General features: G+C 44.0%; 3 protein-coding genes and 1 non-coding gene across 4 annotated transcripts in view; 2 read left to right on the forward strand and 2 right to left on the reverse strand.

Annotated features, from left to right (window-relative positions):
- The first annotated feature begins 3,687 nt into the window (after positions 1 to 3,687).
- Positions 3,688 to 3,759, forward strand: TRNAW-CCA (transfer RNA tryptophan (anticodon CCA)). Its single transcript has one exon. It is a non-coding gene; the product is annotated as a tRNA-Trp (tRNA).
- A 1,345-nt stretch (positions 3,760 to 5,104) lies between these two features.
- On the reverse strand, positions 5,105 to 8,774 carry RNASEK (ribonuclease K). The gene is made up of 3 exons (XM_072399421.1): positions 8,624 to 8,774; positions 6,031 to 6,113; positions 5,105 to 5,935 (listed from the first exon to the last, which is right to left on the reverse strand). The coding sequence occupies exons 1-3, from the start codon at positions 8,699 to 8,701 to the stop codon at positions 5,791 to 5,793; spliced, it is 306 nt and encodes a 101-aa protein (XP_072255522.1). The 5' UTR covers positions 8,702 to 8,774; the 3' UTR covers positions 5,105 to 5,790.
- Positions 8,775 to 9,772: 998 nt separating this feature from the next.
- PELP1 (proline, glutamate and leucine rich protein 1) lies at positions 9,773 to 32,029 on the reverse strand. The gene is made up of 17 exons (XM_072399422.1): positions 31,535 to 32,029; positions 29,888 to 29,955; positions 27,665 to 27,770; positions 26,119 to 26,268; positions 25,583 to 25,654; positions 24,691 to 24,750; positions 22,853 to 23,003; positions 21,946 to 22,075; positions 20,968 to 21,055; positions 19,580 to 19,668; positions 18,919 to 19,041; positions 17,481 to 17,631; positions 17,277 to 17,403; positions 16,759 to 16,814; positions 15,817 to 16,023; positions 13,785 to 15,275; positions 9,773 to 12,506 (listed from the first exon to the last, which is right to left on the reverse strand). The coding sequence occupies exons 1-17, from the start codon at positions 31,874 to 31,876 to the stop codon at positions 12,399 to 12,401; spliced, it is 3,519 nt and encodes a 1,172-aa protein (XP_072255523.1). The 5' UTR covers positions 31,877 to 32,029; the 3' UTR covers positions 9,773 to 12,398.
- Positions 32,030 to 46,267: 14,238 nt separating this feature from the next.
- The window catches only part of ARRB2 (arrestin beta 2), a 43,061-nt gene continuing 37,589 nt past the window's right edge, over positions 46,268 to 51,739 (forward strand). The window contains exon 1 of the mRNA XM_072399423.1: positions 46,268 to 46,440. Within this exon, the coding sequence (XP_072255524.1) occupies positions 46,283 to 46,440 (158 nt within the window). The 5' untranslated portion in view covers positions 46,268 to 46,282. The remainder of the gene's footprint in view (positions 46,441 to 51,739) is intronic.

A 51,739-nucleotide genomic window follows, 5' to 3' on the forward strand; every position in this document is an offset into this window, starting at 1 on the left:
TAATTGGGGCAATTAATGTAAAATATTTTTTAATAAATTGACGAGATTAATTTGCAAAACCAAGAAACCTCTGAATTGGTTTTAGCCCTAGTGGTTGTGGCCACTCAAGCACAGCCAAAAGTTTATCGGGATCCATACGTAAACCCTCTACTGAGTTGATGTAGCCTAAAAATGAGACCTCAGAGAGCTCAAACTGGCATTTCTCCAATATGGCATAAAGTCTATTTTCCCGAAGCCATTGCAGGACTGTCTTGACATGGTCACAGTGAGTAGGCAGATTCTTGGAGTAGACCAGGATGTCATCCAGATAAATGACCATGCAGATATAGAGGAGATCACAGAAAATATTGTTTACAAAATTCTGAAAAACTGGTGCTTTACAGAGCCTGAATGGCATTACCAAATATATTTGTAATGACCATCCCAGGTGTTGAAGGCAGTTTTCCATTCGTCCCCCTCAAGAATGCAGATCAGATTGTAGGCACCACGCAAGTCCACCTTCGTAAACACAGTTGGCCCTTGAAGTAGTTCAAAGAGTTCAGAAATAAGGGGCAGCAGATACTTGTTCTTGATGGTAATCTTATTTAAGCCTCTATAATTGATTCAGGGACGTAGGGACCGTCCTTCTTTTGCACAAAGAAGAAGCCAGCACCTGCTGGGGTTGAAGATTTGCGAATAAAGCCCCTCTTCAAATTCTCCCGAATATATTTGGACATTTCAATTGTTTCAGGGATGGATAGAGGGTACACCCTACCCCGAGGAGGAGAACAGCCAGGCACCAGATCAATGGCGCGATCATAAGGATGGTGTGGTGGTAGCATCTGTTTTAGCCTGTTTTTTGCTTAAAACGTCTGCAAATCCCCAGTATGGTTTTGGTATACCAGTCAGCAGGCAAGCAGCAGAGCAGATTTGCTGGACAGAGAGCAGCCTGGGAAGACACTCCTGGAAGAAGGTGGCACTCCAAGAAAGAATGTCTCCAGGACTCCATTCAATAGCCAGAGCATGTTTACAGAGCCAGGGCAACCCTGAGCAGGATAGGATGAATTGCACTGGGGATGACAAGAAAGAAGATGGTTTCAATGTGTAAAGCCCCGAGCTTCATAGTTATTGTGAAGGTGACATGCTGAATAGTGCCAGGCAAGACTGTTCCATTCACCACGGAGACCACTAAAGGGTTAGATAGGAGGACCACAGGAATCCCATACAGTGACACCAGTTGTTGGCTTATAAAGTTTCTAGCAGCGCCAGAATCCAGAAAGGCCTGGGACCAGAAACTCTGTGACTCTTGCATGAAATTTGTACGGGAAACATAATCCTGGTAGGTGGAGAGGAAATAGGTTTGCCTAGGGGACTCTCTCCCAATCTCCCTAGGCACTAGCATTTGGGGCCTTTTGTGGACAGACATGAGGTGGCCCTCTCCGGCCCAGTACATGTAGAGATTCTGGTCCCTGCAGCGAGCGCATTTTTCTGAAGACAGTCAAGCTTGATCTATTTGCATGGGTTCTGTCACCGGAGGAGGAGCGTTCTGGAAATTAGGAGCCAATTTAATAGGACACTAGGACTTTCTGAGTCTCCAACGCTCGTTCCTGGAAACAAATGTCCACCCGAATGCCAATAAGGGATACCAGGTCATTGAGTGTAGATGGGAGGCCTCCACCAGCAAGGAACAGAAGATGGAGTTGCAGGAGCTAGGGCAGGGGGCTGATTAATGGCCGACCTTTAAGGCTTCAAACCTTTAAAGAAAGCGGGGTCCATGGCCTGAACAACTGTCACAGCTCCACAGGGCAAAGTGGTGGACCCTCTGTGTCACCAACCCAGTGGGTGGAGACATGTGCAGGGTGTAAGCAGTAGCCCGTCTTCTCCAGAGCCTCTAGAGGTGAGGTTGTTGTGTGGCAAGCTGCTGCCAGGATGCAGCCCCCATGCCCGCCAAGGCAGGTGACTGCTAACTAGCAGGAAAGGAAATGTAGTGCCAGAGGGAGAGCCAAAGAATAGTCGAACAAGCCAAAGTTCAGGCCAGGCAGGAATCAGGAGTTGTCAGGAAACAAGCCGGGGTCAGTAAACTGATAGATCAGGAACAGGAGACTGGAGCAACTGGATAAAACAACAGGGACCTGGAAGAAGAGCCAAATGAACTCCTTGTTCAGGCAACTTCCTGTTGCCAGTCACTTCCTTATATAGGGAGGGTCAGGTGATGGATAGAAGCCATGTGACCTGCTGGCACCTTTCCCTACCACCAGAGGGAGTGCTGGACACGAGAGGTAGATGATGTTCACATCTCCACCAGCAGGGGTCCTCTGAGGCAAGGGAGCGGCTGACAGGGAGTCACATGATCTGGACTAGGAAGTAAGCCGAGGAGAAGATCAGTGAGCAGAGTTGGTACAGGCAGCAGGGGAGTGCAAGGTGGGTGACACTGAAGGGGATACAGATACCCTAGTGGGGATCTGTGTCAGTACAGATGGAGCTCCCACCATGATTGGCAAAACATCTGGATTCGTTGCTATGGTCAACGAGAAAACTCCACATGTGCTCTCTACACAATGTGTTCTTCATCACCAATCTCTGGTATCCAAAACATTGCTAAAGAAACTTAAAGAAGTGATGGGAATACTTGTACAAACAGTCAACCCTATTGTGCATTGAACTGTCAATTATTTAAAAAATTCTGTGATGAAATAGGAACAGAAAACAGTGTGTTACTGTAACACACAGAGATACATTGGCTAGGTATATTAGTGTTTTTTTCTTTTGTGTAATACTCAACTGTGGGAAGTAAAATTATTGGTATATAATCTGCAGGTAAATCAAAGGTATATTGTAAAATAGTTGTAGCTGTTTATATTTTTATCATTTTTTGATTTTGCTTATTGTAAATAAATATAATAAACTTATCAATGCTTATGGTTTTATTTCATGTTCTCTTCCTCATACTCAAGTCATACTGGCTATTAATATAAGGAATGGTGATGATTTTTAGACAGACAAGTAAAGGGGGTATGGCATCATATTGGACAATCCATTGGGGGTCTGGAGTCATTAAAAGGTTAAGAACCCCTGGTTTAGAGCATAGAGTCTTAAGCCATATATGATACAAAATCTTTCTCAAAAAGGCAAAGCCCTGAAAGCTTCCAAAATTTTACCATTTCATGGAAACAGCTGTTTTAGAGAGTGGACATGTTAAGATCAGTGAAGTCATCGTCCTCTCCTCTACATAGATGTTTGGTTGGAGGTTTTCAAGGGCCAAAGATAGAAGGATCAAGAGAAGGACTGCTGATTTTGGTAACATTTTTCCAATTTCATTGCACATGAAAGGAACCCATTTTCCTAATGTGTAGCAGTTTCCATTAAATGTTAGTATTTTGGAAGCTTCTAGAGCTTTTCCGGAGAAAGTTTTCATATCCCATACAGCTTAAAGCGGCACTAAACCAGCTCAACTTACCTATCCCTGTTCCATCACAGGGTGCCACCCTGCTGGGATGACATAACTCATTCACTCCTCACATATGCAAGGGAAACTGGGTTTTTCTGGCAACCACCATTAAGCTGCACATTTGTGCTGCTTAGCTTTTTTTGATAGTTCTTCAGGCAGGCATAGTGAAATATTACAGGTGGAACATTTCTGCAATAGTCACCTGTCTGCATGTGAATTAATCAAAGTTCCACAAAGGTACAAAACACACCATACCAAGAGACCTCGTGGCGCAACGGTAGCGCGTCTGACTCCAGATCAGAAGGTTGTGTGTTCAAATCACGTCGGGGTCAGCAGTACTTTTAAAAGTAAATATTCTAAAAGTGACTTGTCCAACTGTAGTATAGCTGAGATAATAAAAATAATGAAATGTATATAGTAGTGAGGTTATAAAATCCAATGCTAGTAACTGAAGGCCCAATAAAAGATCACCATGAGAAATACACCATGGCTGAACTGCCCTGCCTGCTGTTACTGATCCATCTACCTTCTTGGGGTTGGTAGCCTCCATATAGGAACGTTTGATTGAAGCCTCCTCGGTATAGGGATCGAAGAGAGATAGTATTGGTGCTCATTCCTTAGTACATTCAGAAAAACTCTCACAGCAGCATTCCTGGTATGCTGACCGAAGTCCATTCTGTGTTCGGTGATGGCGACCTCTGCTGGACACCAGCAGTATTTGTCCTTTTTTTATTGATCCGTCTTTGCTGGTGTTTTCCCCAGCAGCACATGGTGGGCTGGTGATTAGTTCCAGGGAACGGTAACAAGCCGCTCAAATGTTTAAATAGGACAGGTGGCGGGGTCATACCTGGCAATGGTACTCATATCAAACACCGGATCCTAGATGGGAAGTGCAGGAGAGGTAAGTACAGTTACCCTTTAAGTAATTCGGTGACCTCCCTGCTATAAACATTTCCAAAGCTATAAAAGTAAATTTTATATATATATATATATATATATATATATATATATTATGGTATGTATGAAAAGTTTAACATTTACCACTAGCAATTAGCAGGATGAACTCTAAGAATGCTAGAACCCCCTGGCCTCATTTGTTTCAGGTCTATGTTGCAGAGATTCTCCAACTTCCAGTCCCATAAAATGTTGTCAGGAAGTCTCTTTGTGCCACACGTAGAAGAAACCCAACAGGGGTTCCAATACTTCTCCACTCCATTGGCTGTGGTAATATCCGACTGCTGTTGCTGTGCACTGATATCCCATAGACTTCAAAAGGGTGTTGCATTATGGGAATGTTCTGGCCCTCAGGGGTGGGGACCAAGCTGTATATGGAGGGGCAGATCCTAGTTTGCTGGCCCAACGCTTATGCTATTGTGCTATTGCCTGGAAGGGGCTGATGACAATTTTTACACCCTTATTACTTTATATAAAATATATTCCCCCCTGCTGTATTTTTTAACACTTCAGATCTCCCGATCATGGGTCATCACACTACACAATATTTGCCCTAGGAGCACAGCCCAATACAGCAAAGCTCTGCACGTCCATGATACTCACTGCACTCACAGTATGTCCTCAGTCCAAACTCATTAAAGACTGAGAACATGTAGTGGCAGAGAAGACACACTGCAAGTTTTTCTTTTTCAAAGGTTCTTTCTTTGATTCTACAGACACAGATCACACAACTCTGTCACTTTTATTTCACAATCACTTCATAAATAACATTGTCCCAGAACGGGAACAGAAGAAGGGGGCGGAGATAAGGAGACGCGGTACTGACTAGCAGCAATGTCTCCGCTGGACCCGGTGTATCACATATATACATATATCAAGTCAAGGTGTAATTTCTAAAGGAACTCAGATCAGGACGAAGTCTTGTGGGTGTCAACTCGGCGATGTACAGGGTGGGCAGGATAGAGAGGGGCTCAGATAAAACTTTTCTTAGAATAGATGAGTTGGAGATAACTGAAACATTTTCATGCCTATCTGGAAGGGCTGCAGGAACAAATGGGAGATATTGGCCAAGGAAATCCATCCAGATTTTCACCGCTGATGGGTCATGTGACGTGAGATCTTCTGGGTTCTCAGCCACACCCCCAAACACCACAATGAGTCCTATTCCTCTTGTTTGTGATTTAGAAACCCCCAACTACTGCACATGGGCGGAGCTGAGAACTCAGAGGAACTCATCGTAAGAAGCTGGATTGGTTCTGGATGGAGTGACCCTTAAAATTCTACATTTGGGGGGCGGAGCAATGCATACGCATTTGTGCTGTGTGGTAACAGTCCTCGAAATGAGCTGAAGAGTGGTTTGAGGGGAGGTTACAGGAAGAAAACATGGCCGCCACAGCTGGCGGACTGCCTCAGCGAACCATATACTCCTTCCTTTTGTTCAGCCGCACCTGGCAGAAGGACCAGCCGCCCAGGACGACGTAGATGGCTGCCGCGATGAAGCAGTTGTAGGAGACTTGCTCGTACAGGGCGTACATCTTGGTGGGGGGCTTGGGGCTGTTAGAAGGGACAACAGAACACAATAAATCAGAGATATGGAAAACTAAAACTTTGCATTTTATCGCCTAAATTTGGAGATAATATAATCTTACTCATCAAAAAGGTCGCTTTCACCGAACGGGACGTCCTCGATGAGAACGGCTGAGTGGACATTGAAGAAAATTCCCAACAGGACCTGAAATGAAGAGTTTTCATTGGTAATAAAAGGTATAACAGAACATTTCATGGCATTGATGTAGATTTCTTCAACCAATAAGGAGACCTACTGGTTACCTGGGATGTTTAGGCCCCTCCCCCACAGACCCAGTGTCCCATCATCTCTTCCTAATCCATTTCCTAAAACTCGGCATCCATATTTTTGGGGGACATCCTAAACTTAAGGGGGCACTATACCTCATTGACTTATCAAGATGGAAGTTACCATATGGGATGGGGAGCTGATTAATCAGGACTCCCTTGATTTGCACAGTGCCTGAAATAGGGGGGAGCGGAGGGACGACTTTATCAGTGTCCTGCTGCTCCTCCACTATCAAGCTAGTACAGGGGGGGGGCAAGTCAATGTTGCTGAATCTAAATGTGTATGAAGAGATTTTGTCCCTTAAATGTCTGGTTGTCACTGCCCAACATTAAACAAAGCTCCAAATTTGCTGTGAATACATTAAACGAAAGGTTGGAGCCTCTGTCAGGTTTTTATTGCTCTGTAATCCTCTGTTGGGGGGACCGCCCATGCTGCCTATAAGGGCAGGAAGTGATGGAGAATCTCTGGAATGGGGACACATTTTAGTAGTTGAAAGGGTAATTTTTTTTCTTCATGTTTGCTCTCAGTGCATCCTGATCCCAAACACACTTTCAAATTCTTGTAGTTGTCACATGGACAGTGAATACGGGAAAATCACCCCAATATGGTAAAAGATAGAAGCAGATCTGCTCACTTTGCCCCAAACTTGTCCAGGAATAGGAAGCCCCCCCCCCCCCCCCCCATCCATGTTCCTTGCTGGGTGTGAGGGCCCACAATCCAGCTGTGCAGATCTGCCCGCCATAAACTGACCCTTACTAAACCCCAGCATTGCTGCTGCAAGACCCCACCGCTGGACAGCCAATAGGAAGTGTCCAATATACGGAGACCCTGCCTATTGTAAAGGAAGAAGACTTGGAATTGGAGGGTCATGTGACCACACAGCTCAGGGCAGCAAGTGAAAAAGGCATGGGTGTGTGTTGGAGGGGTAATTTGCCAAGAGATTATTATCATTATTATTAATAATATAATATTAATAATAAACAGTATTTATATAGCACCAACATATTACGCAGCGCTGTACAATAAATAGAGGATGACAGACAGTGACACAGGAGGGGAGGACCTTGTCCGGAGGAGGTTAATTTAATCATACTGCTAGGGGCAATTTATTGGAAGGTGGTCAGCCAGAAAACCAGGGATCAGCACCGACACCCCTCATGTCCCCCTATGACCCCGGCAACCTGACATTGATCACAAGACTGGCTGTGCAGAATGACAACTCCATGCTCCCCCCATACATAAATATTTCATGGATGGATTCCCGATCCAGTTTATATTTTGGGTTGGTCAGTGGGCACCACTTAGAAGTCGTCTCCTACCGGCCCCAACCAGAGTGCGGTGGCCCCGTCCTGTGGCTGTGTTGTGTGTACACATAGAGGTGTTTACTGTCCACAAAACCCCCAGGGTGACACCAACACATTGCAGGAAATAATTAACCCCTGCATGACCAGAGAGTGCAGGGGACACAGCCACCCTGACCTTACACCAATGGCAGCTTCCGCCACAGCCTTATCACACAGGGGCCCAGCTCTGTCCCCGCACAGCACCGGCTACAAGCAGAATTTCTGTATTTTGTAATTTGCTTTGGTGTGATTTTGGGGAAGTGAAGCAGGGTCACATGACCGCTCAGTGTGGAAAAGGGAAGCGGAGAGGGAATCTCAGAATGATTCACTTACCCCGATCCCCTCCAGGACAAAATGGGGGCTTGTGCAGGGGGATGTGAGCGCGGCAAAGTCAGCCACACATGATTGGCCCAGAACGAATGACACCAAGCACATTCGGCCGTCTTTTATCGTATTGGCTGCAAGTGGCTTCTGAGAACCGGCGGCGGTTGATGAACGCCGGTCCCAAACATTGATCTCAATGATCAGGCAAGGAGAGAGCAATCAGGTATGGATTAAGAGATCATTGTGAACAAGCCCTTCTGAATAAAACAGTGATCACCAGCCAATCATATTGCAAGTGCAGGTCTTGTGACCCCCAAAATTACAGTTATCATCAGCAGTACCACCCTCCCTCACGGATATGACTATGAATCCGGCTCTGTACACCTTTCTTTAATAAATATATAAATATATATATATATATATATATATATATATATGGGTATGCTGTATGTCAATCACAGAGAGGCAGCTGCAAGCAGTCTATACAGTACAATCCTATATAGGAAATATATAGAAAGGGCGATGTATACATGATACAGAGACATTATTTACAATAAGTACATAGAAAACAGATCCATACATAATAATAATGGAAAGAGCATTACTCATAGTTATTATACAGGCCAGCCATATACAGAATTATAATGACCCCCCTTTTTCTCTATTAACACCTCTTCCATACACCCCCAGAATACACTACAGGAAGTATCAGGTCCTTACCAGCATTATGACCCCCCAGACACTGAGAACGATCCCACAGGCGGCCAGCTTGGGCCCGCAGCACAGCAGAGACGCCATGACACCAACCAGTCACTCAGAGCCACAGAGGTACACTGAGCAATCTAGAGCCGCAGCCTCACAGGTCAGCTGACTTGGGCAGCGTTCTGATTGGCCGACAAAGCGGAAAAAGGGCAGCGGCATGAGAACGCCATGATGAGTACTGGCAGACGAACGGGAACTGGGAGGGGACAAACTAGTAGGCGGCGTCCATCACATGACAGGCGGTCAGGGTCCCGTGATGGAGATGATTGAAGGCAGGAGCGAGATACAATAAGGGCATCTATGAGATTGCTCTGCAATGGGATCACTGCATGAATTTATATGCAGATAATGATTTAAAGACTAAATTAGGAATAATATTGTTATAAGGTTAATGGCATCCCTGCAATTGAAAAACAAAAATAAAAAAGGATCGCAAATGTCACGACTGCATGATTTAAGGATGGGGCCCATTCATACGGTACAATAATATATCATGCATGCATCAGTGCCATGTATTTTTAAAGGCAACCCAATCCACCCAAGAAATGCATCAGAAATGCAGCTCATGCACCATACATTGCACTCGGCCTCGGGGAAAAATGGTGTTTTAAAGGAAGAGGCTCTAATAATGCCCCAGATCAAACCACCTAGGTGGGAATTGGCACCAGAATGATTAATATGAAAGGGGGGGGGGGGGTGATCAGATGCTGCCAATATCCCTATCATGAGTGTCAGGTGCCAGGATCGGACCCTTCATGTGTGCAGTGGTTCCGTCCCCCATGGACAATGTAACGGTCAGATAAAGGAATCACAGAGCATGACGGGATGCCAAGCATTCAACATTCACCCACAGGCTTTCTGATCACTTTCAGAGGCAGATGAATGATTAATCAGTGTACACAGCACCATTCTGTTCTTTGGAGATTGGGGGGGTGGTTCAGGCACCAGACACCTCCAACCCCAGGGAAGCACTGTAGAAGAGATCCCCGACTGGATTTCCCACCTACCATTTACTAGAAAAGTTTAACCAATGAGCTTCTATACTCCAGGAAAACGAGGAATCCAATTGGTTTCCAGCAATTCCATAGAAAAGTCAGACGGCGATGCTACATACCAGGTTTTTTATTGTCAAAATATTCAACAAAAGACAACTCAGATCCTCACATTTAAAATAAAAACATACATTGCAACCTGGCATTCCTTGTGAGTTCACAAACAGTATGGGGGTTTCACATATGTAGGGGGTTTGGTGATTCAGATTCACCAGCAAACATTAAACCCATCTTGGCACCAATAGGGCGGCTCATATTTTGCATTACCAGATAACCAATCAGGGCAGAGAAGAGAGAGGACTGTATGATAAGTTGCTTTTACTTGCTGTGTTGATATAGAGAAATGTTAGGTGGGCGTGTCTTCCTGTACAATGGTCAGTGATAAGCTCCACCCCTTATTATAAAGGCACTCCCAATTTTAGGGAATATATAGTTCCCCAAGGCCTTGGTGAATGTTCCACATGCACTGTGGGGGATCCCATTTCTTACTTAACCCCCCGCCCCTTCCTCCACTGACACAACATGTTGATGCACTGTTCCCTATGGGCCTTTAACCTGGACCAAACCTCCCTTTTCTTCTTTCTGTAACTCGTCGATGGGTTTTAGTGCAATGCAGTAGGGGCAGGAAAAAAAAAAAAAAAATAATAGCTGAGATTTTTATGGGTTAAGGCCCCCATAGGAAATAAATTGCATTCACATGCATGGGCAGGTAAACTAAAATCATTGCTGAAGATCCAAACACCCCTCATTCATCCCATTCACCTCTCCATCAAGCCGATACCCAAATCTCACCATGGACCAGGGGAAGCTTTACATCCTTTGTTTTTCTGAAGAAGCTCAGTAATTGAGATTAATGGGCAATCCTAGGGCACAGGCAGAACTGAGACTAATTCCCTACAGCCGTGCCCGCTGCAGCAAATTCAGGTGGGGGCAATAAAGAAGGTGAACAGCATCCATGGCCAGGCAGACCAGGGAGGTGAGAACTCTGACATGTACGGCTTATTCTTTAAATTCAGACGTGTGGACAAGCCACCTGTTAGTTGGGAATAGTGCAGAAACTGTCTAAACCTCCCTAAAATCCTGGGAGGATCGAGCTGAAACTCAAATGCCCAAATGGTAAGGAAATGAAAGGAATCTGCTGCACGCTCACTGCCCCCACACAGACACCTCACCCTCTCTTCAAATAGAGGTCTAAAAAACACCCAAACCTAAGCTAAACTTACTGTGGGGACCATAATGTGCTCATAATAACCTCTCATGGTGGGGGACACAAGGGAAGTAGAAATCTCCCCAACAGGGGTCACAAATAAAAGGTGACAAATCTTAACTTTTCCTTACTATTACCATAAGCATCATATTGCTGCCTCTGACATGAAGAAGAGATGAGACACGGGGTTCAGCCAATCACATTTTACATTTGTCCTCTCTACATTTTAATAACCTTGAGCTGTTTAAAGTGCACCTGTCTGTATAGCAAACAATATGGAAGAAAAGCTCATCCTGCCCTCATAGTACTGGCTCGCCCAAATATATAGGTTCTGCAAGCAGAAAGGCTTTTCTTACAGAATGCATGCTTTATGTTCTTTTGCAACAAAAGACCTGCTAGCGGGTTTCCAAAGACTGTACCCAAGCCCGTGCTATCTTGGCAATTCTTGGATGCTGTTATAATTTAATTTGCAAGCTTGGGGGTTATATATAACTCATAAAGATTATTAAAAAAGCAGATGTCAGAGGCAGCAAGTTCAGGGTCATTATGGCAAACGTCTGCTTTAGGATTTGGAGTCTGTGAAAGAGATGTAAGAGATTATGGCTGGGATGATTCAATCTCAATTCTAATTCCAGTTCTGTACTCACATTCAATAATTGTTGCTGGAAAAGATATTTCACAATCCTTTCCAACGAGGAAAAGACTTAAAGATGCATTAACAAGTGCTGTACATACAGCACTTGTACAGCAACCCCGTCACGCTTTATTACCTTCACTTTTATTACAATCGTTCCTCTTTTATGAATCCTCCAGGATGGATCAATGACTAATGTCAGACGAGCGCTGTACACACGACAGATTGTCATCCGATATCAGACCTGAGGTGATAATCAGAGAATTATCTGACATGTGTGCATAGCCTAGGTCAGTTTTTTTTACCACTTTAGATTCTTTATGACAAAGACTGTGGGTGGGGGGGGTCAAAGCAACGTCAGAAATAATCTGGGTGCAGCACCTACCTTCCTCAACTCCCATTTCTTCAGTACCAAACAGCACACTTCCCCCTCATACTTCATACAATGTCACCCCAAGTGCAAACACCTAAAATATTAAGTTTGTTTTATTTCAATCTTTGTACTTCATGGATGAAAAAGAAATAAAAAAACCCTTAACTTGAAGCCTAAAAGGCACAACAAAAAGAACCCATACATGTTCCCAGCAGCCTAGATAACTTAAAATATATATATATATGTGTATGGGAATCTCACCTAGGAGAAAGAAAACATGGTGTTATGTCAGGATCAAGTCATTTCAATACAACACAAAGATAAAGAAAAAAAAAAACGGTCTGCCCATAGCAAGTAACTGCTGATGTCGATGAGTTGGTATCTGGCTAAAAGGCCACATGAATCTAGCGTAATGCAAAGATGTCCAATGGGGAGCGGTTGTCCGGAGGGAAATGGCGCCTTGCAGGTCACGTGATTGTTCTTTGAATTTCATCATCATCAGGGGGGCAGTCAATAAAGTCCGCCAGCATGGATTCAGCGTCACGGATTTCCTCCTCTTCTTCTTCTTCCTCCTCCTTTTTTAGGAAACACAAAGAAGAAAAGTAGTTAACAATTCCTGTCTAACAAACAAAACACAAAGATCAAAAGTACAAAATCTGGCGATTCACACATTAGTCATGTGGAATGTGAGTTCATTTATTAGGGCTTGTGGTCCTGCTCACTTTCTGAAATTTCAAGCCGAAATAAACCTTCACCACGTACCTATCCACTTTCTATTGCAGGTCGCTGCCAACTTCCTCCTCCTACAGACTGTCTTCAATCATCCTAATTGGCTGTGCCAGGATGATACAAGTCTCATACAGGTGTATGGGAGTTAATTCATCCCCGGCACACACAAGGAAAGCCGGGAATGTTGGGTTTTTCTGGCAACTGAAGTCACTATGTTGAACAGGCAGGTAGGACTCATTATTGCAGGAGGAACATCCCCTGTACCTTTCTGCAATAAAGATCTGCCCGATCATGGAAACTTAAAAGTGGGATTTTAGCACTTTGAAAAGGGCAGTGTGGCCCTATATGCTGCTAATGAGGATTATTTAATAAAAGGGAAGTTCTTGGGTATCACAGCTGAGCCTCAGGACTGCCCGTTGTGATGCATTGTGACATTTACACAGGAAGGGGACCCTGGTGACCACTTGTCACATCTACTAAACAGAAAATACAAGCCTGCAAACATTTGTGATGGCCTTTCTTCTTTCAGCTTTAGGGGATCTCAAGTCAATGGCTATATACAGGGCTACCATTCACCGGGTATACATAAGCCATGGCCGTGATGGGAATTTTTGAACACATCTATTGCAAGAACTAAGACTGTTTAATTACCACAAGGCGGCTTTTATACTTTGTCTGTATGGGCCTTAGGATTTGAAAAATTAAGGCGTGCAGCATGCACCTGACGAGTATTTTCAAATCATTTGCCTAATCCTATGGAAAAATCTAATCAATTTTTAAAGTGATACTAAACCTGAGTTACTCACCAGTGCCTGGTAGGAGGCAGGTAGGAGGGATTACTGCAGAAGGGACCCTTTCTGCAATAATGGCCTGCCTCATCCTAGATTCTTAGAAGAGAAACTAGTTCTGTTTAGATGGTGTCGAACTCTCCTAGCAGCTTGTGTACACTGACAACATTCCCGCTAAGGTTTGTGTAAACCTCCTCAAATCTTTGCTATTTTAAATGTTCCCCAATGTTTAAATGCAGTGCGACAGCACAATTAAACATATATTCTGTCCACCACTCTGCTTCTATACACTGCATTTATATTAGAGTATGATTTGTACATTTTTACTTTACTCACCTTTGTATCCTCAACCATCTCCTCCTCCTCTTCTACAATCACCTCTGCCTTCCTCTCCTCTTGCAGTACTTTCACAGGTTCATCATCATCTTCCTCCTCCTCCTCTTCCGGCTCCTCAGTAAGAAGCGGCACTGACTCGGGCATGTCATCATCCTCGGGTTCCACAGAGTCTTCCTCCTGACAGGGTTCTGAATCTGTATGTGGTGGGGGTGGTGGAGATAGTACGGGAGGTGGAGGAGGGCTAGAGGTCACTTCCGTTTCTGTGTCTCTGTCTTCAAGATCATCCCCTGTGTTTTCCCGATCTTCACTCTCCACCACCATCAGGAGGTCCGTGTCCCCAGCTTCATCTTCCTGTACAGGGGACAGCCGGGGAGGGCCTTCTTCTAGCTCTGGTTCTTCGATTACTGGTTTAGTGTCCTCTTGTACCGGCTCTATGACCGGCACATCTTCTACTTCCTGTAAGGCCTCTACATCTTGGACCGCTTCTACAGCTTGGACTGCTTCAGCTTCTTGAATACCTTCTACGTCGTGTATGGCTTCAACATCCTGTATGGCTTCCACATCTTGAATTGGGTCCACATCTTGAATAGATTCCACTGCTGCAGTTAGCTGCATCTGTTCATGTATTAAGCCTTCTTCATCCTCCACTTCCTCCTCCTCATCGTCATCTCCTTCCAGATCCTCTTCTTCCTCATCTTCTTCGGTCATGCCTTCTTCATCATCATAGTCTTCCTCTTCTTCATCGTCTTCTAGACCTTCCAGGTCGTCTTCCTCTTCTTCATAATATTCATCTTCATCCTCATCATACATTCCTTCTTCATCATCATCTTCTTCCTCTTCATCATCGGTGCTGTTGATGTTAATGACCATATCTCCCTCGGATTGGGAAGGGGGAGGAGGAGGAGCGGGAGGTGCAGGTACTTCTGTGGCGGCAGACATTTGCGGAGCAGCAGGACCTGAACATGTGAGAGGTGGTGGCGGTTGCTGTGGAAGTGCTGCTGTGCTCGGTGACGGAGCGCTGTGTGTAGTAGGGACCTCTGCCATCTCCTCTGCTGGGGGCTTGGCAGAGGGTGGGGAAGGTTCAGATTTCGGTGCAGGTTTCTGAAGGAAACCTTTAGGTACTATTACAACGCTGTCATCTGAATCACTTTCTAAAGAAATCTCCACATCAGAAGCTTCTTCTTTCTCATAGTGAACAAATACAGGACGTGGGGTCTTTCCAAAAGTCTCTTGAGGGGGCTGCACTGCTGGAACAGATGGAGGCTCGATGGGCTGTGGTGGAGGAATTGGGGCTCTGACTGGAAGATGATTTGCTGGAGGGGGTGCTGGGAAGGTAAGCGGTGGAGCTGGAACCGGAAGGCGCTGGGTAGGTATCTCGGACTGGGAAGGTGGACGAGGTCCATGCTGTGGGAGAGGTCGCTGAAGGGTGGGTACACGAGGGTGAATAATGACTCGGCAAATAGCAAGAGCTTCCGAACAGAACGAGAAGACCTGCAACCAGCAAGATAAAGATATGTAAATTAAAATAAAAAAATAAAAATACTTTTGAACCAAAAGAATATATATGACATTTTGACTGGTTAAGAAAACTTCCAACAAAACAGCTCAATTCAAAATTATGCATTTAATATTTGTACTTTCATATATCTACCTTAAGGAGTGTACAGTCTATTGCATAGCCTGCGGTAATCCATGTGTATTGTGAGGATTTGCTTTTATGCAGCCTCTAAACTCCTGCTTAGTCCTTAGATTACAAAGCATGGCTACTGTGCCCAGGAACTTACAGAGCAGACAAAAGCTTCATTTTAAGTTTATGCACCCTAAGCAAGTATAGTAGCCATCTTCAGTTCTGTAAAAGAAACCTGTAAAGCATAGATTAAGTGACCCCCTGCCAGTGGCACACCCCTTTCTATCCCCTGGTATAGGACTGCCACACAGGCTGCCAAGGGGCACCCTAATTTAACAAAATCTTTAAAAAACAATTCAATAAGATTTTTTTTTTTTTTACACAGGTTTCCCAGCCCTGTCCTACCTGTGAGCTCTCATCTGTTATTCCCCCTCTGAAGATCTTGACAGCACAGTGCAGAGGGGCAGGCAGACGAGGACTCGGGGTTAAGGTCAGAGACAAAAGCAGACGGTAAAGTTGTTTTCGGCAGTCTGCGCTGATGTATGGGCCGACCCACTGTTCGGGTCCTTGCTGCAGACGCAAAAGTAAGGGAATAGAGAACTCCTGAAGGCGCTAGAAAGAGAAATACAAATATGGTTACATTAAATCGGCAATGAAACATTTTTATTTTATTCCCAGTTTCCTCCCAACCCTCTCCACGTTCCAGCACTGTCTCTGGCCCCCTTCTTGGTCCATTTTAAGTGGTTCTCCTTGGGCAGAATGTCACCCTGTCCATTTGCTATGAGCCCAGCCTGTCTTTTATACAAGCCCCTTCCCCCAGGAAAAGTGTAATTACACAGGTTGGACAGGTCAGGACAGAGTGAATCCCACACATTACTATGTACATGCTATGTATTCTTGGAGAAATATTACGGTCAGTGGAAGAATAAGAAATTCTTGTGATTACCACCAGATAAAACCAGAACACTGCAGTTATGGGGAGCTGTGGCTATAGTGGGGCCCAAGGTCCAGTTACCAGCCATATTATCAGGTGATCACTGCCAGTTCCTTAACTTCTTTAATGCAAACTGGGTTACTGTTTACATCCCTGCTCATCAGGGATGGAAACCAATAGAATATGGGTAACTACCATGTTTCCCCGAAAATAAGACCTACCCCGAAAATAAGACCTAGTAGAAAAAGAAAAAAAAAAAATACTCACCGAGCGGGATTACTGTATAGAACAGATACACATTTGAGTTACATTGTAGCTAAATAAATAAACTTGTTTGGAAGGTACAAAGACAAAAACAGAAATCTATTAGGAGATTTAGGAAGCTTCTCATAAAGCACATTATAACCACTCACCCGATGTGTGTCATCCTTTATCAGTGACCCTCCATACAGAATAATTGAGCCAATGGCTACAAGAGAAAATGCAGAATATTAGGAGTCTGTATTAAAGATATGAAGCATCTATGTGTGTCTGTGACTTCTAAATGGCAATCCTGCATGCTAACACAGATAGCATAGTCTGTTCCTTATCCTGGAGGGTGACACAAAAAGGGGACCTTTACAAGTCTGTTCCTCCATTTGCAGGGTAACACAAATAGAAAGGAGCCAAAAGACTGTCATTTCTGCAGTAGGGTGATAGACCAAACAGAAAATGAGTCTGTTCTCCTCCTGCAGGGTGACACAGACAGAAGGAAGCTATGAGTCTGTCCTCCTCCTGCAGGGTGACACAGACAGAAGGGAGCTATGAGCATGTTCTTCTTCTGCAGGGTGCAAAAGAGGGCTATGACTGTCTATACTCCTGTAGAGAAACTTGATGACAACATATAATATATTTTACCAAAAGAGACAGTTTGGAAGCGTCTAGTACATACCTCTTAGAGCCGATAAACACAACTCTGTGTTTGCACTAACTTCTTTCTTCTTGTGACTCTGAAAGTCTCCATTCACCATTTCTGAAACTTTCTGCTTCTTTGCTCCGAGCTGCACAAATCCTGATATCTGAGGGGATGAACAGAGATTGGATGAAGAGAGAGCAGTAATGAACGATGAATACACAGCCTTGTGAGTCTACTTACCTTCACACTGTCTGTGGGTGGATTAATATCGTTTAGAATGTGGGCCAGTAAGACATCAGAGTGATGGGACATCCCTTGCAAAATTCCAGAAGAAACGCCACACATGGTTACCCATCTCTCCAGCACGCGATACACTGCTTCACGGAGGGTGCTACATCAGATAGGTAGAAAGGTAAATAAACAATATTCATACAGTACAGAGTACTGTGTAAAGTCTTGTCTTGAGGTCCAGCAGCTGCTTTAACACAGAATGGTATAGATTGCAACACAAGCTAGTAGAATAAAGTGTGACAGTGTATGACAAAGATGGGAGTGGAATACTAAGGAAGAGAACCGACACTTCTATAACTTACTGCCAACAGAAAACAAGAAATCAACTTCTTTGTATACTGTAGATGATTTACCCTGTTTTTTGACTTTTAAATCGGATTTGATTTTATGATTGCAAAGCAAAAATCAAATTATGAATCAAGTTATACATTTGACACTAAACCAAAAACAACACAGGACATGTCTAAATCACCTTGGTCATCTCCCCAGTCCCTTTTAGCCTGGCATACCACCTGGTAATTTTTACTAACCACCCGGCTTTTTTTGGGTGGTTATTGAAAAGCTGAGACACAATGCAGGGGCACAGAACAATTAAAGAATAATACAAAGACGATGGTAAAAACGGGGACATACTAAGGTGGTGCGAATTTGGAAGTTATAGTAAAATATAAGGGGAGCAGTAAAAAGCTGGCTCATATGGGTTACTGGATTCTCATGGTCACAAATACTAAGAATAATCAATTTGTCATATTTTGCACTACTTTGACCACCCAGCTTCAAGTTCTTTCCCACAGCTTAACAAAATTATGAGGAAAACACTGCACCTTATGATTACAATCCAAACATCAGCCCCATGTATTAGTGCCCAGCTTTGGAACTCACAAGTAAGGTCACTAAAAAAATTTCAATGTTAATTGATGTATTGTAATTTTGAAAATAGTTTTCATTATGTGCAATAAATATTTGATTTTTATAATAACATATGAATGAGTAATTGCTTAATGTCCTAAAAGTCTTGTGATTTGACGTTTTTATCTTTTGTTGGTAGGTAAGAACAGTTAGTTACTGCAGAAGGGACATGGCCTGTTCCTTTCTGCAATAACCAGCTGCCTGAATAGCCCATGTTAAGAGTGGGACTTTAGTTAATATGATCAACTCCGAACCATTAGGACAACTTTTAAAGTAATTCTAAGTGCCTTCATAGGAACACTGACATTGAACCCATTCAAATCTTTAAAAGATGAGAAAAGAAAACAATCGTTGTAAGTAGGTAATGTTTCTCATTTCAGCAGGGTTACATACGATACTGCAGGTTCTTTGCATTAAAACTGTCAAATAATGAAAACCTCCAGAGCAGCCATTATAGGGTAAGGCGAACTTTACTAACCTGTATGGCCTCTCTTGCCCGGATGGTAATCCGCCTGCCCCTCGAACGGCTGCCCAGGAACTTAGAAGCTGTGGGAATAACCTGCAAATCCCTGTAGAGAACGGCAGGAGACGAGGACCGCATCTATTATTAAAAATAAGGAAGAGTTAGACAACAGGGAAAAAAATGTCCAATGTTTAGAACATTCTACCTTTGACAGTCAGTATGAAACAAACTCATATAAAAATCTTTGATTTGAGGGGTGATTACATCCATGAAAACTAACTTTTTTTTTGCTTTAAAACCCTGGTGATGTAAATACACAAGTGTTGTTTATAAGCAGTTAGAAACTGTTAGAAACTGAACTCTCTATGCTTTGTTGTGATCTCTGAGAATTAAGTGCTGTAAACCCCATCATGTTGCCAACATCTGCAGTATTAGCAAGGCTGGCCAGTACCCTAGGACGGATAAGTGCTCGCTTGTCATTAAATGAATGCCACCCAGTCCAAGAGGAATGACAATGCCACAGAGCAAGAAAAGGAAACTTCTGTGATGTCATGAAACCAAGAAGATGAAAAGCGTTTTACAGCATTTCAAAAATAAAAAGGTGGCAAACTTTACAGCTGAAGTTCAGCTTTATAATATAGCCAACAACACATAACTAATTCTCTTCTATACTCACGCTAAGATTGTGGCCTCTAGGATGTCCAGACCACTCAGATGGACCCGAGGTAGAACAAGTAACTTTATGGCCTCTTCTCCCTGCCAGCTCTGTGGAGAGACCATGAAAGAAGTGTCAGTTGTATAACAGGTGTTGCAATGGAAGAAGAGACCGCAGACTGAATCCTGAGCCACTTGTCATCCATACACCAAAATAGCATTTTTCTCACCACTCACCAAAGCAAACCTAATGCCCAAATCCAGGATGCTATGGGTTACTCTTTCATGGGCTAAATGCTATTTGACTGCGATGGAAACAACAAATGTTTATCCTGCTCCTCACCCCTCTAACTATCCTGGGTTGTGGATGGACCCTCATGTTCTGCCCATACAATGCCAAACCTGCTAGAGAGATGGAATAGCCAGGCCAAACCAGAGATCACACAAAAAAAAAAAAATGAAGCCCATGGGAATGAGGAAAAAATTATGTATCTATACCTTTCTAGCTAATATAGCATTTAACCCATGAGGTGCGGAGGATGGGAAGGGGGATGCATGGGTACATCAAGAAGCAGCCCAGAGCTGAGAATTAAAGGGATCTTGTACTATTTTAACATGAATTAATACAATCATCCTTAAGCCCAGTCCCTCTCACCCTTCATGGAAATATAGAATGCTTACTTTGTCTGTGATAAAGAAAACCTTTCCTCAGCCTATAGCTATGTGAGAAGAAATCATGTTGTTCAGCCACAACATTTCGGAGATGGAAACCAAAAATGTATGGACAGTTACATTCAGTACAAGCCAACACATACTGTCAACATACTGAGACCTTTAACCTCAAATACATCAGATTCCTACATAACCTAGAGGATAACAAAACTGCCTTTATTATTATACAGTATTTATATAGCACCAACATATTACACAGCACTGTACAAAGTCCATAGTCATGTCCCTCAAAGGAGCTCACCATGTCTCTACCATAATCATATGTCAATATTACAGTCTAAGGTCAATTTTCTGGGGGAAGCCACTTAAACGAACTGCATGTTTTTGGAAGGTGGGAGGAAACCTGGAGAACCTGAAAAAAAAAACCACGAAAACCCACTGCAAACGCCATGCAGATAGCGCCCCGGCCGAGATTTAAACCTGAGACCTATCGCTGCAAAGGCAGAGTGCTAATCTCTAAGTCACCATGCTACCCTTAAAAGATTCCTCCAACTTTACTCTGGAAGAGGAGAAATTACTGAACAATTTTCTATGTCTTGCAACAAAAAATAAATGTTTGGATCAACATCCTATGTATCTTCTAGAAATGAGATTTAAGCTTTAGGACATCAAACAATTCTTTAAAATAATATATTAAATAGGGATGGCTCCAATGGTGGTTTATGTGTAAGGACTCACCAAGTTTTTAGCGCTGACGTTCACCACTCTGCAGACCAGATTTAGTATCTCTGCCACAGGTACTCGCACTGGAGATGGGAACTGCTCCCTGCAACATAAATGAAAAAAATGATGGAAATTCAAGCTATAAAAAATGTAAAAACATAGAAGGCACTTAAATTATTTTAATATTAAGTGTTAGTAAAAGAATATAACTACTATTATACTAGAGAAGACTTTTCTGAGGCCGCTACTTTGTTCTCCCATTCCCCATTTTCCTCAGACCTAGCAATGCTACTTTTTAACTTACCTCATCCAGGCCTAGGAAAGCCACCTTCTACTCTTCTGTGCCCAGACAATAACGCCTATTATTTACCTCGTTCAAACCTAGTAAAGCCGTCTTCTAGCTTCCCTTGTACAAGCATAGGAAAGCCACCTTCTTCTCTCCCTGACACAGAGCAGTAAAGCCACTTTCTAATGTCCCTTGGCCAGGCCTAGCAAAGCCACCTTACTACTCACATGCGGGCCGGCCTACTAAAACACCTACAAGTGATGTGGAACATCCATGATTGAAAGCAGTTTGAAATAATTAATAAAGTGCTGGGCCAGGGACCTTCAGGTTAGTGAGCAAAGAGCTCAATTATGCTAAATAACCTGCCAGGCGATGAGATGGGCTTTTTAATTATTCATTTATAGACTGCTCTTTCATATAAATGAATTCTAATGTGCATCTAGGATGAATGGGAGATTTAACTTGGTTCTGCCCTCAACCAGCTGGATATGTATGGAACACTGCCAGCATAATGCATAATCTACATAAACTCATCCACTGGGTAATTATCACTTAAGGGTTTAGTAGATTTTTTATAATGTGTCAAAGCAGGTGAACTTAGTTCTAATATGACTGAATACACACACACACACACTTAAAAACTGGTATATAAAATAAAAATGCCAATATAAGAAAATTCACACATTTATATTAATTGCCATCAGTACCTGAGCAGCAGTCGCAAACATAGCCCCAGCGCTGAGAACCTTCTCACCAGCTGCAGAATACTGGATGACCCGTTATCTTCAAGGGCTGGGAGCTCTAGTTCAGTTGCAGGTCCTTCATATCGGGTGGTTTCTAGGGATGGAAAACAAATTATTTAAAAATAGCTAAAGCAATTAACTGGGGGAAAAGGGTAGTTTCTTTGTGCAATACATGCAAATAAATAAGCTTCTTTGCAACTGGCCACACACTGGATGCTTAAAGGGCTATTATCCTTAATATAGAATGCCGCTACTTCCAGCTCTCAATTAAATGGTAATTCTCTGGAACTTTTTATACTTTTAAGTCACAGACCCCAAGCATGTCTTAAATCTGTCAGAAATCCTTATACTACTAGTGCTAGGCCCAGAAAAGGCATGTCTTTGTGTGCAATGCTGGGAGCAGCAGTTCTCAGACCGAGTACCCCAGAGGTTGCCAGGGGTTCCTCTAACTGGGGATGCTTGACCAGCCATTTGATGGCGCCTGCAAAGTTCTTGAGCAATGGTTACTTTGCAGAGCCAGCAGTGTAACGCCAGAGCTCATTTTAACTGTCTATAGGGTGGTATACAGACAGTCACTGTAAGCTGCACATTCTTTCATCTCACCAAACTGTAATGGGCATTTATCCCACTGACACCTAAAGAACTGGTTTTGCCAGGGGGGGTTTGCCTTAGACTTGAAAACAATTTCAAGGTTTATTCTAGGGTAAAAAGGTTGTGAAAAGCTGCTATAAAGGCAGCATTATCACTGCATCCAGATACAGCAAAGGTATTCTCCATCACTGACTTGTGACAGGTAAACAGTTGATGTGAGATTTCTACTAGGAACAGCATTATACAAGTCCTCCACATGCCTAATTTCTAAAACACTTACCCGTCTCAGCGTTCTGATAGAGCTGCTGGAACACAGAATGGAGGGAGCACAGAACGCTATGCATCTGCCGTTCCCAGTTCTCTGTGTGTTTAACCCCCTGCGAGAAGCCAGAGCCCAGGGACGGCAGGAGGGAGAAGCACTGACAGGCCAACTGTTTCCAGAGACAAAAAAAAAATCATATATAAAGACAGATGATAAAAACAATCAAAAACATATTCACTTAAAGCGGACCTAAACTCAAAATGTTTACTTTACAAATGTTATACAAAAGAGTAGAGAATTCTTTTAAAGTAAAAATATTTTTTTTTTTTTTTGGGAACCTACGTCATGCATCCTGGGAGGCTCTTGCTACTCCTGCACATGCCCGAGAAGGAGCCCTTACTTTAATGGAAGAAAAGAATTGCTGATCCCAAATATGCGCAGTGAAACCAGGAATCTTTTTTTACCACATCTATGTAATCCGATCTCGCACATGTGCAGTGCAAGATCGAGTGACGTAGGAAAAAGAAGCCAGAAGAAGAGCGAAGAAGATGCTGGCGCCCAGCGCTTCCTCTGCGCCGAGCCATAGACGGATCCCGGGACGATGCGGGACCCAAACAAAGAAACCTCCCGTCGGATTGACGGATCTGCGGGATTTTTGCAGCTGGTGAGAAGGTTCTCAGCGCTGGTACTATGTGTGCAACTGCTGCTCAGGTACTGATGGCAATTAATATAAATGTGTGTGAATTTTTTTATATTGGCATTTTTATTTTATATACCAGTTTTTAAATATTTGTGTGTGTGTGTGTGCGCGCAAGTGTTTTTTTTTCCGCTTTAAAGGACTCCCATACAGACCATATCACCATAAACCTAGTTGTCAATAAATTAGTGCTTTTGGAACTCACCCTAAGATCATTTAACCCCTGATAAATCTTCAGGAAAAAGAACAGGATATAGAAATTAGCACTTAAAGAAGACCTATAATCAAGTTTTGGTTACAAATTGTTTTTGTTTTATTCCCCACTTTTTTAACAATATCCCCTTTCATTTTATTTGTCGTAGTGCTAAAGACTGAAGGGGAAACCCACAGCCTCCTGTCATGTCTCCTGTCATGTCACATGTCACAAGTCCCAGGGGACTGCAGGATGCTCTTTTTGCACATGCCTCTAACGGAGAAAAAACAAAGCGCTCCCAATCTCACATATGCAACGTTAGCTTGAAAGTCACTTTACCCTGCATATTGTGAGATCAGGAGACATCAGGAAGAACCCAGAAGAGAGAACAAAGATAATGGCATAGTTGGATGGAACAGTGACCAAAAAAAGGTATTCATTTTGTTAACAAAAGTTCTGCTTTACAGGGTAATTTAGAAAGCAAAAAAAAGCCTAACTTATAAAGCACAGCAGTGTGCTATATAACTGTGCTTTGTGTCAGCAGGACCTCTATATAGCTTCATGTAATACATACAAGTTCCCCGATATCTAGGATAGGCCACAATTTGTGTCTCCGTTATAAATAAGCTCCTTTCACGGATGTAAGTTTTAACATTGCAAATCTCAAGTTAGTTCTTGCCTTCATGTCTATGCCATTTATTTAGGTAAAATTGAATAAAGTTTGTGGCTCAGCAGTCATCAACGTGACCTTAAAATATCCCACAAACTCTGAGCCTAGGCAGGCCAAGTCACATGGTATCTATTTGCCAATCAGTAAAGCACAAAGATTATAAGACTCATGCATACAGAAAATTTCTAACTATACGTTTGAAATACAGGAAAATATTTTTTTACATCAGATTGATCTCCTTTACTTGCATACCTTGCTAATAAGACTATGGGACATTTCTCTCTATATTATTTTACCTCCTGAATCTGAAGATTTTCATCATCCAAGAGACTCAGAAACAAGGCAGTGAGCTTCCCCTGTAGAGGAGACAAAAAGTAAATATAAGTACACGGAGATGTGCATAGGCAGATACATGACTATTACTAAAGCAGAGTAAAGACACATGGGAATAATATCATTTGTTACATTTTACTTTGTTAATGTTGCTCTATGACATTGTGATAAAGAAGTATATTAAAAGGTAAACTCCAGCCTTCCCATCAGACTTGCAGTTTGTACAGCTCCTCTCCTGGACTCCAATGACTTACTCACTGTGCATTGGAAGCTGCAGGAAACCAGATAGATCCTACTTAATTTACTGGCCGGAAGATACCCGGCATGGTCTAGCCCCGACATGGTCTAGCACCGGCTTTTCTCTAAATGGGGGAACGCTTTAAATAAATTTCAGTTATTAGGGGACCCCTGCTATAATTACTATACCCACAGTTCACAGTATATTACTTTGGTGGTCAGTGGGAAGAATGTCTCTTACAGATCAAAAGATCATTGGTGTCGATTAAACTGACCTGAGAGTCACAAATTGCTCAAGAAGCCCCTAGCAACCTCTGGAGGAACCCTGGTTGAGAAACGCTGATCTAGCCCTTGGATAACAATGTTTTATCCTTTGCTAAAAGAGAAGTTGGTCTGGGATGGAGAGAATTATATATTTTTTTTTTTTTAAAGGTCACAAGTCTAAAATTATGTTTTCCATACCTCAAGTAGAATTAAAAAGCCAAGTGCATGCTGCCCATGAGTGGCAGGCTGTGTATTAATGGTTTAATTGAATGATTTTTTAGGCACTTTGATAATATAACATGTTTAGGGCATAGAGATGTCTAGCACAAAGCTCTCTAGTCACAGATATCATACCCGCAAGGATCCACAGGCTCGGGGATATGTAATCAGGCAGGACCGGATCCCTTCTAAGGATGGCATCAAACACTACAGAAAAAGGAAAAAAAAAACAAAAAACATCAAGATATGATAAAGCAGGACAGTTATAACTGGCTTAGGCTATACACACACACATCAGATGATTACCACCTGAGATAAACGTTCGAGGTCAGCTCAGGCAAGAATCTGTACAGTGGTCACCCACTGTCGTTCATGGATCTGGCAGTACAACTGATCAGGAACATTCAATATACAATTCAAGGGAGGAGAGCACAGTGGGGTGCCGCTCACTTGTCCTCCCCTCTCCATAGAGCAGGCGCTTCTCTCGTTCATTTTTTACTGGAAACAATTATAAAAGATAGTTTCCAGCGATAAAAATTTTACCTGTGTATGTTACCTTATACATGCCAGAGAAAGAAACTATGCCCATCATCAATCATTCTGATTGGCTGTCATTTTAAAGATTTTTTCCATTTTTTTTGCACATTCTAATGCCATCCAATCAAGATTACCTGGCGTCTTAATCCCAGGAGCGATGTGAGCAGCCCTGGGATGTGATTGGTGGAAATTTCCCGAGATAACTCCGGCAGTGCAGAGGAATGCGCGAGAAGTGAGCGTAACACGAAAACTGCCAAGCTGATTACCCTGGGGGTATCCTGGGACTGTAGGGAGCAGAGAAAAAGTGACACATTAATTTCAAATTAGTTACTACTAGAACACAAAATAAAAAAGCCAGTTGTAACTGCAATACCGAAATACTATTAATGGCTTCTGTTACTACCACAGACTATCATCTTAGATGACACAGCCACAAGAAAATATTGTCCCTGTAACATATTACATCACAGGAGCATTCATTTCACATTTTTCACATTGTAAGCTCTTCTGGACAGGGTCATTTCCTCCTCCTGTGTCATTGTCTGTATCTGTCTGTCATTTGTATTCCCTATTTGATGTACAGCGCTGCATATTAAGTAGGCGTTATATAAATCTTGTTGAACAATAAATTATATTAATATAGTTCTTAGTGCACATCCAGGACTTTAAAGCATGGAGAACAGATAATAGCTTGTACACACACGAAGGTCCTAAGAGTTGATTCCTAGAAAACAAACCAATCTCCCATCCCCCAAGCGCCACAGGCTATTCTATTTATGGCTATTTTACAAGCACAAAAACAAACCATACAAATTGGAAATGTTAAAACCATAAAGCAGAACTAAACCTAATTTTCTAAAAATAAGTGAGCAGGCAGCTTCTTATTGCAGATGGGACATGCTATGAAAAAAAAAAAAAAAAACACAAAAATGTGTACCTGTAGAATGTACAGTGAGCTGCAGATACACAACTCAGTGATTCAGCATACCTGGGTGTAGGGATTATAACAAAACTTGTGTGCATTCAAGGGGGTTACATTATTCTGGTCAATCAAGAAGGGTGAAGATCCAGACTCCAGAAAAGGAGGAAGATGTTAGGGAAGTGCCAGGAGGAGAGGCGAGTTTACTCCCACTTTAGGCAACAAGGGGCAAGTGATTAAAGAGCAACTCCAGGAAAGAAGTTTAATCTGGACAGCTGCTGTCAATCAATTGAAGAAGGGCTGACCAGATAACCTGGCCCTCTCCTGGATTCGGGATACTCGGTCATCTTGCTCGACCATGTTGAATGATGTAACACTCAAGCATGCGAGTTCATTCCTTCATGGGTGCCTGGCATACCCGGCACTGTATGGTAAGTCAGTGTACATTCTCAAAAAAATTGCAAACAGGCAGGTATGTTTGTTTTTTTGGGACATGATCTGTCCCTTCTGCAATAGAGAAGCAAACAAAACAAAATAGGAAATTGCTGGCAAATATAAATAATAACTATACACCAAGATCTTTAGGATTCGGGCCTATTGCAAGTTACTGAGGTTTTTTCCCTACAAAACAGAAGGATATAATCAGTCCACCAGCGCAGGATTCAAAGAAAGAGACTGCCACAATTGTATTTGGTTCCCTTTTGCTATAAAAAGTCCTTTAGTTCCTCTTTACAATGGTGAGCATTGCTATGGAGTCTTACCTGTATGACCTGCAGGATGCTGCGAATCCAGGAGATACAATGCTGCTGGAATACATCTGTAGGAGATTCTTCAACCACCAGGGACAAGAGAGACAAACCTTCAACCCTGTAAAATAAGAAAATCTTTGGGATAAAATAAAAATAAAACAAAACAGCACATACATCATATCTGTGTGTAGGAATGTCAGCTCTAACACGGGTATGCTTCATTCATATGTACGCTGAGCTATGTAGCACCAATTTATGTTAGCATTCTTTTCCAATATTTAGAGATGTGTGCATGACAGAATTATAAAAAAAATAAAGAGAAACTATAAAAGTAATATGTCATTGTTATTGGTTTTTAAAGCACAGCAGTATTTTCCCCAGAAATTTTCTTAAACTGGGTGGGAAGAAGCTGTAGGCAGGTGGCTGAATCCTCAAGAATTGAGGGGCAGAATATTTTTTTTTTAAATGTATGTATTTATACATGTCCCCGCCTAATGTGTGCTACTTTGCCCAACCTCTTAGATTGTAAGCTCCTCGGGGCAGGGTCCTATCCTCCTCCTGTGTCACAGTCTGTATTTGTCAATTGCAGCCCCTTTTTAATGTACAGCGCTGCCTAATATGTTGGTGCTATATAAATCCTTTATATTAATATAAATAATGCTATATATATCCTGTATATTAATATAAATAATAATGTATACACACACACATACTTTGTTTCATATTAACAATGAATACATGAGAAAGGATTCCCAGGATCGCTATGGCTTATTAAAAGCTTGCATAGTAAAACTTTTTTTTTCAGGTTCCCTTCAAAACCACAGCAAGCACTAAAAACTGCTTTAGCTCAGCTTGTGCTATTGATTTCTGTAAACACTGAAACCAAGGAGGAAAAAAAAAACAAGAATTTTTTGGTCATGTTAAACACCAATACCAAACACAACACACTGCTTTCATTTTAAGTATACCAACTAATTCCTAAATCTGACAGTTTTGTATTAACTCCATGCCTAAGGCTATGTACACACGTCAGATGATTCTTGCCCGAGACACAGGAGGAGAGGACCCTGTCCAGAAGAGCTTACGATGTAAGGAGGGGAAAGTAGCACACAATAGGAGGGGGAAACGCATGGAAACATGAATACATGTTAAAAAAAAATTTAAAAAATAATATTAATAATTAGCCCCTCAACTAATGAGGAATCATAATCTTACCCACCCCCCCCTTTCACTACCTGCTCTGTGTAAATGCCTTATTCACTCAGTGTTCTCCCCGGCCCCTTTTGGCTGGTCGCACTTCCCAGCACTTTTTAGTGACCAACCAAGCTGTTTTTGGGTGGTTAATGAAGAGGTGGGTCACAATACAGGGGCTGCCACCCACCTACAATTATTTCCCGTCTGGTTTAAAAAATTTCAGGGTTCAAAACTTCCGGGTTAAATGGCTGCCAGCATTATTTACACATCATCTTCCTGTGAGCCCTCTTGGTCTTATAATACTACTGCAGTACATGTGTACAGAGGTCGCCAGATGTCATGTTATTGACAGGTCCATGAGCGACTGACGGAGAACGACTGCAATAGAAGTGAATAGAGGGGAGCACAATGGGGTGCTGCTCGCTTGTTCTCCCCCCTCCTCCCCCTGTACAGAGCTTGTTCGCTCATCTGTCACCGGAAACCACCCTGAAAGATCGCTTCCAGCAACAGTAATTGAACGTGTGTGCATCAGCTAAGCTGGACACTTACAGTGATCATCATTCATGGTGTGTCTGCCCTGCAGATCCTATATATAATTATTAATATTATTTTTATTATTATTATTATTATTATTATTATTAATAAGCATGATTAATTTAGCACCAACATATTACGCAGCGCTGTACAATAAATAGAGGTTGCAAGTGACAGACCGATACAGACAGTGACACAGGAGGAGAGGACCCTGCCCCGAAGAGCTACAATTTGAGATTTCTGAATATACGATGGCACATTAGCTCTCCTGGGTCATATAAGACGAGCAGACCAATAACCTAATAATATTATTTAATCAGCTGCTCGCTGTTATGCTGCGTTGAGATAATGGAAGAGATTTCTCAGTGACTGACATACTGATAGCCAACCATTGTGAATCCTTAGAAATGACCAGAGGAATCTAATGAACATTCACTGATATGGGAAAATCTGCAGCGATATAATGAGACCTGGGATCGATCATCAGGAAAAGGTGAAATCCAATACCTGGTAGCAGCTGACACCAAGCGAGAGTTACAGCTTGAGAGGAGATTTGGAAAGGAAGCCGAGGAACCCTAAATGACAAAGACAAGAAGAAACAACGGTTATTATATGGCACTGGGTTCATGTAAAGGTCATTGCTGTGTATAATGCAGATTACCAACATTTCGGTTGTTGTCAGGCTGATTTCAGAGCTGCAGTTAACTGCAACAACTGCCCCAAGTCAACTGAATGGAAGAGGCTGGGAACCAGGTGGTTGTGGAGGATTTGGCAACAGTTGTTGCTGCTGGCCATCCTAGAGTGCATTCCATGACTTGAATACAACTGCCTTCAACAGCAGCTGGAAGACTGAGAAAGATCCCTTGACAGCAAAACCTCAGCCGCACCATACAGAAGGCAAACAGTTGTCAATGCCACAACCGCAGGGTGAACTGCACAGAGGGGCAATTTTCAACCACAAGGTTGTGCGGTTTGTTGCATTCTTTGTTTCATGTGATTGAGGTTGGAGTTTGCGGCCCTTCAGGAATTTGATGCAGTGTTCTCCCCAGCCCCTTTTAGCTGGGCGTACCACTCGGCACTTTTCAGCAACCACCCAGCTGTTTTTAGGTGGTTATCAATGAATTGGGTCACAATACTAGGGCTGCCACCCGCCTACAATTTCTTGCCACCCGGCTTAAAAAGATTTCTGTGTTGAGCACTGTGATGGATTATTATTATTATATAATATTGTGTTTATTTAGCGCCAACATATTATGCAGCGCTGTACAATACATTGGGGCTGCAAATGACAGACAGATACAGACAGTGACAAAGGAGGAGGAGAGGACCCTGCCCCGAACAGCTTACAATCTAAGAGATAAAAAGATTCCTTCCCATCCGCTGTGAGCTGTAATGAAAGTTACACTGAAAGCGGCTGAGCACATAAGGGCATCCAGAAGCAACATGTAAGGTTAGCAACCGATCCACAACTACACCCCTTGTACAAAGTGATTCCAATTCATATTAATGGGGGTGTTCGGGAGAGTCTACACTGCTGTCAGTCACAGATCTGATGTCCTGTACGCTGCGCATTATTTTGTCTGATCTCCAGGTAAATGTTACCCCCACCCCCATAGCCGGCCCTACAAAAACACAACCTTAATGTCCTCCACAGCCATCTATGGAAATGCTAATGTGACAGACAGCAGAGGTCTCTCCCTTCACTGACAGCAGGCGGGGAATCAGACAGGACATTGACACTGCCTGTCCAGCTGCACCCAGGTTACCTTGTGGGGAAGGTTAGGTACCAGGTAGGTAGGTGAGGATAAACGTATGGCATGAGGTAGGTAGATGCTACGATTAGGCACAAGTTAGGTAGACAGGTAAGGTTGAGCAGCAGGTAGTGAGGCACCAGGTAGGTAGCTGGGGGTGATAGTGAGGCGGTAGGTAGGTGTGGTGGTGAGGCAGTGGGTAGGTAGGTGGAGGTGGTAGTGAGGCAGTAGGTAGGTAGGTGAGGGTGTTAGTGAGGCACCAGGTGGGGTGGTAGTGAGGCGGTAGGTAGGTAGGTGAGGGTGTTAGTGAGGTGGTAGGTAAGTACTCTCCCCGTACACATGTGAGGGCTCCGCACTGCCATAACACTCGATCAGTCACACAATGCCCCCCGAGTCCTCTCACCTCTCCCCGCAGCGCTCCGTGCTCCCGCAGGCCCCGGATGGTCTCGGCTAGCTCCCCCTCGCTCAGTTCTCTCTCCAGCAGTCCGCTAACCGCCGCCTCCATCATCCGAACCCCTACACACACCGCCGCCATCTTCCCGCCACTGCAGCTCGTCATAACCCTGCGCGGCTCAGACGTGACGTGCAACCTGCGCCCCCTACCATCTCCACAGCAACAAGATGAAGCCATGGTAACGGCGAGGACCGCCTGACTGACAGCTGAAGGGGCAGAGATGAGGCAGAAGGCATCAGTCCGACACAATTGCCTGCTCATTGCAATAGAATCCTTCATAGCAACCAGCATTCTGCCTAACAACCAGGGCTCATAGGAACCAGCATCCTGCCTAACAACCAGAGCTCATAGGAACCAGCATCCTGCCTAACAACCAGGGCTCAAAGGAACCAGCATCCTGCCTGACAACCAGAGCTCATAGGAACCAGCATCCTGCCTGACAACCAGAGCTAATAGGAACCAGAATCCTCCAGAATCCTGCCTGACAACCAGAGCTCATAGGAACCAGAATCTTCCAGAATCCTGCCTGACAACCAGAGCTCATAGGAACCAGCATCATGCCTGACAACCAGAGCTCATAGGAACCAGCATCATGCCTGACAACCAGAGCATCCTGCCTGACAACCAGAGCTCATAGGAACCAGCATCATGCCTGACAACCAGAGCTCATAGGAACCAGCATCATGCCTGACAACCAGAGCCCATAGGAACCAGCATCCTGCCTGACAACCAGAGTTCGTAGCATCCTGCCTAACAACCAGAGCTCATAGCAACCAAAATCCTTCATAGCACAACTACTCCCCCCCTTGTTCAAGGGCTTTGCAATTGCAAGACTTATAATGATATTTTTTATCCTTATATAAAAAAAGTGTCTTCCCCTCTATCCCTTTTAAATAATAAAAAATCTCCCTTTTTAGTTTAACTTTTATTGTTCGTTTGAATTGGAGGACATGCATCACAGAAGCTGAACCTTCTAAGAAGGGGCTTACCCCGTAATTTAACGAAGAAAGCGCTGATCTCACACATTGGCAGTTTTTTTTTACATTTTCAGGAGGAAACTTCACCTGATTTTATGCCCATTTCTCCACTCTAGCCCCTGCCCTAACCGAACTGTTACAACCTCTCCCTTTCTACTGGTATATACCCCTCCACTTTCAAACATGCCATAATTCTCCCTATTCTGAAGAAACCCTCACTAGACCCCTTCCTACCCACTAGCTACCGCCATAACTCCCTTCTCCCATATGTCCCCAAACTTCTTGAACGCCTTGTCTACAAAAGACTCACCCATTACCTGAGCACCAACTCTCTCCTTGACCCCCTCAGTGGGTCCACCACTTGGCCCTGTGGAGCCGTGACAGTTTGTCCAGGTCATGGACCCTGTTGACAATCAGCTTCCTGACTCCATGCAAGATTTGCTGCAACAGATGCAGCAGCAGGAGTCGTTGCAAATAAAGCTGGTGAACTTTCTTCAAAGGTATGAGGAACGCCTTAACACACTCCAGTTAGCCATTAACCAGTCTCCTACTTTAGCGCCTGCAACTCCAGCTTCTGTTCTTGTGACTCCAGATCAGCCTCCATGCCACCCTACTCCACACTCCGGTTCCCCACTCCTTGTTACTCTGGTGACCCCAAGCTCTGTCAGGGATTTATTAACCAATGTCAAATCCAGTTCGAGTTGCAACCCTGGAGCATCCCCAAAGAACAAACCAAGGTGGCCCTTTTCGTTTCCCTCCTGACAGAGAAGGCCCTGGCATGGGCATTGCCCCTTTGAGAGAAGGGGGATCCTGTTCTTAATGAGTTCAACATCTTCCTGCAGAACTTTTGGAAGGTATTTGATGAACCTGGTTGAGCCTCCTCAGCAGCATCTGAAATCCTGCGCCTACGTCAGGCCTCTTTTTCTGTTGGCCAGTATGCAGTCAAATTTCGAACACTGGCAACAGATTTGAAAACTGTAATAATGAAGCCTTTGTGGCAGTGTTCTGGCAGGGCCTTGCAAAACATATCAAGGATGAACTTGCCGGTCGAGACCTCCCATCTTCACTGGATGACCTGGTATCCCTCGGGTGGACATTCGTTTCCAGGAATGAGCACGGGAGACCCAGAAAATCTGGCGTCCTATTAAATTGGCTCCCAATTTCCAGAATCAGCGCCCCCCCGTGATAGAACCCATGCAGGTAGATCAAGCTTGACTGTCTCCAGAAGAACGCGCTCGCCACAAGGATCAGAATCTCTGCATGTATTGCGCCGGAAAGGGCCACTACAAACCTAGTTGTCCACAGAAGGCCCCAAACGCCAGTGCCTAGGAAGATTCAGAGAGGGTCCCCTAGGCAAACCTATATCCTCTCCACCTACCAGGATTATGTTTCCCATACAAATTTCATGCAAGGGTCAGAATTTCTGGTCCCAGGCCTTTCTGGATTCCGGCACTGCCGGAAACTTTATAAGCCAACAACTGGTATCACAGTATGGGATTCCTGTGGTCCCCCAACTAACCCTTTAGTGGTCTTCGTGGTGAATGGAACAGTCTTGCCTGGCTCTATTCAGCATGTCACCATGCCATTTACTATGAATCTTGGGGCTTTACACATTTAAACCATCTCCTTTCTTGTCATCCCCAAAGCAATTCATCCTGTCCTGCTCGGGTTGCCCTGGCTCCGCAAACATGCTCCGGTTATTAAATGAAGTTCTGGAGACATTCTTTCTTGGAGTGCCACCTGCTTCCAGCAGTGTCTTCCCAGACTGCTCTCTGTCCAGCAAATCTGCTCTGCTGCTTGCCCGCTGACTGGTTTACCAAAACCATACTGGGGATTTGCAGACGTTTTTAGCAAAAAACAGGCTAAAACAGACGCTACCACTGCCTCATCCTTAGGATTGCAACATTGATTTGGTACCTGGCTCTTCTCGGGGCAAAGTGTACCCTCTTTCAAAGCCTGAAACGGTCACCATGTCTGAATATATTCGGAAGAATTTGGAGAGGGGCTTTATTCGCAAATCGTCATCCCCAGCAGATGCACAAGAAAGATGGTTCCCTACGTCCCTGTCTCGATTATAGAGGTTTAAATAAGATTACCATCAAGAACAAGTATCCACTGTCCCTTATTTCTGAACCCTTTAACCAACTTCAAGGGGCAATGGTGTTCACAAAGTTGGACTTGCGTGGTGCCTACAATCTGATCTGCATTCGAGAATGCGATGAATAGAAAACTGCCTTCAACACTCGGGTTGGCTGTTACAAATATCTGGTAATGCCAATTGGGCTCTGTAATGCACCAGCAAGTTTTTAGAACTTTGTCAAAATATTTTTTCTGTGACCTCCTCTATATCTGTGTGGTCATTTATCTGGATGACATCCTGGTCTACTCCAAGGATCTGCCTACTCACCGTGAGCAAGTCAAGACAGTCTTGCATCGGCTTCGGGAGAATAGACTTTTTGCCTAGTTGGAGAAATGCTAGTTTGAGCTCTTTGAGGTCCAATTTTTACGCTACATCTTCTTAGCAGAGGGTTTACGTATGGATTCCGATAAACTTTCGGCAGTGCTTGAGTGGCCGCAACCACTAGGGCTAAAACCAATTCAGAGATTTCTTGGCGAATTGTTATCATCAATTTATTAACAATTTTTCTACAATAATTGCCCTAATTACTTAAATGACCAAGAAAGGGAGCAATTGTAATGTCTGGTCCCCGGAAGCACTCCAGGCCTTTTAATCACTGAAGAAGGCCTTTGCGTCAGCTCCTGCTTTGGTCGGCCCCGACACCTCTCAGCCCTTCTTTTTGGAAGTAGATGCTTCTTCTATTGGAGTTGGCAGTTGGAAGTTCTCTCCCGCTGAAAAGAACTACTCCATTGGAGACCATGTGTTACTCGCAGTTAGGCTTGCCCTGGAGGAATGGCATCACTTGCTAGAAGGAGCTCAGCACCCAGTGACCACCCTCACTGATCACAAGAATCTGCAGTATTTAGTCTGAACGCTTGAACCCCGCCAAACCCGATGGGCGCTCTTCTTCCCCAGATTTGATTTTACGTTCACCTATCACCCAGGCTAAAAAAAATGTTAAAGCAGATGCCTTGTCCTGTTCCTTTGAAAAGGAGAAACCAGAACCAACTTTCATCATTGACCCTGCCCGAATTGCGCCCCTGGCCCCAGTCTGTCTGGACCAGATCCCTCCAGAGAAGTAATTTGTTAAAAAAGGCCTGCGCCCTATGATTTTCCAATGGGGACATGCCTCCAGGGTTGCTGGTCATCATGGGCTAAACAAAACCTTGGAGCTAATCAGCCACAAATACTGGTGGCCAAATCTGAGACAGGAGGTGAGTTTGTGGCTGCTTGCACTGAGTGTGCCCGGCACAAAGTGCCTCGCAGATACCCACTGGTTCTTTACAGCCACTCCCAATTCCTGAGCAACTGTGGACCCACATCTCTATGGAATTCATAACAGATCTTCCATCTTCCAATGGGTTTAACACAATTTGGGTAGTAGTAGATAGGTTCTAAAAAATGGCCTATTTTATCTCTCTACCTAGTCTTTCCTCTGCTCCCATCTTGGCAAAGATCTTCCTTGAAGTCATTCGTCTGCACGGATTGTCATCGTACATCGTGTCAGATTGGGGAGTTCAATTCACTTCCCGCTTCTGGAGAGCCCTCTGTCGACTATTAAAGATCAAATTGGACTTTTTGTCTGCCTACCATCCTCAGTCTAATTGACAAACAGAGTGAATAAATCAGTCCCTAGAGCAGTATATGCGCATAAACATCAGCTTCCAGCAAGATAACTGGTCTGACCTTCTACCTTGGGCTGAACTGGCCCACAATAACCGCTACAACCAATCCACGTGTAAGAGCCCCTTCTTCATCATCTCTGGTTGCCGTCCCAGGCTCCCTTCTCCAGTCCCATCTTCTTCTGACGTACCTGCTGCAGCCGCTACCGCTGACAGCATTCGGCAAGTTTGGAACAAAGTATGACTCTTCTCCAAGTATATTGCCTGCGAATCTCTTCTCCCAAGCTTGCTCCTCATTTCATTGGCCCTTTTTCTGTTCTGTCACAAATCAATCCAGTCACTTACAGGTTAAAACTACCTCCATCCTTGAAGATTCACAATTCCTTCCATGTATCACTTCTCAAGCCAATCATCTTCAATATATTTTCCAAAACGATTAAACCTCGTGGTCCTGTTGCTGCCGCCTCGGGGGAAGAATATGTGATTGAGCAAATCCTAGACTCCAGACTCGTCCAGGGTACCTAGCTCATTGGAAGGGGTACAGCCCCAAGGAACGCTCCTGGGTCCCTCAAAAGGATCTTCATGTTCCTGTTCTCAAGAGCTTTCATTTAAAATTCCCTAACAAACCTGGGTGGGACCGGGCCAGTGGGGGCCCTAAGGGGGGGGGGGGTACTGTCACAGATCCATGCACGATCAGGGGATCTGTAACCCCTTCAGTGTCACCCACCTTGCAGTCTCCTGCTGCCAGCACCATCTCTGCTTCTGGATTCAACTCTCGGCACACTTCCTGGTCCAGGTCATGTAATTCTCAGTCAGTTGCTCCCTTGCCTCAGAGTACTAGGGTATTCTGCAGACACACTCCCTCTGCTGGCAGGCATGTGAACATTACCTCAGCCTCTCGGCACCAGCATTCCCCCTGCTGGTGGGGTTAGTGTCTGCAGCTCACATGACCTACATTCATTACATGACAACCCCTTTTTAAGAAAGTGATCTGGTAACAGGAAGTTGCCTGGACAAGAAGTTCCTTGCGGTTCTACTCCCAGGTTTCTACTGCTTCAGTTCCTGCATGTTATTCCTATATTATCTGTGCACTTACCTTTGGCTTGTTTCCTGACTACTCCTGATTGCTGCCTGCCCTGACCTTTGGCTTGTTTGACTACGCTTTTGAATTTCCCTCTGGCATTGCGTTTTGGTCCCTGCTAGTCAGCAGTCACCTGCCTTGGTGGGCACGGGGCCCACAACCTGGCAGTAGCTAGCTGCACAATATCCTCACCTCTAAATGCTCTGGAGAAGACCAAGCTACTGCTTAGACCCTGCGCCATGTGCACATCTCCACCCACTGGGTTGGTGACACAGTGGGTCCACCACTTGGCCCTGTGGAGCCGTGACAGTTTGTCCAGGTCATGGACCCTGTTGACAATCAGCTTCCTGACTCCATGCAAGATTTGCAGTCACCTGCCTTGGTGGGCACGGGGGCCACAACCTGGCAGTAGTTAGCCGCACAACATCCTCACCTCTAGAGGCTCTGGAGAGACCAAGCTACTGCTTAGACCCTGCGCCTTGTGCACGTCTCCACCTATTGGATTGGTGACACAGTGGGTCCACCACTTAGCCCTGTGGAGCCGTGACACGTTGTCTTGGCGTCACTTTTGAATCTGCCTTTCATTTACCCCCCATATTCAGAACATTTCCAGATCCTGTCATTTTCACCTACGCAACATCTCCAAAATCCGCCCCTACCTGTCCCCAGGGAGCACCAAACTTTTTGTACACGCTCTTATCATCTCTCGTCCGGACTACTGTAACCTCCTCCTCTCTGATATTCCACTAACCCAACTGTCTCCTCTACAATCTATTATGAATGCTGCAGCCAGACTCATCATCCTTCCCACCACTCCTCTTCTGCTTCTTGTAGTTCTCTTCATTGGCTTCCATTTAACCTTAGAATCAAATTCAAGCTTTTGTGCTTTGTCTTCAACTCCCTCCACAGTTCTTGTCCCACTTACCTTTCTGACCTGGTAAAAAAAAATACTCCCCCAGCTCCCGCCGCTCCTCCGATGACCTACTACTGACTTCCTCACTCATAACCTCATCACATGCACGGCTACAAGTCTTTTCTAGAGCTGCCCCTGCTCTCTGGAATGGTCTTCCTCATCCTATTCGGCTTGCTCCTACTTTCTGCTCATTTAAAAGTGCTCTAAAAATCAATTTTTTTAAACTTGCCTACCCATCTTCTTCTGTCTCTTAAAACTCTTACTACTTACCACAACTACATATCTCCTCTCCTGTTGTGTGGTAATTCCCCCACCTCCTAGATTGTAAGCTCTTTAGTGCAGGGTCCTCTGCTCCTGTGTCACTTTCGGTATTCGTCCGTCATTTGCAACCCCTTTTTAATGTATAGTGATGAGTAATGTTGGTGCTATATAAATTCTATTTAATAATAATAATGTCTGCGCAGTAGGAGATCAGGTGACTTCGGCAGAAGAAGAAAGATCATGGACGTTCCTCACCAGAAAGAAGAAGAAATTTGGAATCGAATTGCTGAGGAATCAATGGTTGTGAAAGTTTTGCTTTAGCTCAAAAAGTTTCCCTACTGACAGGAAGGTTTCTACATTTCTAAAAACTATATTTGTGGCAACTCTTGAAAATCGTCACCAAGGGTTTCTGGCAACAAGCATCTGTCATAATACTAAAGTTCATAGTGAATGAAATTACACCTAGCAACCAAAGCTCATAGCAACCTCAGCATGCTACATGGCAACCACAGCTCATTGAGTTGTATTGTATGTAATGGGTAAAATTTGCGATCAGGCAGATCTTTATTGGTGAAAGAGACAGGGAATGTTCCTACTGCAATAAAACATATCTTCCGTGTGTAGCTCAGCCGAAGATGCCTGAATACCCCTTGCTGCTGCCATGACTGAACAGGGGAGCTGGAGTTACGGCTCGACGAATCAAAAAGCCTGAAGATCGAAACCAGGAAAAGTAGAAGAAGATGGCTGATTCAAAGATTTTTCCACATTCATTACTTCTCTGTTTTCTTCAAAATCCTCCTTATTATGTAAGAAATTGGATTTTACATGGAGATTGGAGCTGTGCCCTTTTGTCCACCCAACAAATAATAATAAACGATAATCACTTTCTGTTTTTATCTCTTCAATATGGTACATAAAGTAATAGAAGAATCCTGAAATGACTTTTACTGTCACCACACCTGTTTATTGATCTTTGCTTTGTGGGAGCTTTAAAAAGCTCATAAAAAGGTTGTTAATTTATAACAATGTGCGATTGTTCTCTATTTGTTATGGTATTATTGTAATCCTGACACCACAACAAAAGAATTTACATTGTCATCAAGCTTTGGAGGTAAATATATATGAACTAGAGGAGTGGAATGAATCCTTGGACAGCTGATACAGAATCACGCAGTGTTCCCCCCAGCCCCTTTTAGCCGGGTGTACCATTCAGCCCTTTTCAGTAACCACCCGGCTGTTTTAGGGTGGTTATTTAGGAGTTGGGTTACACATCAAGGGCTGCCACCCGGCAATGATTTCTTCCCACCCAGCTTAAAAATATTTCTAGGTTGATCACTGATCATGTATTGTATTTATGGGTACTGTTTGTCTCGTGTGTTTAGTTTCCATACATAGAGTGTCAGTATACCTTTCTGGGTATGGACATCACAGACATTAAACATGTTTGCTTTTACATTTATAATTTACCAAACGGTAGAATGCTGTCATGTCAACTGGCCGTAAAATCAGGGGAGCCCACCTGTTCTGCACCCATCACCCTGCTGTGTATTTACAGCTCTCTTGATTACATTCATTCCACAAGAACTTCACCCAGCTCTGTACCCAGCAAGGTTATCAGGAATGTAGCTTACAACACAGTCCTGATATGTTCAGCAGTATATGTGTGTATACTGGGTATGACATCTATGGGCAGTATAACTTTCTGTTGATACACACACATAATACAATTCTCTGGGTGTAATTCTCTGTATCTGTCATTATTCTCAATGTATGGACTCTGTACAGTACCACTTCTCTTGTCCTGTACTCTGGGTATAATATCTTAGTATCTGTTCTTATTCTGGCTGTATGGACTCTGCACAGTACAACTTCTCTTGTCCTGTACCCTAGTATCTGTTCTTGTTTTAGTCTTTCTTTAAAATCTTGCTTTATGGGAGTGGTCCCCAACCTTTTGGATGTCACAGACCACTAAATTTACGGACTCCAGACCGCGGATGCGCGGGAAGCCGTGTGTCACTCAAAGGGGCAGAAACTTCCCCCAGAGTGATGTCATGATGCCAAGAACCCTCCCACTTTCCCATCTAAAGTCTGAGCCTATGATGGAAGTTCATGGTGGATGGATGATGGATGGTTGAGTTCAGAGAGACATCCCGCTCACCACTCTAAGCCTGCGATGCAAAGGGGGGACATGGGCTGTGGCCGATGCAGCCCCACAGCGGGGTCCTTCTTCTAACCACCAAAAAACCTGATCTCCCGAGTCTCCCATGGAATAAAGTAGCAAATCCTCAGGCTCCCTGTGATGTGACATCACCAACCAATAGGATTTTATTGTCATGTGAATCTGTTTCTTTCTCTAATCCAACAACTGGGAGGGAATGTCACTGAAGAGACTAATACAAGACCCATTGACTGAACCCATTTGATTATTTATTTATTATTTTGTTTAAATGGTACTTTGTACTGCTGACACGGGTCCCTATCCAAAGTATTGCTGAGGGACCCACTGACTTTTTGTTACACCCCTGCATGCTCTTTCAACAGTCTACCTATAACAATAGGTAGGGACAAAAAAATGCCCCCCATGTGGCATTTCTGTGCCAACTCCATGGATGTTTTTAAGCAAGTTTTTCTATTAGCAGCACATGGAATTGAGTTGGGATAGGTGAGATTGGATGGGGATTTGCGTAGGATTGGATAAGAATTGGGTGGGATTAGGTGAAACTGTTTGTAAGTGGATGTGATTGCAAGGTATTAGGGGGAACTGGGTAAGACTGGATGGGGAATGGGAGGAATTGGAAAGGATTGGGCGAGACTGAATGGTATTGAGTGTGATTGAATCTAATGGTATTGGGTGGGTTTAGATCACAGCTGATCCGATTCTTCCCCAATAAACCGGAAGTGATGTTTTCCATTGCGTTCTGACAATATCCTGCAGATATTGGGCATCATTGTGAAGATGTGCCTTGTTTGTGTTGTTGAGTACATTGCTCTTATGTCCTGTCTAACCCACCGTTGTTTCCTGGACCACAACATACATGCAGCTAGTAAATCACCAAATCAGAGCAATGCATGCAAGAAAAATATCTGTTGGATGTTAAAGCCTAAAAAAAATTTATAAAAATTGCAACACAACTATGAGTTGAAAGATAAAATAAAGCAGTTGTATGCTTCCTAATCACATATACAAACATTTTTGGCATTTAGCTGCTCTCAGTGTGGAAGAAGTAGCCTCCCCACAATATTCCTTTTACCCCTCAGTCACAGTCAGATCCACCAATCACCAGACAGCATTAATATTGACAGTGGGGGGAATGTTGTACCTCTGATGCTGGGCGAGTGTAATTTCCATTCACTGGTAAGGAACCAGTGAAAGCTGTGGGAGAACTGTGCCATCACTAGCCAGCATTTACCAATTTCATAGTCACAAATGCTACAGTTCCAACACCCTGATTAGCACTTTTGCTGCAAATGAAATTAATTGGCTGCATATTCCACTAGGTGAGCAGTTATCTTTCAGCTGAACAAAGTTTCTGATCAGCTCCAATAGCCTTGTGATTGAGGCACTGATCACCATTGCTCCAAACACAATGGACCTAATAGGTGGCGTTATTAGTGTGTCAATCCGATTTTGTTTTAATTATCAGTGACGCTCCATTGAAAAGCATGCTGTGCATCTCCCAAGGCTCAGAAAGGTGTGGCAGCTGCTTTTTTGAAAAGCAATAATCACTGCTATGGCCTTGTTGCCCCTGGCAGGTGCACAAAGCACCCTTTCCTCACCAAACTGGCTTTTCCTGCTCCTCTGACAAGAATGTGTTTTATGTAAACTCAGCTTTTCATATCTCTTCTGCACTTCTGGTACTAAAATAACAGCCAGCAATTTGCACTGACATGGTGACAACAGCCAGCTGCCCAAAAAACTAATATGGATTTCCCAAAAAAGAGAACGCGGTCCTAACCTTTCCAGAACTGCACTTACACAAGCAGCCAGCAGATGGCAGCCAATAGACAACTCCAGCGCAATCATTTATAAAGAAATTTAATGTTCACCAACTATTCGCTGCAAGTGAATCAAACACTGTAAGTAAAAAAACATGCCTATATAAATACACTAATAATACACTTAATATTTGTTGAATGTCACAGTGAATGCTTTATAAAGACCCCCATCTCTCCCATCGTGATTCTAGAATAACCTTTTTCCTGAGATTATCACAGCAGTCTTTTCAGTGCTCTGGGCCATGGTGCAGTGACTAACAATCATATATTTATATCTAATTATAGCAAAGATGTTGAGTTTAGCTTTGCCACATATTAAATTTGACACAAAATAAAAAAAAAAATTTGTTCACGGAGCTCAGTAGCTCAAGCTGAACCCAACCAGAGCAGATAATCCACCTTCTTTCCCTATATAGCTCTGAGGTTTAATGAAGGAGATTAGAATTATTGTTGAAGAAGATAGCCACTGTGCTGATGCATCTCAGTGCTAAGGTACACCTGCAAGCCTATTTGCAGCCACGTCATTCCTACATTCACTCTAACAATGGAGACGGTGCCTTTGGGGTGGCCAGAAGCTACACGCTGCATCTAAGAAATGCTATGCAAACCACAAGTGCAACACAAATAGTACAGCATGTCTATAGGTCCCAACTGCTCCCATACGACTGAATAAGAACATGGTTGAGCATGTGCTAGCTGCAATTTACCACACGTCTGAAATAAACCTAATAAGTCAGCTGATCAGTGCGATAAAACTTTTTTTGTCCTTAAGAAAATGGCGGACACGACACAAAGCATAATATGCAATCTAAGAAGCAAGGTCAAACTCTGCACCCATTGCTAACCATGTGATTCAGCCGATCTGTGAGTAATAAAAAAGCACAGCCCTGAGAATGGCACTTGGGTTATTCTGTAGTATATCAATGAATCGATTTCAAAGCGTGGTCAGTGATTGTCATGAAGTGTCATGTTGAAATGTTGGTTTGCTACTCAATTTCCAATGAATGACTAATCCTCTGGTCGTTGCACACCCAGGCCCATCACGCAATCGTGTCAGGAAACCAAGCAAGAAGTAAAGGAAGTGAACCACCCACGCACGTTTTCATCACAGCTATCAGAACTTCCCTGTCATATCAGATGTATGAGCTCTGGTCAACACCATAACACCCTCATTTTCATTCCTCTTTTAGTTAGTTGGTGCCAAAAACTTTTGTTTTTTGATTATTGCATATTAATCAGTCAGTTTATTGTTTGCATTTAGCAGCCTTTTATTTTAGGTTAATCTTAAACTGGCAAAATGGCTTTTGTTCACAGGGTGCAAAAGCTCAAGCTAAAATTACACACATAGCTGAACGAATTGGAGTGACCTGTCCTTATGTTTTAAATCAGCGGTCGTCATCCGGTGGTGGTCTGCGAGAAGATTTTGGGGGTCCGCGGCTCTGGATGGTGCAAGTGAATCACTCCGCCGGGGGACGCACAGGCCAGAGCCACGGACCACGTCCCCCGTGCAAATCCCTGGCTCAGAGAAGTGGGCGAGCTGTTATTTACAACACAACCCGCCCACCCTCACATTGCAGGCTCAAATCTGCGAAGGCAGAGTGGGCGGTGTTATGGCGTTATGGGGGTCCTCCCCTTTGAATGACAACCCGCTCCATGCACATGTGCATTCAGGAGCTGGTAATTTTAGTGGTTCGCGGGACCAAAAAGGTTGGCGACTGCTGTTTTTTTATGGTAATATTGTCATTTTTCCTTCATGTTTGTTTAGCTGCTGTGAGCTAGCTATCTCACTACACATGGCCAGCGATAAGCTCTGTAGGTCACCATCCTTTATAGGTTTACAGTTACATAGTTAGTCAGGTTGAAAAAAGACATTAGTCCATCAAGTTCAACCACTAGGGATATAAATATATCCCAGATATAAAACCCTATAGACATCCAGAGGAAGGCAAAAAAAATCCTGGTACAATTTGCTCCAACAGGGGAAAAAATTCCTTCCTGAATTCATGAGGCAATCAGATGTTCCCTGGATCAGAAGTCTCTGTTATCTTTACTTTAATCATTTAATCCCCAGTTATATTCTGTGCTTCTAGAAATCATCCAGTTTTTTTTTAAAGCAATCTTTAGTAGTTGCTGAAACTACTTCCTGAGGGAGCCGATTCCACATTTTCACAGCCCTTACAGTCAAGAATCCCTTTCTTATCCGGAGCTTAAACTTCTTTTCCTCTGGACACAAAGTGTCGAACCAGCTAGTTGTCACCGTGTCTCTTTTCCCTGGCTAGTGAGTGAATTCAGTCAGCGAGTGACAGGTACCAACACAATCGAGTTGTCACCGGTTGAAAATGTGACACAATCTTATAGGCTTGCATGCGCCTACTTCCGACTTAGAAACATGGTACGTTTTAGGCTCCTCACGAAGATTTGAGACTTGTTTGAGGTAATTAAAATTGTCGTATAGGCTTTTTAAACATGAATGCAAATTTTGTCTAAATTTTAAATTGGCGGTCAATAGGCTTTTCACTGGATACAGCTGCATTATCCAACTACGTCCTGTTTACAAACACGCCAGCGATGGTATATGACAGGGTGTTGTAACTGGAAGTGACAACACAACACCAACCCTACGAGACGAGCGTCGATACAACCACTCTCCAAAGTTGTCACCTTGAAAACCAATGTGACAGGATGACAACCCAACGCAACATCTAGGAGACAGGGACTCCATGACAGGACAGTCGGAACAAGGTCATGACAGGATTACCAACTATCCCTTCACGTTAGGCATCCCGTAACGTTCAACTGGATTTTTGACAGGAATTTCCTGAAGAAGCTGGACATCTGTGGAAGTGGTTGAAGCGGCATACACCCGGAAAAGCTAGGAGAGGTCTCCTTAACCTCCCCACAACCAGACACCTGAAAAGAAGGGAGGTCAGTCTAGACCGGTTGCCATAGGTGAACCACAGAGATGCTGCTAAGGTCTCAGGGTATCTGAAACCTAGAGCTAGGCCTCAATTTTGATTGACATTTGGTGCTAAAAATGGCCTGACCCACAGAAGCCTGGGTGCTGCTTTAAAACAGAATACAGGTCATCCTGTTATGAGGTGACAACGCTCTGTAACCGTCTCCTCACAGTGCTCCTTTGTTGTCACACAAAGGCTGCTATTTTCATGGAAACCAACAATTCCAAACTTACCAAGAGATAAAATAACTAATGAATTGGTCTGGTGGGAAGGCAATACCTAAGGCCAACCTAACACTTGACTGCCCATGTATGAGGTGGGTATGGCCTGACTTGTCAGTAGTTACATAATATGAGATCTCTTAGACTGTGGATTGAGATATAAACCCAACATTGTGCCCACCCTTATCCTAAATTAATGTAAAACACAGCTTTTTATAACAAGAGAACCTGTCCCTGCTCCCTCTAAATAAAGGTCCAGCCCACAAAATGGCCGCCAACACCACAAGGCGCGCAGGTGCACTGTGCTGATATTTTACACAGCCAATCAGCGTTCTCTTTCCCCTCTTCCAATCATAACACCGTCTCGCTCAACCCTATTTCTATACAAGGCAGCCACACAGCCAATGGTGGCGCTTCCCCTTTTCTCCTTACACTGACGTACCATGGCGTCACCGCGCACACCTTCAACAAGGGATGGATCAGGGCGCGAGCCGAGCCCTGACTGTGGTGACGAGAAGGGCGGGGAAGACTTCTGCCAATTAGCCAGAACATGGGGGCGTGGTTTTCTTTGAAGACACGCCCGCGTGCTCCTTCCGTTCGTGATGCCGTGCGCGCCCCCGAGGGAGAGGAGAGCACAGAGCGCGCTCTTGTGTGTGAGAGAGAGACAAGCGGAGGGGACGGGAAGATGGGGGAGAGAGCGGGAACCCGGTGAGTGAGAGGACCGGGGCTGTGGGTGGGTGAGGGGGCAGGGAGTCTGCTGTCATTGGGCACGATAAAATGAGCAGGGGAACTGTATACTGTGACTATAGGTTGTGTAGAGTGTGACAACGAGTCTGCCTGCACTGTGTGCTCAGTCTAGGTGTTGTCACCCTGCTTTATACACAGAGTACTGAGAGCAGTGTGTGACCAGCTCTGAGGAGGTGTTCTCACCATTGTGTACAATGCACTGCGGCCACCCCCTGTATCTCTGGGTAGGGAGACCCTGTTGTATGTGTTGGGTGTGTGATTACTATAGATCTAGGTAGGGTGACCCCACCGTAGTCCGTATGCTCATCCTATGTATATGGCGTTGTCACCAGCGTCCTTATACTGGCACCATAATAATGGGCATTGGGGTCACCAGAATGCTTCCTGTATTGGTGTACGGGCTGGGTGACAGCACCCCCATTACGATGGCTCCATATCCGTGTCACCATAGAATGATGGGTAATGGTGACCCCAGTGTGACTAGCGCTATAAATCCACACCGTGTGTTGTCACTGGTATTTGGTGTGTGTCGTCCCCAGAGTGGCCAATGACCCCACGGATGTCCCGCCATATCCATTGACACGGGCACCTCCGATATCGCTGTGTTGTCACTATATTGGCTATGACACCTCCAGCAGAGTGCGCAGAGCATTGCGTCCTCCAATCAGAGTGTTGGGATCATTCGGGGTGATGGCTCTCGTAACATTGTACATATAGTAACCTGTATTCGTGTCATTGGGGAATCACCGCCTGTCCTGGCTGTGCACATCCACCTAAATAATACGGGTGGGGGTTGCTGTACCCGCTGTGCCCTGATTTCCAAAATGGGCAATGCCAAAGTTCCCACTGATCCCTAATGCCTTGTTTGCCCCTTTATAAAGTGCAGAATGGTTTCTTCATTCAAGTCCATGGAGCCTCTGATGGGCGCTATAGAGGTATTATGGGGTCACTATTCTCCAATTTTATAAGTCCGATCCCCGGGTAGATATAAACGTGCTCATGTTTACTAATACAAAGTTATGAATGTATTGATCAGATTTCTATAAGTGAAGAAAGTTTTTCATGTTCACTACTTACTGTTTTATAAAATCTATAGAGTCCTGGGGTGCCCTGTGCCATGCATGTCCCTGGTATCTATAGGGTGCCGTTTGTGAATATGTATGAGATCTATAGGGCACCCTTTGTGCATGTGTGTGGGGTAAAAGGCGTGTGTGTTTTGGGGTGCTTGATCTAATGGACGCCCCGTGTGTGTTTGGGTTCTCCCCGGACCCTTTTAGCCGGGCGCACCACCCAGCACTTTTCAGTAACCCCCCCGGCTGTTGTTTAGTGATTATGGACAATTCGGATCACAATACAGGGGGTTCCACCAACCTACAACTACTTCTCACCCAGCTTAGAATAAATTAATAGGGAGAATACTGGGGATCTATAGTGGGCCCTGTGTGTTTGTGTGCAGGTGGGATCTATAGGGCCCCCTTTGCGCATGCGTGGTGTCTATAGAAGGTGTTTGCGTGGGTTCTGGGAACTATAGGGAGCCCTGTGCGCATGTCCATGGAACCAATAGGGTGCCCTGTTTGTTAGGAATCTACAGTGCGTCGTATTTGTGTGTACGTGGGGTGTATAGGGTGCCCGGTGGTCATTGTACCCATTATCATGTATCGCATACCCAATGGTGTAATATAGGAGCCAGCAGTCTTTATTTGTGTATACCGTAGTTCATCTTATAATGTGTCACAAATGCCAAGTTACTCCTCAGCCATGACAGATAACAGCCGCCATGACAGGTCCACTTTTATCATCAGCAGCCACATTGTGATAGTCGGTAGCTCAGCGCAGTGTGAGGTTTTTATTTTTTTTTCTGTCGTCTATTGATAATAAAAAAAACAGAAGTGGCCATGAGTGACGTTCTGTTATACTCGTATTTGTCTGGTATTCTACTGAAGATATTCTCAACCAGGGTTTCTCCAGAGCGGTGTTTTTAAAAAATGGGGGAATCCTTAAAGTAACTTTCAGGGAACCTCATCTAGAATAACTATATACACAGCTCAAAGTACATTAGTGTGGTGGTCAGTGGAAAGAATGTCTCTTACATTGCTGGCCAGTGGGAGGAATGTCACCCTTACAGATAGCCAAAAAGATCATTGGTATTGGCGAAACTGACCTAAGAGGTCCACATTGCTCTAGGAACCTCTGGATGAACTCTAGTTGAGAAACACTTCTCCAGAGATTACTTGAAATGAGTCTGATTGACCTCCCTTTTGTTGATGCCAGGATAGTCCTGGAGCTGACACCATTTGGTAGTGCCAGCTGCATGGTTCTAATGATATTTTTAAGTGTTTAAAAATTTGGTTTTCCGGGCCACCACCTGAAAAATATTTCAAGGGTTCCTCAGGGGTAAAATGGGCTCCTGTATTGTATGCCATGACAGGCGGTGGTGTACTTTCCCAGCAAAGTTTTCCTAGTCAAGCTGAACGCCGCTCCGTTGATAAGGAATGGTCCCCCAAATCTGCTGGGAAATCTCCGGGAGTGTCCATCGTCTTGAAAGCCAAAGCAGTGTTCTCCCTAACCCCTTTTAGCTGGATGCACCACCCGGCGCTTTTCAATAACCACTCGGCTGTTTTGGGGTGGTTAGTGAATAGTTGGGTCACAATACAGAGGCCGTCACCCGCCTACAGCTTCTTCCCACCCAGCTTGAAAAAAATTCTGGGGAGAATACTGGAGAGGTAAGTATATACACATTCTTGTTTTGCTAAGATTGCAGTACAGTGGGTGGTAAGAAATTGTACGTGGGTGGTGGCCCAACACTTCAGTTACTACCCAAAAACAGCCGAGTGGTTACTGAAAAGTGTTGGGTGGTTTGCCCATCTAAAAGGGGCCGGGGAGAGTACTGCAATAGCACTTTCATTCATGACTTACAGTATTCTCCCTGGGAAGAAAGAAGCTTTAGGGTGGGTGGCAGCCCCTGTATTGTGACCCAGCTTTTTAGTACCCAAAAACAGCCGGGTGGTTAATTAAAACTGCTGGGTGGTGGGCCAGGGAGCACACCGACTCCATCCAGTTTTTTACCTCCTAATCTGTCACTATGGTGTTGCCTTGTTTCCAAGCTTGTGACACTTGCTTGGAAATGACGGGACTAGGTGGCTTCAGAGTTGACCATTTTTTTTTTGCATTATGTGGATATTACTTATGCTGCCTTTGCATAGGCCTTTTTTTCCCTCTGCTTGCATTTTGCCACTTTTTCTGCGTTATTTTGCAAGTCTCTCTTCCCAGTTGCAGGGATGACGTGCCGAGTTACTTAAAATGGTGGCGAAATGGGGAACGCGGTTGGACAAATTGTGAAATACTGCCAAAGAAAAAAAAATGAAATCTACAAAGGCCGGCAGAATAGGTGCACCAGAAAACACAAACAAGGCAGCCACTTTCTGTTTGAAATTGAAAAGTAACGCTCATGGAGGGGGTTTGTAAGAATTTTGAGAATTGTATTCCCATGATGGGCACTCCAAACCCTGAACAGTTCTGCAAAGGAATAATGTCATTCTGGCAGGAATGGGACTCCATTACCTTGAAGCAGCAGATGGGATGTTTAAATGCTTCATTGGCATAGATAGTTTACCAACTCAAAACAGTAGTCAAAAGTAACACAAGGTTAACTCTTGAAGAAGTGCACTTAGCACACCCGATTGGTACATGCATCACTTGGGTCTGTGGGTCATTTTGAGGCAAGGGATAAAGATGATGGCCCCAGAGTGGACTTAAGTTGGTGATGGCCAATTTTATTGGTCAATTTTTGCCTTTGTGGCCCCAAATTTGGTTCCTTACGTCCCTCTTTCTGGGGCCCCAGACTGGACACCTTTCTACTTTCTATCTGGCGCACCAGGCTTGGGCACCTTCCTTGTCTTTCTTTATCGGGCACAAGGCTTGGTTGCTTTGCTTGTCTCTTTTTTGGGGCACCAGGCTTGGGCGCCTTCCTTCTCTCTCTCTCTGGGGCAACGGGTTGGAGGACAACCATGTATATTGTAATGTATACATCGTGTTGTTGCTCAGCAATGACGTATGTATAGTGCGGGGTGTGCCTGCACGCTGCATTCCTACACATCTCTCTCCGTAGGCCCGATGTGCAAGGTGTCTGTGTGTACAATGTGTGCACTTGGTTGATTATGCTACGTTAAGGCATTTGCAACAGTGCCAATTTGAAAAGTTTTATAGAAAAGATCTTAATTTTAGCCATGTGACTATAACCTTCCAATCTCATTGGTCTCAGCCGAACATGACGTGTATTTATTATTCTTATCCTGGTGCGTTTGCTTTGTGAATTATTCGTGTTTATCCTAGTGTAGTATGGAGCAAATCCTCATGGCATGCCATATGAATACTAGTCCGTAGTTTGGTGCTGGGAGGATTAGCATTATATATGAAATTAATAGAAGTCATCCCTTGGAATTTTTTGCATCATGAGCTCTTTTAGCATGGTTTGACATATTGCAGCCACACAAAAACCCTTCATCAAGGCAAATGTGATGAATGATTAATAGGTCCGGGACAGCTGCAGAACTTGCACAATGTTGTGATTGATGGTTTTAGGTTGTTTTGGATGAAAACATAATAGCTGATGAATTGATCCCAGCTGTGCATTGATTTGTTCCCCCATTACCCCCTGCACAGTCATGTGATCTGCAGTGTCAGCTCCCACTTGCAATAGGGAGCGTCAATTCACCGAACACCCGCCAGTAATGTAAAACCACAACCTCTTTCCTTTTTTTATGCGTTATGTACGTCCAATCAAATCAAAAACCTAAGAGTATGTCTTGATTTGTGGTTAGGTGTTTGTTTTGTAGAGCCTGCAGCCTCTTTGGTTCCCGGTCACATGACCAGTATGGTAGTTGCGTTACTCTTGGAAGGCTTTTTTCTAGAGATGAGCATAAACTTTTCAGGTCTTTTGTGAATGTGAAGTGAAAATTCAGGTCAGAATTAATAAGCCTTCCACCATGGCCTCCTTCATTCACAATATATGTCCATGTGTCATCATCACATTGGTGCCAATGGTGAACAAAAAGGCCCACTAATGCTGAGATGCGCATGGCAGGCTACCCAGATATCCCAACTTCCCCTAAACTTGCCAGGGCTGAATGAACTTCTACGTTAGTTTCTTCATTCCAGCCCAGTGTGATAATTGAGGATTTGTGATGTCTTAATAATCGTTGTGGTTTCTGTCACCTTCATGGTAGTCTTTCTTCAGCCTTGAGACTGGTAATTAAGCTTC

The sequence above is a fragment of the Pyxicephalus adspersus genome, chromosome 2 (assembly GCF_032062135.1).
Source record: "Pyxicephalus adspersus chromosome 2, UCB_Pads_2.0, whole genome shotgun sequence".
Classification (NCBI taxonomy): Eukaryota; Metazoa; Chordata; class Amphibia; order Anura; family Pyxicephalidae; genus Pyxicephalus; species Pyxicephalus adspersus.

Bases quoted from the DNA above. Each gene is read 5' to 3' on its own strand.
- RNASEK (XM_072399421.1), bottom strand. From the start codon at position 8,701: ATGGCGTCTCTGCTGTGCTGCGGGCCCAAGCTGGCCGCCTGTGGGATC. The intron at 6,114-8,623 runs GTAAGGACCTGA...TCTTCATTTCAG, and splicing joins TCTGGGGGGTCATAATGCTG to GTCCTGTTGGGAATTTTCTT. The intron at 5,936-6,030 runs GTAAGATTATAT...CCCTTCTAACAG, and splicing joins GAAAGCGACCTTTTTGATGA to CCCCAAGCCCCCCACCAAGA.
- PELP1 (XM_072399422.1), bottom strand. From the start codon at position 31,876: ATGCTGGTTGCTATGAAGGATTCTATTGCAATGAGCAGGCAATTGTGT. The intron at 29,956-31,534 runs GTGAGAGGACTC...TTTGTCATTTAG, and splicing joins ACGGAGCGCTGCGGGGAGAG to GGTTCCTCGGCTTCCTTTCC. The intron at 12,507-13,784 runs GTGAGTAAAGTA...TTCCTAAAAAAG, and splicing joins AGATGGTTGAGGATACAAAG to GAGGAGGAAGAAGAAGAAGA.